We start from the raw sequence: 67,903 nt of genomic DNA, 5'->3' as shown, positions 1-67,903 counted from the left end.
GGGGGGAGGTGGGAGGGAGACAGACTTTCACTGTCTCCCTTTTTTTAACTGTTTGACTTAACTTTACTAGGGGTGTGCGTTACCTGGTCAGGAGAGACCAGATTTCAGTGAACCAGGTTATTCCTCCCTTCCTCTGGCTGGTAGACAGTGCTGTGCCCTGGAGCTGGTCTTGGTGGAGCCAGACTTTAACCTCAAGGGGTGCTGGGGAGTCTCCTGGTGGGTGAAGCGGGGCCACCTCCAGCTGTTGGGGTTCTCACAACCTGCACGCAGCAGAAACCGGGAGCCAGCCGGAGACAGGGACAGAGCCAAGGAGAGGTAGCTGGAGCCCAGTGACAGCTAACCATCGCACCCCACGCGACGGCAGACATGTTCAGTAGTTCGTAGCCATCCACGGTGTCGTGCACCCCTCACTGTTAATCCCAGGACGTTTCCGTCACCCTGGGAAGAAACCCTGTTCCCACTGAGCAGTCACTCCTTGTTACCGCTCCCTCCAACCCCTGGCACCCACCGGTCTACGACACCCTGTCTCTGGATCTGCCTGTATCTGGCTGTTTCAGATACGTGATGAAGTCAGACATGATGTGGTCTTTGTTCCTTTCACTTAGCTTAACGTTTTTAAAGTTCATCCATGTAGTTAGCATGTGTCCCTACCTTCCCTTTTTTGGCTGAATAATATTCCATTTTATAGACAGACCACATTGTGTTTAACCGTTTAGCAGTTGATGGACATTTGGGTTGTTTTCACTTTTTGGCTACTATGAATCCAGTTTTTTTTTTTTTTTTTAAAGATTTTATTTATTTATTTATTTGACCGAGAGAGACACAGCGAGAGAGGGAACACAAGCAGGGGGAGTGGGAGAGGGAGAAGCAGGCTTCCCGCTGAGCAGAGAGCCCGATGCGGGGCTCGATCCCAGGACCCTGGGATCATGACCTGAGCCGAAGGCAGACGCTTAACGACTGAGCCACCCAGGCACCCCTCCAAATTTTTTTTTTTTTAAGACTTTATTTGAAAGTGAGAGAGGGAACACAAGGAGGGGGAGCAGGAGAGGGAGAAGCAGGCTTCCCCGCCGAGCAGGGAGCCCAATGTGGGGCTGGATCCCAGGACCCTGGGATCATGACTGAGCTGAAGGGGGACGCTTAACTACTGAGCCACCCAGCTGCCCCTGAATCCAGTTTTTTAAAGAGAAGATTGAAACCTAAATTTCTGAAATCTATTTTTAAATGTTGACAGTGAATTTTAAAAAATTGGGAACATGGTTGGGGCTGATGGAATCTACAGGTCGCCAGCGTGGTTCGTGGACCGCTAGTTTGCCATCTCTTACCTCTTGCCCAACCCAGGGCCCTCTCCTTGGTTCTGACACACTTGGCATTTTATCCAGCGACTTGGGGAGAAAACGGGACACCAAAGCCCAGAGAGGCTGCCCATTCCTCTGGGGCCACACAGCAAGTTAGGGGCAGGTTCAGTGCTTATGGTGCCTAATCCTGGAATCGTCATGCCATCTTGGACTGCTGCAGAAACCCTCTGTGGCCGTACATGTCCTGGAGAAGTCACCTCAGAGTCTAGCATTGAGAGGTAACCAGTGCTAACATGTTAGCTTCTTTGCTTCCTGTATTTTCTGGGCACTTGTTTGTACACAGTTGAGGTCATACTGTGTATACAGTTTTGTAAGTAGATAGAGGTGTTTCCGTTTGCACTACGTGATGATGAGCATTAGGGGCCCCAGTGGGATGGTGCTGGGCTGGAGCACTGTCACCCAGCCGCCCGTGGCCGTCCCCGGAGGTGGTGGCGCAGGTCTAGCGCTCCGGCTCTCCGCAGCTCTGCAGGAGATGGCCTCGCAGCAGCTCCTGGGTGCACGGGAGCCTGGTCACAGCGCCTTCCCTTCCGTCTTCGGAGCCCGCCCTGGAGCAAGACTTCCCGACTAGTCTCTAGGAAAACCTGCTCGGGTGTGTTTTCTGGGCCACCCCATTGCCCGGAAACACGTTCATCGGTCTGAAAGATGAGAGAGTCTCCGCCCAAGCCCTGGTAGCTGCGCCCTCTGGATGAAAGGAACACTGTTTTGAAGGCCGCTGTTTGTAGTCAGCCCTGCCATTTCCAGTTCTTTCCAAGCGGCACTGGGGGCCTTGGGAGGAAGTGCCGAGGGCTGAGAGGGGGGCAGTCGAGCCCCCCAGGTCAGCGGGGCACTTCCTCCTCTGTTCCAGAAGCACAAAGCGGCCACCTGGTAAGAGAGGGGCCCACAGCCTGGGGGTTCAGAAGGCCTTGGCTGGTGCGCGCCCGCTCGCTGCCCGGGCCGGGACAGGGGCCGGCTTCCGCCCCGGTGGCAGCAGGTGGTGCTGCTGGTTTTTTGGTGACCCCCACCACTCAGTTCTCTGACCCCACCATGTGACGGCCCCCCCTGTGCACATGAATATTCATATGTGAGGCTTCGGGGGAGCCAGGCTGGCGGGTGAGGGGCTCCGGGACACGTGCTCCCTATGAATGGGCCCACAGAGGAGGAGGCCGGAAGCTGCTTGATCTTTCTGCCCTGGGTTCCATCCTCCTTTGCTCTCATTCACTCCCGCTTTCAACAAGCATTTATTTATTGGGTCTGTGGCGTGGCCCGGGCCCTGTGGAGGCCGTGGAGGACAGAGCACAGAGGGGCCTTGCAGCAAAGCTACTGTCCATTCATGGGGGAGGAAAGTGGAGCGCCGGGCCCTGCGGCCTGGCTGTCAGCAGGCGTTCACTGGGGGGGGGGGGGGGTCTGCCAGGTCTGCCCCCACTGCAGCCCGCTTTCCCGCAGGCCAGCTTAGGTGGGCGGTCAGCACCCGTGGGAAAGCCCACGTAAGCCCACGTTACCTGTCTCCCCCAGGTTGGTTTGAGGAGAGCGGGGTGCCATGGCATGTAGCCTCCCCTGACTTGTGGCCCCCCGTGGAGCAAAAAGTCAGCACGGTGGCCTGAACGCACGTAGGTCCCCAGCCACCACTCGACGCTCACCGAGGCCGAGCTGCTTATCCACAGCCGTCTGGAAGACTGGCCAGGGTTTGAACCAGGGGCATCTTTCATCCTACATCCAGAGCCCTCTGAGCTGGGACCGTGCTTTGTCCGTAAGCGTGGCGCCACACAGGGGTGGGGGTGCTTTCTGGGCCCTTTCAGGCTTTAGGGTTCTTGGCCGGGCTGTGGGTTTTGTTGTTCCGGCGGATTCCAGAAGGGAAGCGCGGCCTGTGGGAAGTAACGGGAAGGGTCAGAAGAGGCGTGGCGCCAGCCCCAGACACAGCATGACAATGACAGCGCACGCCGTATATACGGCCTGGTGTTCGTGCAGGAAGAGCGCTTCCAGAACGATGGCAGGACTTTGTTTTGACTCTTACTCTTCCATGTGTATCAGTTTGGGGGAAACCTAGTGTGTTTAGACCCTCGTCGTCTGAGAGAGGGTCTGGATGCGGGAGCAAGCCCTGCTTTTGCACACGGCACAGCAGGTGTGCGGTTGCTGAGGGGCTGGCTGGCTGGGTTCCCGCGCCCGCCTGATCCTTTTTACCTTGTGTCCTGTGGGCCACCTATAAACTCCTGTGTGCTCTTGAACACGTGGTTCAGATGTCGTGCTTGGGAAGACACAGTCCCCCTGTCCACGGGACTGTCTCACCCGATCCCATGGTCACCGGCTGCCCGGGACCCCCATGCTGATTGCAGTAGATACATTCTTTTTTTTTTTTTAAAGATTTTATTTATTTGACAGAGAGAAACACAGCGGAGAGGGAACACAAGCAGGGGGAGTGGGAGAGGGAGAAGCAGGCCTCCCGCCGAGCAGGGAGCCTGATGTGGGGCTCGATCCCAGGACTCTGGGATCCTGACCTGAGCCGAAGGCTGACGCTTAACGACTGAGCCACCCAGGCGCCCCTTATTTTATTTTATTTTATTTTATTTTATTTTATTTATTTATTTATTTTTATATGACAGAGAGAGACACAGTGAGAGAGGGAACACAAGCAGGGGGAGTGGAGGAGGGAGAAGCAGGCTTCCCGCGGAGCAGGGAGCCCGATGGCGGGGCTCGATCCCAGGACCCTGGGATCCTGACCTGAGCCGAAGACTGACGCTTAATGACTGAGCCACCCAGGCGCCCCTGCAGTAGATACATTCTTGTTTCTCTCTCAGAGGCAGGACTTTCGGGCCTGCTGAATGCTGGCCAGGTGCCCATGTGTCCGAGCTGGTCCTCCGATGGTGGCCCCCACTTCTGAAAAGACTTGGCCAGGCCCCGGAGTGCTGCAGGAGCTCAGTCGCTTTCACACATCCCGGCTGCCCATTCTAGGCACTTGGGGAGCTTCTAAGAATCCAGATGCCCAGGCCCTCCCAGAGTCTGTGTGTGTGAAGGGAGGAGACAGTGTATTTTCCTAATATCCCTGCAGCGATTCCTCAGGACAGCCACAGCTGAAAACCACTTCTCTGGTGGCCTCTGAATGGCATGGTGAGTGAAGCAGTGACAAACCTAAGGTGTTGGAAAACTGTGCAGCGTCAGAGATTAGGGGCGGCTCTTATCTGTGTAGGTTTCTAACGCTTGAATTGGACGTTTACCCAGAATCGTCCAGAAGTGGTCACTGGACTCCAGTGTTCAGAGATGCCTCACTGGAGGGAGTTGAGCATAGAAAGTGCAAAGTCCCTTCCAGCCCTGGGGTTCGGGGCTTCCCTTCAGCCCCCACTTAGCTGTTGAGCATCTTTCGTGTGTGAGGCTCAGTTCTGAGCTCAGGGAGCAGGAGCAGTGTGGGCCAAGCAGAGCCGCCCCTGTTCTGTGAATGTTCGCTCTGGCTGGGGAGACAGATTCTCACGTGAGCAAGAGCGGGGGAGAGTGCCTTGTGAGGAGCTCGGGGCTGGTGGGTGGCCGTGGGATGAGGTAACGTGCAGGCTGCAGGGTGGGGATCGTGCCCTCTCAACAAACACCCCCCACCCCACCCCTCCACACCCACAGCCACCTGGGGAGGCAGTCTGTCAGGAAACTACCCTGCAGACAGCTTCAGTAGAGATGGGGAGCTCTGTCTTCAGGCCAGCTTCACCCGTGGCTCAGAGATTATCACCAGGACCCCACCCGCTGGGCCCTTTTGCCCTCTCCCCTCTGGCCTCAGTAGCCTTTCTACCATCAGGGATTTGGGTGTGGGGTTCGGTAGTTGGCGGACTTGGCAGGTTGACATTAGCTGGTGGAAACCCACCGTCGTTGCCAGAGCAAAGTCAGTTCCACTCGGCCTGGGACTGGGAATAAGCGAGGGGGTAAATCTCCCAAGGAGAGTCGGGGTGTCTTTCAGGAGAAGCGGGAAGGTGACCTGGACATCCCCTGACGGGGGCAAGAACAGGGAAGGACAGTCGCTCTCCCACGGTGCCCCGGTGGTCAGGGCTGCACGGGAATGCGCTGAGACCCCCAGCCCATGTCCTCCTGGTGCAGGTGTGAGCAAGGGGGATGTCGACCAGGGAGTAGGCGTCACCTGACGTGGGCTCCTTCAGTTCCCATGGTTGCTGGCGAGCAAGGGGAGGCTGCGGAATGTGTGTTAACACCCCTGTGCTCACAGGGAGCCAGGAACAGCCTGGCCCAGGTCTTCCTGTGGACCCAATCCCAGGTCTTCTCCACTGCATCCCAGCAGCTCTGAGCACACGACCCGTCTCTTCTCCTTACAGTCCTGCTCTCTCCCGGACATGGTTTCCACCACATTGTTCGCTCTAGCCTTGACGCAGAACCGAGGCCCCGTGAGGCACTTCATGTTGGGGCATAGCAAGGGCCTGTCCCCACTGTGTGATTCCAAGCTGGGACCAGTGTCCTGCTAGGCCCCTTGTCATGTCCGGCAGAGGTGGGCCTGGGGAGAGCGGTTGCCGTCATGGGGACATGGCTCTGTGTGAGATTCTGAGAAGACCGGGACAGAAAGGTCAGAGCAGCTTCTGGAGGGAGGCGGGTGTTTCTGGAGGCCTCTGGAGGGTTGTGGGTTTGAGGCGGCTGCAGCAGAAGTCCCTAGTCCACACAGCAGTTGACAGGCTTATGTGTCCCCGGGATGGTGGGAGTGCACGCTGCATGGCAGAATCGGCCTTGGCCCGTGTCCAGCTCTGAGCGTTAACTGTGGGTGCGGTGACAGGTCTGGGAAGTAGCTGAGGTAGCCCCGTCCTCCCCTTCCCTGTGCCCCTCCCACTCGCCGTCAGCCAGACGTGAAAAGACAGTCAAGGTGGCGGCTGATATGGGCTCGACAGGCCCACTCTAAAGTCACTCAGCATCTCAGGACCAGAAGAGATAAAGCCAGCACAGTGGTAGAACTCCTAGCAGAGGTTCATGTTTCTGAAAGTCAAGGGCCGTCCTACCCGCATGTCCATCCCTGCCCACGGCTACTCGGGCTGCTAAGAGGGGCATGCCTGGGAATGGCGCCCAGGGCCGTGGGTCCTCCTGGGAACCTGGGAGCATCCCCTGTCTTCTCTGAGCCTGGCAGTCACCGCCCTTCCTGTGGCCCTCTCTGAGCCGTGGAGCTCAGCCAGATTGTCCCAGTTGCTACCCTCCCACTTCCCTCCTACACTCCCCTGCGCCCCGCTGCAGGTCACAGCCCTCGGAGACACTGAGGCAAATGAGTGCTCTGAAAGAAAGCTGAGCGGTTCCAGGAGTTAGTGAAGGCAAGAAGAATGGGAAAATGGAGGGACGTGGAGGCCCAGAGGCCTCAGGCGGTGGACATGCCCTTTGGTACGTCTGGGGAGCTTTGGGGAGGTCGGTGTGGCTGGGGAAGTGCAGAGGCAGAATGAGGACATCTAACACACATTCTCTTTGGAGTTTCAGAAGAGTTTAGATTTGAAAAGAGTGATTCGGGGTTTTTAGGTTCACGGCAAGGAGCCACTTCTCAGATCCAGGAAGCCTAGTGAATCATAAGCAGGATATAATAAAAGAACTTCCCACCTGGGTGCATTGGCAGGAGACTGCAGAGCCCCAAAGGAGAACATACTAGACCCACGGGGGGCAGACGGTCCATGGAAAAGGGGCGGCAGGCACGTTGGTAGCTGACCCGTCTCAGCATGGATGGAAGGTGCCAGAGGCCCGTGGGGTAAGGTCTTCCGGGGGCTGGAAGAAAAACAGTCCGCCTTGAATTCCTTTCCTAGTGAAATCCTCTTTCTTCCAAGAACGATGGTAAAATGCATTTTACATCTTGAAACACCAACAAAACAACCTGGATCTTCCAGAATTCTATATTCCTTGAAGGTATTCCTTAAGAAGGAAGGTGTAAAACGCGACATTTCCAGGTAACAGAACGTTCCCAGCTTCTAATCGAGGCTTGGGGGTTCTGGGTATTCTGGCTCCAGCCAGGAGCCGGCCGGGAACCATGCAGGGTCACCTCAGTAAGCAGGAGATGCTCATGGTGCCTGGTCTCCTAAGAAATGACCGGGGTTTCGGGAATTCTGTGCCAGGAACGGGGGTGTGGAGACCAATATGTATACTTCTTATCATTTCACCAACAGTAGTGAGAATGTAACAGAATTTGAGCAGCACGGCTCATGAGGTCGTGGATTTGTTGTTCTCAGTGACCCGAGCACACACGTTCCAACTACTGACAAAAACTTGATCGTGTGCTGGACATAAAGTCTAGCAGCCTCAATGCGTTTCTGGAAATTGGGAGCACCCAGAACACATTTTCTGACCACAATATCCTCAACAACAAAAAGAAAACTAGAAAAACTCGGTACACTTGACACTTGGAAAACCCTCCTGAAATCTTGAGTCAAAGAAGAAATTATAAGGCGAACCAGAAACGTTGAGAACCAAAAATAATGAGGTAAATAGTCTTACTTCAGAATTCGTGGGGCACCTGAAACAGCAGTGTGAGGGCAAGTGACAGCATTGCCACCCAAATAAAGTGGAAGAAATGAAATACGGATAGGAACAGAAATTCATGCATTAGAACACAGACGCATGATAATATCCACAAAGACAGATGTTGGTAATTAAAAAGTAATAAAACAGACCAATTCCCCGGCAGGATTAATTTTAAAAAATAAGGGGGGCGGGCTGGGTGGCTCAGTCGGTTAAGCATCCAACTCCTGATCTCAGCTCAGGTCTCCATCTAAGGGTAGTGAGGTAAAGCCCCACGTTGGGCATGGAGCCTGCTTAAAATAGAATAAAATAAAAAATAAAGAGGAAAGGCACAGACACTATGAGAAATGAAACACAGTAACATAACTGCCAAGATTTCTGGTGGAGTAAGAGGCTGTTTGATGTACTCTGTGCGTACAAATCTGAAAACTTAAAGTAGATAAATTTAAAAAGAAAACTTAGCAGAGCTAACCAGAGAACAATAGAAAACCCCAAAATAGGGATAGTGCTATAATCATTAAAGGCATTGAGTCAGGACTTAAAAATCCTCCCCACCCCACAATCCACCCAGAGGGCTTTGCCGGCAAATTCTAACACCACTCAAGAAAACAATTCCACCTTTATACAGACTCCTTCAGAGGGTAGGAAAATGGGGAGTGTCCCTCCTGGTTTTATGAGACTAGCATAACCTTAACACCAAAACCAGGCAGGACGTACAGTGTGAGAACAGACCTGCCAGGCCACCCCCACTTAGGAGTACAGACGCAAAAAGCAAAGAAACAATTGCAAATCCAAAATGAAAAATATACAAATGGTATCGTACATCATGAGAAACTTTGTTCGCAAAGAGCAGGTCCTTAGAAGACCTATTCATGTACCATATTACAGACCGAAAGAGAAAAATCATGCTGTCATCTTAATAGAGACAGAAACCCGTTCCAGCTATTCATTGCAAGAGTCTTAGCAAACTTGGAGTGATGAGGAGCTTCCATGACCTGATAAAGGGCTTCTAGAAGGAAGAAAGCCTGAAAGTGGTAAATGCTAATGTTTTAATGTAAAATGTTGAAAACAGATCCTGAAGAGCGAGACAGAGACACTGACTATGCACAGTTGTTCTTTACGTTGGGACTGGTGGTCCCACCCAGCACAGTGAGACGGGAAAAAGAAAGAAAAAGTATAAGGACTGGGACAGATTAGGCCATCATCATTTGCAAGTGTTATGATCACGTACATAGACTATCCAAAAACTTCTCGAGTAACTCTCTTATAATTAAGACGTATTAGAATTCTAAGAATAAATAATTTGCGTGAATTTTAATTATTAGACTTGAGAGTTTAATAAGATTGTGGGCTGCAAGAATCCGTGTATAAAATTAAATGTTTTCTGCATACAATAAACGAATAACAATGAAATTTTAGAAATATACCAGTCCCGGGATGCTGGGTGGCTTATTTGGTTAAGCGTCTGCCTTCAGCTCAGGTCATGATCCCAGGGTCCTGGGATCGAGCCCTGCATCCAGCTCCCTGCTCAGGGGGGAGTCTGCTTCTCCCTCTGCTGCTCCCCCTGCTTGTGCTTTCTCTCTCTGTCAAAGAAATAAAATCTTAAAAAACACACACACACACACACACACACATCAGTCCCTAGAGATAGATTTTACAGTTGTATGAATGAATCCCTTAGGGAAATAAAGGATAAAATAAAGATTTTCACTGAAATCTTTCACTTAAATCTTCACTTAAATTTCCTCTGATTTCTTTTTCTTTCACTTAAATTTTCACTGAAATCTTTCACTTGAAATCACTCACTTAAAGAAGGACTTGAGTGGACAGATGTCCTGTGATTTTGGTTTTTTGGAAGACTCACTGTTACAGTGATAACTTACTTCAAATTGATCTGAGATTTGGTGCAATTCTGATCAAAATACCAGCCAAGTTCTTTTTTATTATTATTATTTTTAAAGATTTTACTTATTTACCTGACAGCACAAGCAGGGGGAGCGGCAGGCAGAGGGAGAGGGAGAAGCAGGATCCCCACCGCGCATGGACCCTGATGTGGAGCTCCATCCCAGGACCCTGAGATCATGACCTGAGCTAAAAGCAGACACTTAACCTACCAAGCCACTCAGGCTTGGAAAAAAAAAATTTTTTTTTTTTTAACTTGGCAAGATGATTTTAAAATGATTATGGAAGAGCAAGGGCTTGGAAATAGCCACGATACTCCCAAGGAACAAGACCAAGGTATCAGGTACCAGATAGCAGTTCTTCTTAGTTCTGATATCTGTGAGGATAATCCAGAATGCACAGCGATGGAAACAAAGGGGTCAGTGGATCAGAACGGAGAGCCCAGGAATGAATCTGTGAAGCCGTGGCTTCTGGTGGAGGCGGCAGCGTGTGCAGGTCAGTGGGGAGAGAGTGGCGCCAGTGTGACTTGTTCGGGTAGGAAAGGATGAGATCGAATCTGTATTTTATGCCATATGCAAAAATCAATTGCTAATGGAGCAAATATGTGACCGCGCAAGGCAAACTGTAAATCTGTTAGATTTGCTAAAGAGGGAGACAGTTGAGGTGTCGGGAAGGCTTTCCTGAATGTCAGGAAAAGCACAAATTAGAAGGGAAAATACTGATAGGTTGCACCCTGTTCAATTTAAGAACGTCTCTCATCCAAAGCTACTTAAGGAGAGTGAAAAGAAAAGCCGCAAATTGGGAGGTAATTTCTTTGCTTTTGTAACCTAAGTAAAACAGTATTCACAGTGTGGTAAGAAACTCTCAAATCAAGAAGAGAAAGATAAACACCCGCAGGAAGGCAGAGAAAGCCTGGGATGGGCACACTATAGGGGAGGAATCACGGAAGACCCGTAAGCAAATGACAAGAGGCACAGCCTCATTAAGGAACAATGAGATGCAAGTCAAAACAGCCAGGATGGGGCACCTGGGTGGCTCAGTCATTAGACGTCTGCCTTTGGCACGGGTCATGATCCCAGGGTCCCGGGATCGAGCCCCGCATCGAGCTCCCTGCTCAGCGGGAAGCCTGCTTCTCCCTCTCCCACTCTACCTGCTTGTGTTCCCTCTCTCGCTGTGTCTCTCTGTCAAATAAATAATCTTAAAACAACAACAGCCAGGTGACCTTGCACGCCCACCAGATTGGCACGCGTGGAAAAGTGAGCAGGAAGCATTAGTGAGGTGAGGGGGCAGTTGGCTGGAGCCGGACTTGCGTGCACGCAGCATACGTAAGCACAACCGCGCGGAGACCACCCTGGAGTCACTCGGCAGACGGGGCAGGGAGCCCCGACCCGAGGTCCTCACGGGTACGAGCGCACCCAGACAGGAGAAGAAAGAGCAGCACCACAAAGGCAGAGCCAAGCCAGTGCCTTCGGCAGACTGATCAGCTGTGGTTCCTCCCCAGCTGGAGTGGAAGGTTCTAGGGCGGTTAAAGGGAACAGGTTTCAGCTGCACATCAACGCAGGTGAACTCTCCCAAATACGGAGTGAACAAAGCCGGTCACAAAGAACGTGTACAGTGTTTCCGTTTGTATACGGTGAAGAAAGTAGGCACAGCTGATCAATAGGGTGTCTAAAGGTACCTCTACAGGGTGGGACCCGAGGAAAGATCAAGGGAAGGGCGAACACAAAAGTCACGAAGATCAGGGTGACGGGTGCCATGGAGAGGGAGGCACTTTTGCTCCCGGAAAGGCAGCCGTGGCTTTTAAACATCGGCTGTGACCGTCCTCAAAGAAAGGCAAGACATGGTTCGCTTGTGTACGCACTTAGCCCGAGTAATGCCCGCGTCTACACGTGACAGATGAAAGGTCCACACAACGGGAGCGAAAGCTGGGGTGCCTTCCGTTAGGTGCGCTCAGCTGTTCTCTGTTTTACCCTTCTAAAAAGCCAGTTGTGACCCCCTAAATTGATTTGTCACTCACTGTTTGAAAACATGGGCATTTGTCGATGATTCCTCTTCATGTTGTCCTCCTCTGTTCTGTTCGCCCTCTGTCAAAAGCAGAAACCACTCAAAGCAGGTGGGGACAGGGTGCGTCCGGGGGCCTGCGCCCGAGCAGCGGATGCCTGGGCAGGGCTCGCTCTGCGGAGGAGGCCGGTGGACTCTGGGGGGGCGGGCTTGAAGAGGCCATGTGCGGCAGGCACTTGGGAAAGTTCTCGGCTGTGTGCCGTCTGGTACCCTCCCAGCAGGCCCTGCGCACCCCCCAGGGTGGGAACCCCAAAGGCTGTAGGCCCTGGCGTTCAGCTCAGTCTAGCTTCGCTGGCCTGGGACAGCACCCTTAGGGTGGCGGCCTGTCCTGACATGGGGCACACCCAGGTGTGGCTCACGTGGCCCAGTGCCCTTTCCTTTCTCACCCCAGCTTTCCAGAACTTTCTGAGGACGTAGCTGAGCCTACCCTGCCTTCCTATAGGTGCCAAGCCAGCTGCCTCCGTGGACCCATGGGGCGTGCCCACTGGCACAAGCACACACTCCGGGCCCAAGGGCTCAGACCCCTGGGTGGCCCCGCAGCAGCCTGCCCCCAGTGCCGGGAAAACAGCGGATGCTTGGGCCGCAGCCTCAGCCGCCAAGCCCGTCTCGTCCTCTGGTGAGACATCGCTCTGCCCAGGCCCTGAGAGCCCCTTTGGCTGCACTGCTGTCCCCTCTCCTGGCTCCTCGGCATGGGACCTGTGGGTTTGCCTGCACTTGCCACCCTTGTCACCTGCAGCCTTTGTCCCCAGTCGTCCCATTCCCCCTCCGTGCCACAAGCCCACCGTGCATGGTGAGATCACAGGCCTTCTGGGCCCCTGCACCTCCGTCCAGAGGGAGCTTCCCAAGGGGGCCTGGGCAGGCTACGCTCTAGGCACTCCTTCCAGTAGCTTCCTACAGGTGCTATCCAGGTCTCTAAACCCGGCTCAGAAGTACCCCCCCCCGCCCCGTGCATTAGTCCCTCCTTCAGTTTGGGGTGGGGCTGGTGGCAGGCTAATGCCCCCACGCGAGGTTCCGGGAGGCCAGGATCCTTGACCCGGCCCCCTGCTAGACCATCGGGTGACCCCGAGCTGCCATCTGGCTCTCAGTTCTCCCCCAGGAGCAGGGGTGGAGATATGTCCCCTGCCTTCGGCCAGCACCCCCCAAGGTTGTAGACCGGGAAGCAGAATTGGGGAAGTCGTGATGCACCCGCAGTCACCAGCCTCTTGTGTTCACCCAGGGGCCTTTGATCTCTTCAGTAATTTGAATGGTACAATTAAAGATGACTTTTCTGAATTTGACAACCTCCGGACTTCAAAAAAAACAGGTATGTGAAGGTGGTCGTGGTTTCCATAACGTTCTGTGCATTTGACCAGTCCAGTTATGGCAGAAATAATCAGCTTTCAAAACCTCTCAACTTCATGCGTTTTCTTTGTGTTTTGATCTTGGGAGCCTGTAAGTGGCTAGTTGCAGGAATTCACACATCAGCAGTGAAAAGTCATGGGGTTGAGATTTTCTTTCACCCTCTCCTGGTGTTGGGCGCGTGCTTCCTGTCTCGTTCACCTCTGTGTCTTGGCCCTGCCCCCAGGCCCCTCGTGGTTGCTGGCACAAGCCCCCTGCCCTGGCCTCCCCAGCCCAGCCGCCCCATCTGAACCACTGCCTCCATATGCCTTCCTCCTCCCAACTTCCCAATCCCCACGGTGCCCCTTTCCCAGACGGTCCCAGCTCTGGGCCTGGACAGGGCGTCTCTGCCCCCACTTGATCACCCCAGGCTGTGGCTCCCTCCCAGCTCCTGTCAGAGCCCCGGCCCAGTGCCCCCAAGATGGCAGGGCTTCAGGGTGGGGTACAGAGAGACCGGGCCGGGGCGGGGGTGGGGGTGGAGGCCAGAGGCTGGGGACGGAGCCAGGCTGCCACACCCCCCAGCCACATAGAGCAGCTTCTCTCCTTTCTCTTTCCTCTCTCTGCTTCTCCCTGTGCCCGCCCCCCATCTCCATCTGCCCCCCACCCCCTCCTTCTCACCTCCTCCCACCACTTCCCCCAGCGGCAGCCACAGGCCTGGCTGGCCCCCCTGTCTAAGGTACGAACAGCCTGGCACACCTGACCACCCCTCGGCCCCCTCTCAGCTCAGGGGACCAGAGGCAACTTAGAACGCGCTGCTTCTTGGGGTCTTTCTTTCCCTGCGTTAAAGAAACAAAATTCCGTGCGTTTCCCCTGCAGGCCAAAGTGCCACCTAACAGTCCCTGCCCACCCGTGTGCGCCTCAGCGAGAAGGCGGTGTGGCCTTGTTAACAGTCCTTCTGTACACTTACAAATTATTTACCCCCAATTCTAGAGCTGTTTCCATTGTAGAAAATTTGGAAAAGTTTATGGAAGAAAACAGAACTCCTCTGTAATCCTCCCTACTCCAGCCGCTATGTTTCTTTCCAGCATTTTTTCTGAGCTCTGTTTACAGGGTTTTTTTTTTTGTTCAGCTCATACTGTCAGAAAGCATCGAATCCTGCACCCCGCCACCCCCCACCCCCGGTAGAATAACGGATTGAAAGCATTTTCTCGTGATGTTAAAAATTCTTTAGAAAATATCCATACCTATGGAATACCTTGTATCGCTCAGCAATCACGGATTTGAACTTTGCTCTTGGGGAGCGTGCTTTCGGTGGATTGCAGGTTTTGCCGAAGTAAATAACGCTGTGGTGAACATCCTTGTGCTTGAGTCCCCGTTGCCATCTCGCATTATTTCCTGAGACTGGATTCCTAGAAATGGGATTACCGAGTGGAGAGTATGACCATTTTTAAGAACCTTTAACCCCCCTGCCACGCTGGCTGAATTTTTAAAAACAATTTTTCTTCTCTGTCAAGAAATTCATGTTCATTGTAGAAAATTGACAGTGAAAACACACGCGAAACATGCACTGCCCACGGCTAGCCCGCGGCCCCAAATATCATCTTAATGTTTCTGGAGGATCGTGCCGTACGCTTTGTTTTCCAGCTTCTTCTCCGTGACGTGACACGGTCCTCTTGTCGGGAGGCCTCCTGTCCCCGCACTCTGGGTTTGGTTACGCGACCGGGGGTTCTGTAAGCTGCCCCGTGGCTGACTGTCCCTGGCTGGGTCTGTTGGAAGCACCACTGCAGCGAACATCCCCGTCTTCTGCGTGGCCACGCAGGTGTCCCCCGGAATGTCTGTGTCTCGCTCGGGTCGCCCCCCCCCCCCCTCACCGGGCCCCTGTGTGTCCTTGTCTTGTAGCTGAGGCCGTGGCCTCGCCACCGTCCCAAAACAACGGAACTACAAGCCCCGACCCCTTTGAGTGCCAGCCCCTGACCGCCGCCTCAAGCAAGCCCAGCAGCGCCCGGAAAACACCCGAGTCCTTCCTGGGCCCCAACGCGGCCCTGGTCAACCTGGACTCGCTGGTGACCAGGCCAGCCCCGCCGGCCCAGTCTCTCAACCCTTTCTTGGCACCAGGTATGCTCCCTGTGCTTGTCTGCCCTTGCTGACTGGCTTTGGGGCCGGCCTCAGGCCCTGACCTCTCCTCCGGCCTCTTGGGGCTCCTCCTGCCTTACACAGGAGGCATGCCCGGAATGCCTGGGCCTCTCCAGGGCCTGGGGAGAGGGGGGGCGCGAAAGCTGACGTGTGGTTGGGGGGATGGGTGGAAAACAGCTCCTCCTCTCAGCTCTCAGTGGAGACCACTGAACAGAAGCTGCCCTGGCCCTGGTGCCCTTGGCCGGGGAGACCCTCCAGCAGGCACCACTTCTCGGTCAGCTGGGGAAGGGCAGTGGCGGGGTGAGGAAGAGCCGGGGTTTGCTGCCCAACATTTCCCTTTGGGGGGGGGCCATTTTCCAGGGGCCCACAGAGCCTCACTTTAGCCATTCGAGATGCCAGATCCTGTCTTTCCAGGGCTGGGAACTCGCGCTGCCATCCCCCGTATCCATTCTCCCTGATGCCAGGCTCTGTCTAAAGGCCTGTTCTTCACCCTCAAAGGCTCTGTGTGGGCTGCAGGATAAGCCCCCCAGCCCTTGCTTTAGAGTCCGGGGCCGCTGGGGCCATGTGCTTAGACCCTCGGGGGCGCTGAGCTCCTCACCCCTGCACGCTGTGCTCCCCCTGCCCAGAGTGCCCTCTCTCCTCTTTTCCAGTGGGAGATCGGTCATCCTCAGCACCCAGCCCAGACAACTCTCTCCCCCTGGGGAGTGTCCCCCTCCCAGATTGTCCAGCAAGGCCTTGGGCTCCCCAAGGGCCGGGATGTGTCACATTCAGGGCGTTCAGACTGAGACCCTCCCTAAGACAGCGGAATCTGCAGCCCAGGGCCATAGCCTCTCAGAGAACCCTGCAGAGAAGGACCCCAGGACGTAGAAGAGCTGGGGTGGGGTCCTTAGGGCAGAAGTGGGATATGGAGTGCCTGGGTCCTACCCACCCCCATGGTCCTGAGATGGGCGAGGACGGGGTTGCTCCTCGCTCCCTGGGTGGAGCTGGATCCGAACCCAGTGTCTCAGCCAGGCTGGCTTTCCTGTCCAGCACCCCGCCATCCCGCCCCGGTTGCGGGGGGGCTCCTGGTACCTCTGAGTTGGCTCAGCTCTGGCAGGGCTGATCTGCAGGGGTACGAGAGGGGCTGGTGCGGGGCTGCCCGGCTGTGCCCTCAGCAGGGCCTTCCTCCTTCCCCCCTGCCCCCCCGCCCCGGGTGGGATGGAGTGCGGGCAACGTCTCCTGGTGGTGACTGGGGGCGCCCCGCAGCAGGCAGCCTTTGTGCGCAAGGGCTGGGCTGCTTTGGAGCCTCTGTGCTGCCAGCTCGCGGGTGTTTTGGCAGAGTATCAGCACACGTTTTTGCTAAAAGCTCGGGAAAAAGGCTTGATGGTGTGTGATAAATTCTGGAAACGCTAGATAAGACAGAGCTGCATCCGCTTCTTGACTGCAGGGCTTCTCAGAGCCTTTATTACACCAGCCCTTGGGTCCCAGGGTCCAGGGTGGAGACAGGCAGTCAAGCCTCGTGCTGAGGTCCCCAGCTCCCCCTTTGCGCCCCTCTTTCCCGGACACCTGTGGTCCCGAGCTTGGCAAACCGAATAGGGGAGCGGCACCTGGTGTTTGCTGCTGAGGGAGTCCTGGGGCGCCGGCTGCGAGTAGGCACAGTCCCAGCACTGCCCGAGTCAGGCTTTGTGACTCCGGACTAGTCACTTGGCCCCGAGCGGCCTTCGTGTCCTCATCCAGAGGCCGGAGCTGCAGCCGGCGGACGTGCAGGGCGTGCGGGGCGTGCGTTGGCTGGCGCCCGGGCCCTGCAGAGCAGCCGGCCCTGGGACGCACCCTGTCCCCAAAGGGGCAGACGCCGGAGCACACGTGCTGCTGGTCGCCACCGTCTCCCGCCCTTGGACTTGGGGACGGCTGTTGTTCTGACCCTACCACTGCCCCTCCTCTCCCCCAGGTGCAGCCGCCGCCTCGGCCCCTGTCAACCCCTTCCAGGTGAACCAGCCCCAGCCGCTGACGCTGAACCAGCTGCGGGGGAGCCCCGTCCTGGGGACCAGCACGTCCTTTGGGCCTAGCCCAGGTGTGGAGCCCATGGCTGTGGCCTCCATGACCTCCACGGCCCCACACCCGGCCCTGGGGGCCAGCGGTTCCTCCCTGACGCCGCTGGGCCCCGCCTCGATGAACATGGTGGGCAGCGTGGGCATCCCCCCCTCGGCAGCTCAGGCGGCCGGCACAACCAACCCTTTCCTTCTCTAGTGCCCGGGCCTGGGACCCACCACAGAGCGAATGCCCAGAGCCTCTGTGCCTGAGGACGCCGAGCAGGGACTCTCGATTGTGGACTGGTGTCCAAGAGTGGGGGTGGGGGGTGGGGGGATGTTAGGGCTTCCCGGTCCCGGCTGCCTGATAAAAGGGTTGTCTTCCCAGCCCCGACCCTCAGACTCCAGCGGCGGCAGGCCTGCTAGACGTCAGACACAGCACGTGGGTCTCCGCGCCTTCCGAGGCTGCCCGCCCGCCTGTCCCCAGCCCACCGCCTGCTGCCCGCGGGAGGGGCCCGACCCGGCCTGGTGGCCTCCCCGCTTCCTCCCGAGCGCAGAGATCCTGGTCCTGCAGATTGGCCAGCTCTCTGGCGCCTGGGATGAGGCGGGAGTCCTCAGCGTCGCCCTCGCCCTGAGCCTCAGCCTGAGGGCCTCTGGGACGCCGCCTGTCCCCCCCCCCCCCCCGGCCCCCAGCCCTAGCGACACCCCAGGCGGTCCCAGGTGTGGACAGAATGAAGCACCGACTTCACGAGACGCTGATCTTTTCGGGGAAGTGGTTGTGCATATTTTATTTTTCTTTGACTCGTGTGTGAGTTCAAAGTAACCACCACCACCGTGGAACAACTCTTGAATTAAATCCACTAGAGCAAGCTTTAAACTAATCTGAGCATAACCCTGCCACGTGGCTCTATGCTTATGTACGTTTGCACATGATTTGTTTAGTACAGTTTCATATTTGAGTTTGCAGAATTATCTAATAGTCTTTTTTTGGCTAATATTTTTATAACGTGGTTCTTATTTAACTGTCTAGTTTTGATAGAATTTACCAGGTCTGGCTGAATTAAGATATTGGCACGTGTCATGTGAGTGGTTTAAACCCTCTTATTTATGGTTTAACTCTAAGAAAATTTAAATAGGAAGAGACAAAAAAATGCCTTATAAAAAAGAAAACTAAAGCAAATTCTTTATAGGGAAAAATACGGGAATTTGATTACATAGAAAAGATGATGTTTATTTAAAAAAAAAAAAAACCTACAACAGCAACAACAACAAAAACCCAGCCTCCAGTTGCCTCTTCCTTTCTTTTACTCCCTGTTTTGGTGACTTACCAAACGGATTGACCTGCAGCCTTTTGGGCTAGATCCAGAGAGAGGCTATTTTTCTTACTGCTGCACCAACAGCAAGTTAAAGAAAAAAAAAAAATCTAATGGATGAATGTGACTCACTGGTTTTTATCAGCCAGTTCCCTTTTGTAACTGAAGGCATGCACGGATCAACAAGGACTTCCGCTTCCAGTGGAAATCTGAAACGGAAGAGGCATCTTGAAATTTGTGTGTCTGTGATCTCCTCTGTCTTAATCCGCACTCAGGGTAAGGATGGGGATGGCGTGGAGACGGCATCTGGGGGCTCCCCAGGGACGGCCTCCAGGCCGAGACGGGTGAGCGGCCAGGGCCGGCCCTGACCCACCCACCTGCTGACTCCAGACACACACTGCAGACTTCAAAATAATCATCTCTTGTTTTGGAGAGGCAGGAAAAATAAAGTCATTCTCACATGGATTTTTAACAAACAGGCCCTAATATTACCTCCCTCTCCCAACTTCCTCCTCTCCTCTTGCCCTACCCACCACTAGAAGAAAAGTATGAATTCACGTAAGGGAAAGACCAGAAAAGACGCAAATCTCCCCAGGGAAGGGAAACCGACCCCACACCCGATAGGCCCCTATCCTGCGTCCGGTCAGTTCACCTTGCCTGGTGGGCGCTCCGGTCTTGCTTTCCACTGTGGACTTCTTCCCCCTCTCTGGCCCCCCCTCAACTCCAAGGGCAGCCGACCCCCTGGTGTTCCTCCACCCCATCCCCTCGCCCCGCTCCCGGAGGAAACTGCCGTGAGCAGGGCACAGGCCTGGAGGGGAGCAGGCAGAGTCCGAACAGCCTTCTCCCGCCTCTCCTGTTGCCTAATTTTAAAAGCTCACCCGTGCTGCTCCCCAAGGCTGTCCCCCTGGAGGAGCCACCGCCGGAGCTCCTGACCGGCCATGCCTCCGCCAGAGCCGGAGACCTGGGGCTGGACTGTGGACTCCCGCCCGCTCTGGCCTCCTCCGACCTGGGCGAGGGTGAGACAGGCTGGGGCCCCGGCAGGTCGCTCCCCCGGGGAGGTGCTTTCACTCACATGGTGCGGGCCTGGACCCCTGCACAGGCCAGTAGACCAAACCTGACTACTGGGTCAGTGATTCTTTTATAACAGTCAAGAGCCCTTCGTGACTTGACTTTGAGGCCCCAACATTCTAGCCACTGGGCCGCCAAGGCCCCAGAAGACCCCCCGCACCCCCTTCCCCCCCCCCCCCCCCCCCGCCACCCCAGCCCAGGCCCATCCCAGGCGCCTTGTCTCTGTCGCCTGCTGCACTGATCATGAAGCCACCGGCCACTGCCACCCCTGTAATGCTCCCTCCCGATGGGCACTGTGGTAGGGGGGTCGCCCAGCCGTTTCCTCAGTCCCAGGGGCCGGTGGCTGGTTTTGAACTTGTGTTGACTATTGATACTTATTTACTGTACAAATATAATTTATCATTTGTATCATGATGCGGTTTCTGGCTGTGTCCTTCCCTCACCCCCATCTGTATCCGTCTCCCAGCGGAGATGGGCGGGCAGGAGCCGGTCCTCATGCCTGCCTGCGTGAGCCTCGGGGTGTCCGGGGAGGAGACTGGCCGGGAGGCAGCCCTCGGGGCACCGCGACAGGGGGTCGGCAAGGGCGTCGGTGGCTGGGTGCGCCTCCCCACCCAGGGACTTGGGATCCTGTGAGCAGAAGCGGCCCAGCGTCTGAAGGACAGAAACTCCTTTCCGGGCAGGGACAGAAGAGGTGTTCGGACGGCGGGTGGAGAGGGAGGCCTGGGCGGGCGTGTGGCTTCCCTCTTGCCAGGACCCCAGCTCTAGCCTCTGCTCTGGGGCCGCCCTGGCCGCCTGGTAGCCACTCAGGGAGCAGGACTCAACAGGGGGCCTGGAGAGGGTTTGCCAGAGTCCGGAGCAGCGGGGACTGCCACTCCCCGGACCAGAGAGGGGTGCGTTTGTCAGGGTGACGAACTACTTGTCGGTCTTCTCACACAGTCCAGTACCTCCTTGGGCAGCTCTGCTTCCGTGGGCAGGTTGCCGTGGAAGGGAATGAGCGAGCAGAGGGAGATGTGTGTGAGGTCTCAGAGGGCTGGGGGCCGGCGGGCGGGGGACGGGGGGGGGTGGGAGTGGTTAGGGTCACACGAGGCTGGTCTCTGTCACAGCTGGCCTTCCAGTCACCAAATACAGATTTCGTTCTTCTACACGTAGAGCATATCCCTTCCCCCAAGGGAGGCATCCTAGGGTCCCTTACAGAATCACAGGAGATCCCGTGTGGGGTGGTTTTAGGCGACCGTGTTTGGGGGCATTTTGTTACACAGCCGTAGATAACAGGCACACGCACACAGTTCTTCCTTGGCCGTCTTAGCCCCATGCTTCCTGGTAGCTACTGTTGGGGCCATTTGGGGTAACGTAGGAGTGTGACCCCGTAAATCTGATACTTAACCAGGCGGTTGAGTTCCTTGTCCCCGTGAGACGTTTTTACTAGGACTTGAGTGCTCGAAGCATTCTTCCTTCTTAGCTCTTCCCATTTGACTTCTGGACACAGTTTCCTTTTCCAGCCTTTCGATGCCCCCAACGTTTTGGGTTTTCTGTCATTTCCGTTTGCAAACAGGCCTTTTCTTTCCTGAGCTCACGGCTTTCCCGTGCCAGCTTTCCACGTGCAGTAGCCGACCCGCCCCACGCATCCTTGCAGCACCCCCGGCCTGCCCCCGGAGTTGGCCCCCCAGGCACAGAACCCGCCTCCCGCGTTAGCTCAAGCGCCTTACCTAGTTGTGGGCTCACGTCATGGAGCCCTCCTGCCGTCCAGCCTTTCTTCTGTGTTCTTCCTGCTTGTCACCCAACTGCCAAGCCAATACCACATAGACTTGGTTCTGGTTTGGGTGATAGTGGAAACCCGCTCGTGATTTCCAATTTCCGCATCAGACTAGAATGCTCTGCAAAAACCAGCCCCAGAACAATATAGGAGTTGCTCAGAAACTGCCCAGTGGGGATGTTCCTTGGCTCCTCCCTTGCCATGTTCTGTCCTCAAAATGTGGCCTCCAGGGTACCACGGGGAAGCATGGAAGGATCGACCAGGGGAGCTTTTAAGTGGGTCAGACCTTTACGTGCTGAACAGGCTTTCAGCCCACCCTTCTTTGGCCAGAGCTACTCGCAGGGACCCACTTGTTCACAAGAGGCCTGGGGAATGGAGCCTTCCGGGGAGCCCGCGGCGCTGTCCCCCTTGACTGTTCTTCCTGTGGATGGTCCCAGGTCCCCACCCTGCTGCCCGCTTCCCAGGCAGGGTGCCCCAGCCTCCCAAGTTTCTAGCCTTCTCCTGCCTTGACTGGGAGAGGCGCTGGGCAGCTTCCTGAGGCGACGGTCGCATTCTAGACCCTAACCGGGCATCGGGCACGCGCTGGTCAAAACTCGGTGCGTACGTAGCACGCTTGACACTTAACGCATTTCAGTCCGCACCCACGTTCCCTCGAGAGACACGAACGACACCTACAAACGAATCCGGAACTCCGGGCCCGGAGAGGCATATGCTGAAACGTACCGCTGTCTGCGATTTATTTGGAAATGCACCCAAGCCAGGCCGGCTGGAAGGAGGGATGAGAACTCCCAAGTGTGGGAAGCTGGCAGGGGTGACATCGGGGCGGCTGGTGGCCGGCTGTTCACGGTGACCTTATTTCCACTTCGTAAGAAACTGTTGATAAAACTGCACGATGGAACGGACGAGAAGGGGGCCAGACCACTGTCAGAGGTGCGGGCAGACCGGGCCTGACGTGGTGGTAGAACAGAGGAAGTTCCTGGATCTCTATTTTTTTTTTTAATTTTTTATTTATTTTTATTTTTTTTTTAAAGATTTTATTTATTTGACAGAGAGAGATACAGCGAGAGAGGGAACACAAGCAGGGGGAGTGGGAGTGGGAGAGGGAGAAGCAGGCTTCCCGCGGAGCGGGGAGCCCGATGCGGGGCTCGATCCCAGGACCCCGGGATCATGACCCGAGCCGAAGGCAGATGCTTAACGACTGAGCCACCCAGGCGCCCCAAGATTTTATTTTATTTTTTTTATTTTTTTATTTTTTTATTTATTTTTATTTTTTTTTTTTTTTTAAAGATTTTATTTATTTATTTGAGACAGAGAGAATGAGAGACAGAGAGCATGAGAGGGAGGAGGGTCAGAGGGAGAAGCAGACTCCCTGCCAAGCAGGGAGCCCGATGCGGGACTCGATCCCGGGACTCCAGGATCATGACCTGAGCCCAAAGCAGTCGCCTAACCAACTGAGCCACCCAGGCGCCCCGATTTTATTTTTTTTTAAGTAATCTCTACCCCCGCCCGCCAGCGTGGGGCTCGAACTCACAACCCCGAGATGAAGAATCGCACACTCCGCCGACTGAGCCAGCCAGGCACCCGTCTTGGATCATCGCCATTTCCCCGTGAGCCCTTCAGCTGAGGGGGAGCGCTACTGGAGGTGCCAAGAGGGAAGACAGGTGAGGGGACAAGGGACCACCAGGAGGGGATGGGGATGCCTGGGTGCGTATCTTGGAGGCAGTGCGGTCACTGGTAACGAGAAATAGGCGGTGGGATGGGTGACTGCTGAGGGGCAAGGCCAAGGTCATTGAAGGGGAGGAGGCGAGGAGGAGGCGTGGACGCTGGTCGTGTCCGGAATGGCTCTAGGGCAAGGCGGTCAGGTCCTCGGTGGACGTCGGTCGTTGGTCTGCCGGCCCAGGACGGGGCCGTGGAAATGCTGGAAATGTGAGTGGGGTCCGGACGCAAACCTCGGCTCTGGCCCACGGTCTGCGGGGGGCAGCAGAACAGGGCTGCAGAGGGCCAGTGTGGGCTTCAGCACAGGACCGAGGTGGAGGGAACTTTCCATTCGGAGAAGAGGGTCAGGATCACAGGAATGTTGCTGACGCCAGACCACGAGTTGCAGAGCACACGGGGGGCCGGGGGGGCCCTGAGCAGCACAGACTTCCGGGGCGCAGACAGCTAAGTAAGAGGAGGGGCAGAGCGGGGTCAGCGCAGGGGTGTCGTGGGGCAGGTTCCACGGACAGCCGGGGTGGGGCGAGGCGGGTGGCAAGGCCGGTGGTGTGGAGGCCGGGCGCCCGGGGCTTTGTGGCTCCCCTTGAATCGGGCTGAGGGCGGTGCCGGGTGGAGAGCAGCCCGGGCGGGCTGCGCGTCCCATCCCCAGGCGGGGGGCAGGCCGCGAGGGGGACTACCCCAGCCGTGCCGTGGGGACCTGTGTGTTGAGGGTGCTGGGCTGCCGTGAGACTGGAGAGCTGGGGGCCTCTCCCTGCAGCTCTCGCCGATCCCATTCTCTCCTCCTCGCACTGAGCCCCGAAAGCCTCTTGGTGTCCCTCCTGGGTTAGGGAGGAGTGTCTGGAGGCGAAGGAAAGGCCACACAGCCATGAGTGGGGCTGAACCAGACCTCACATGCCAGGTGGCTGTCGTGGGGTGCCGCTCCGGGCAGCTTCTGCCCCCTAAGCAGTGTGGGGAGGGCAGCAGGCGGGCCCCAGTGACCTGCTCCCAGGGAGCCGGGGGCAGTGCCAAGGGGAGAGGAAGTAGCTCCAGGCCTGGGTTCAGTGAAAAGATGATGCTTTATTATATAAAAATCTCCCCCCCACCCCTCCCAGCCCCCTGAGGCTGCATGTCAAGCAGATGGATCCGTGGCCAACTCTCTGGAAGGACAGCCCTGCATTCTCTGAGGGCCGCCTGGCCTGCGCGGTGGCGTGGCCAGAGTCCGTGGCTGTGGCAGGGGCCGGGCGGGGGCCTTCACAGGGGGAGGCCCTGCTGCGGGCTGGGCCCTGAGGCGCCCTGCGTGTCGGGAGGCCCAGTGTCGTAGCCCAGCTTCCTCATGTCCTTGGTCACCACGTTGAAGAGGAGAGTGACAAAGCCCTGCGAGCGGACCCGGGTCACTGGGAAGAGAAGGGCAGCGTCAGCCAGGCTGCTCTGGGAATGTCTCCGCCCCAGCAGTCTCTCCTGTAAAGTGGGAACGACTGGGAGGTACGGGGGCGGCACCAACCAGGCCCGGGTGGGAGCGGCGCTCAGAGGAGAGGCCTGGGGCTGCCCCCGCGGTCCGTCTGTGTGCCTGGCAGGTGCCTGGCTTCCACCGTGTTTGCTGGGGGGTCTGCCTAGTCCCTCCCGGGCTCCGGCCTGCCTGTGGGGGGTGGGGTTGCGGGGATCAAGCTTTACCTTCCCGGCCTTCACCCTGAGCCACCACCTTGGGGTCTGTGTACTCGGGCCGCCGTCCCATGAACCAGCTGGGAAGACAGGAGAACCCTGGGTGAGAGGATCCTCGGCCTGGCTCTGCCTCAGAGCCGGGACGTGGGCGCTCTCCTGCCCTCAGAAACCGCAGCCCTCCTCCAACCCCTGCCCCAGGGACCAGGCCCCGGGCAGAACCTCCCCACCGCCCCTCCCTCTGCCGGGGAGAGGGGCGGCTGGGTACCACGGGTGGCATCCACGGAGGCCTGGCAGGCTGCCCCCAGGCCCGGGGTGCTCTGCACGCCGAGCTTTCCCACCACGGTCACCCGTGGCTTTGAGGGAGATGTGGGGCTGGGGGCACAGTGGGAGCCCCAGTGGAAATCCCAGAAAGGGGACAGCAGCTGGGGGCGGGCAGTGCAACCCCCTCCATCCTTCTGGCATTCGGCATTGGCCTCCTTGGGGTGTGCAGAGGGGCCAGATCTGGGCTCTCCGCTTTCCTCTCAATAGTGTGGGATCCAGGACAAATCACTTCCCGTCTCTGAACCCCTGAATCCCAGTTCCTCTCAGCTGTACCTAGTGGTAGCCAGCTCACAGGGCTCGGGGTGAGGGCACTCTGTCAACTACCAGGTGAAACATTCGTCCGATTACGGTTCTCGCTCCGGGGTGCCCGACACGATCCTCTCACCCCACCGTCGCAGGTGTGCACCTGCCCCTCCCAGCAGCCCCGCTCTGTACACCCCCCTCCCCCCCACCGAGGCTGAGAGCAGTGCGGTGGCGTGCCCCAGGCCCCAGCAGGGCGGTGCGGGCTGTGTGCAGGGGTGCTGTCCCAGGCTTCCGCTCCAGGCCCCGCGGCCTGAGCCAGGGCAGCTCCTGGCTCCTCCCACATGCCCACCGGGGCCCCAGCAATCTGGGTGCACATTCCCTGCCGGGTGGGCAGACGCGGGCGTCGAGCCATCCAGGAGCGCCTCCAGCCTGAGCTTTGGGAGTCCTGCCGGGGGAGGCCGGTGATGCAGCTGTGGGCAGCAGGCGCCCCACGGGAAGGAGGCCCCTCGGTCTGTCTGCCGAGGTTCCCGCATCCCCAGAGCAGGCTCCGCCCTGCCTTCCGCCAAAGTGGCTGGCCTGGGAGGGCTGGCAGGCCTGCGCTCCGCCCCAGCACCCCAGCGCCCCAGCGCCCTGGCGCCGCCACCCTCCCCCCACCAGCAGGCCCTCCAGCTCCGCGCTGGAGTCCCCTGTTGGCTCAGGCCACCTTGACTCGGCCAGCCCCCCGCCCCCGGGTGCACTCTCTGGCGAGGGCATGGGTGCCACTGGGTGCCGCCCGGGGGTGGGGCTCCGTCCCGGCTTTCGCCGGACAAAGCGGTGACTGCCCCCTGCTGTCTGCAGGCCGTGGGGACAGCTAGTAAGGAGGCTCACGGGCTCCCAGCCTCGGGAGAGGGGATAGGGAGGAGAATTGGGAAGCTAGGGTTCCAGCCAGGGCTGGATGGCAGGCCACCGCCTCTCTGTGCCTCAGTTTCTCCATCCGAGGAGGGGGGCTCTCCACCTCGCAGGCAGGGGAAGCAGCCACAGAGCCTGGCACACCCCCACCTACTCGTACTCGCGCACTGCACTGCTCTCTCCTGAGGTCCACAAGGACGGGCCGTTCGGGGGAGGGGAGAGCGTCCAGGCAAGGGCTGAGGCCAGGGAGGACCCAGCGGGCTGGAGGAAGCGAGTCCGGGGGCACGCAGGCAGGGGGGAGGGCCCGAAGTCAGGGGGCAGGGCCCGAAGTCAGGGGGCAGGAGAACACAGGGTCTCGCAGCACCCTAGCTGAAGCTAATGCTTGATGGGTTTCTAAGGTTGCGTGTTAAGGAAAAGCATTTTTGTCGCGCTGTGAAGTCTAGGCGGGGGGCGCTGTCAGGAGCTGAATAACGGCCCCAGATACCAGGTCCTAGTCCCTGGACCTCGCAAATGTGACCGTATTTGGGAAAAGGATCTTTGCACATGTGACTAAAATAAGGATCTTAAACACGGGGCGGGGGGGGGTTGTCCTGGATTATCTGGGTGGGCCCTAAATGCCCCAAGTGTCCTTCTAAGAGAGGTGGAGGGAGAGGTGACACACACAGGGGAGGGGTGACACGTGAGGTCACACACGTGACCACAGAGGCAAAGACTGTAGTGATGGGCCGTGAGCCAAGGAAGGCCGCAGGCACCAGAAGCTGGAAGAGGCCAGGAGCAGATTCTCCCCAAGAGCCTGGGCGGGGGGCAGGCGGGGCAGCCCTGCCGGCGCCTCGATCTCAGCCCACTGACGCTGACTTTGGCCTGGGAGATAATAAATTTCTGTCGTTGACGCCGTTGAGTTTGTGGTCACTGGTTATAGCAGCCCCGGGAACTAACAGGGCTGAGTGGAGGAGGGCAGGCCGGGTGGGCCGGGCAAGGGCTGGCCTCCACCGACGGGCTCTGGGAAGACTGGGATCCAGCGGCCTTCGCTCATCAGACCTTTCCCAGTGTCCCGACGACAAGCACACGCCTCGCCCGGGGGAGACCGCACCGGCCCCGAGCTGCTAGCCTCAGGCACCGGCAGAAACACCCAGAAACTTCTCCAGCACTGAGACCCTTTCCTCAGAGGGCTGTGGCCCTGAGACGCGAGCTTCCCTGGGAGCTGTGGGGTTTGAAGCGGTGCGGACGCCCCGGCCAGGACATCGGCGTGGGCTCAAAGCCCTTAACCTCCCTCTACCCGCTGACGGGCACGGCCCCCATTTTCCCAACAGTCCACGGCTGGGTGTGGTCCCCTCTAGCTGACGCTGGCCCAGGGCACCTTCCCATCGCGGTGGCCTCCCAGGGGGCCTTCGAGGGGCGGCGGGCTGCCAGATTCTCCCCTCCAGGCCTCAGAACTCAGTGAGGCTTCCTCGGCGCAGGCCCGACGCTGGCCCTCCGCCCCGCAGGGCTCCGGCCAAGGCTCACCCCAAAACTGGCCAGGCCTGCAGGGGGCTGCTCGCCAGCTGCCCCCTGGGCACCCAGGTGGTCCTCCATCCCCCCCGCCCCCATACCCACTGTGAACAAAGGGCCCATTCCCGGCTGACCCGGAGGGGAGCAGCCAGGAGCTTCTATCCCCAGCCTCGGGGCAGGCAGCCGGCCCTCTGAGCTTAGATGCGGACGTGGTAAGGGGCAAGAGGTTCCCTGCCTGGTGTCTCCCCCACATTCCCCTTGCTCCCCACCCACCAGCAACAGCCTGTCCTTGTTGGCTCCGCACACAGTAAGCCCATGGACCTTGCACAGTTTCCTACGCCTGGAATGTTCCCTCCCCAGATCGCCCACACTGGCCCTTACCTCCACTCTCGTTTCTGCTCAGACATCACCTCCTCCAAGAGGCCCCCACATGTGAGGCATTTCCAAACTGATAGAAATTGCCCGTCAGGATGATGATTACTGTTCTGTTCGGCTCTTACTGCTGTATCCGCCTGTGTCCTACCTTTTACATGCCCTGTTATGTCATGAGCCTTTCCCCATGTGACGAGAGCTTTTGCTCTGCTCTGATACAAAGACCACAGGGCGTGAAGGTGCGCGGCCTCGTGCAGCTGGAGCAGCGGCTGAAGGGAGCCTAGCAACCCTCCGACATCCCACAGCCCCCGCGTCCATGGGCCCCAAAGACAGAGCAGTTGGGAGACCCGATGAGGGAGGGACAGGGACACCCCTCCCTCCCTCCACTCTGACCACGTAGGTCAGAAGCCGGCGCTGGTGGGGACATGTAGAAAACTCACCTCGTAAACTTCTGCAGTTTAGACGTGGATTCGGGGACAAACATGGGGATGGTCCTTTTGTGCCTGAAACAAACGTTTTCCCGGACCGATGTGCTGACTGACAGAAAGGTGGGACTTTCCGAGCCCCCGGAGAGCAGGAGCGCTCGATCGGGCAACGCCAAGGCCAAGCCAAGGCCAGGGGGGCCAGTTGCCCGCCCCCGCTGTGTGGTGCTGGGAGTGAGGTGCAGAAAACAGCCCACAGTCCCTGCGAGTCCTGTTTCTTGTCAAGGCTCAAGAGGATGCTGGGGTACAGCCATGACAGCTGGGGTCCCGGCTCCCGCTGGGCCCCTCCGAAGCCCTGCCCCCCAATGTCCGAATCCTCCACCATCTCCAAGGCCCAGTTTGGGTGCCCTTCCTCCAGGAAGGCCCTGACGATCCCCGGAACCTCACCCCTGCTGCGGCCCCTGGCCCTAGTCCTGCCCTCCGAGCCCGGGGTCCTGCCCCTCCCCCCCCGGCCCCCCCCCTCATCTTGCACTCTCTGTCTCAGCAACAATGCGCAGGGCATTTGGCTGTCCTTCCATCTTCCTCCACCTTCTCCAGGCAAACCCCTGTCCTCTGCGCCCCAGAATACCCTGTCTATACCTGTCACTGTGCTTAACAAAAGACAATTGCGTCTCTCCATCTGTGTCTACTCCTCTGAGGGCTCCTGAGGAAGGCCCCACGTGGTCACATATGACACCAGCGGGAGCTGGGCACATGGGGGCATCAGTGAGCGCTCATGGAGGGGGGGCAGAAACAGGAGGGGAGGCAGAAACAGGAGGGGACTGAGCTTCTGAATTGTAACCCCAAACTGCCTGTGAACTGTCTGTCGTTGGACCCAGCCCCTCATGGGGCCTCCAACACTCCCTGCACCCACCTGCTGTTTGGGTGGTAGCCTTGGCCTCACCCATGTGGGCCTCTTCCCAGATATGGGCTCTAGCCCCCCTCGCCCCCGCCCCCAAGCCCAGCTGCCCAGGCCCGTGGGGACCCCAGGCGCACTGCTAGCCTAGGGGTGAAGTCTGTCCCAGGAAAAGCCCTGCAGGGGGTGCCCTGGTCCTAAGCCAGCATGGCCCTGCAAGGGATGGACTGTGGCCCGGGGAGCCAGTCACAGCCAGAACCCACCTGCCGGGTGAGAAAGGTACGTGCACCGCCCCGTAGCCTCGGACCACATCGTTCCCGAACACGTCTGGTCCGTACACACTGAGCACGATCTGTGGCCCTTGGGAAGAACAAAACAAGGGGTCAGCCGGCGGGATAACGCAGGGGAAGGTGCAGGGCAAAGAAGCGGACATGGGACCCCCCCTTCTCCACTATGGGCTCCTGCCGACACAGAATCTGGGGAGGCGGGCAGGGACAGCGGTGGGGAGTATGACCTGCCACCTGCCGGCGAGGCCCCCTGCTCAGCCCGGATGCCTGGGGAGTCACAGGGCCGGGATGCCCCGCAGATCCTGTACCTTGATGATACAGGGAGGGCCCCTGAAGGCACTCCTCTCCTCTGCTCGAGGTACAGGGACCCAGGGGGGAGTGCGTAAAGGGGCCGCTTCTCGGGAGCTTCCTTTCTGATACAGGTGGTCGGATTCAAGCGCATACTGCATGGGCTCACGGGCCACAGGGGCTTGCTTTGGGGCGCTGCGGGGGAGGTCAGAGGGAAAGCCCTTCCATGCACTTTCCTTTAAATGATCACTGATCCCACCTGTTCCCTGCAAACACGGAGGTACATCGTCCCCTGAAGGCGGGGAGGGGTGGGGGGGAGACGACAGGCTGACCTGCGGCCTGTAGGATGGGCCTCCGGCCATCAATCGCCTCACCTCCCAGCCTCTCGGGTCCCTCACCTCTAAGACATGGAGAGTAGCGCCCCATGCAGGGCAAGTGCTTGGTGAGTGTTAGGTACGGTTTGGGCCCTTCCCATCACTCCCCCTCCCCCAGAGGTAGGCCCTATTCTGACTTGATGAAAGCGTATCTTCTAAGGCTTCCCCACCAAAGAATGCATCCCAAACATGGTACTTTGGTTTTACCCATTTTTTTTTAAAAGATTTATTTGACAGAGAGAGACACAGCGAGAGAGGGAACACAAGCAGGGGAAGTGGGAGAGGGAGAAGCAGACTTCCCGCTGAACAGGGAGCCCGATGCGGGGCTCCATCCCAGCACCCTGGGATCATGACCTGAGCTGAAGGCAGACGCTTAACGACTGAGCCACCCAGGCGCCCCTACCCGTTTTTTTTTTTAAAGATTTACTTAATTTTGAGAGAGAGCAAGAGAGAGTGAGCGAGCGAGCAGGGGGAGGGGCAGAGGGAGGAGAGAATCCCAAGCGGACTCCATGCTGAGCCGAAACTAAGAGTCAGACACTTAACCTACTGAGCCACCCAGGCGTCCCCCCCCCTCTTTTTTTTTTTTTAATTTATTAATGCTAGAGAACATTCTAGCTCTGAACCAACCACAAGGACGTGGTTCACTCCAGTGCCAATGGACATGTGGGTAGTCTCTCCTTGGGGGGCCCCCCGGGTGGTGAGGCTATGAGCTCTCCGCCACTCTCGTTCAAGTTCTTGCCCACACGTGCACACATCCCAGGAGGAGCCGCACAGGGTATGCGGACGCTCGGTCTGCAAAGGTAACACGGAGCGGTCTTCCAAAGGGGTCGGATCACCCCACTCCCGCCAGTCACTGGAGTTCCCCTCACGCCACATCCTCACAATGCTGGGGGTCCTCAGTCTCTCTGACTGGAGCTATTTTGGTGGCAGCTTCCCGTAGCCTGCCTTCGCGTCTGCCTTCACTGCAATCTTTCTCACTAAAATAAAGACCTTGCTTTGTTTCTCCATCACTCGGATGTCCTCCTTCGTGAAGTACCTGCTCAGTCTCTCACCTGGATTTCTACGCGATGGGTCTTTTCCTCGCTGACATGCAGCGTGTATGTGTGTGAATTCCGTGTCCTGTCTTTTGAGCTGTGTTATATTTTGATATGATTGTAAAGAATTTCTTTTTAAAATATCATTTTTGAGGGGCGCCTGGGTGGCTCAGTTGTTAAGCATCTGCCTTTGGCTCAGGTCAATGATCCCAGGGTCCTGGGATCGAGCCCCGCATTGGGCTCCCTGCTCAGCGGGAAGCCTGCTTCTCCCTCTCCCATTCCCCCTGCTTGTGTTCCCTCTCTCGCTGTGTCTCTCTCGGTCAAATAAATAAATAAAATCTTTAAAAAAATGTATCATTTTTGAATCACTTTTTGTGCACGAGAGAATACATATTCTATTTATTTTTATACAAAAAGCCACTGGGTTTTGTCTATCTCCTATCTGGCATTCATGCCAATTTATTATTTCTAGTAACTTATCTGTAGGTTATTTTGCAAATTCTACATACATAATGTCACCTGTGAAACAATAGTTTTGGGGCGCCTGGGTGGCTCAGTCGGTTAAGCGTCTGCCTTCAGCTCAGGTCATGATCCCAGGGTCCTGGGACCGATCCCCACCTGGGCTGCCTACTCCCTGCTCGACATTGAGCCTGCTTCTCCCTCTCCTCCGCTCGTGCTCTCTCTCTCTCGAATAAATAAAATCTTATTTTTTTTTTTAAAGAAAAAGGACATATTCTTCCTAATTCTTATGCCTTTTGTTTGTGGTGGTGGCAACAAGGAAATCTTTCACCATTTCACTTAGACAAGGTGATGTCTGCTCTAAGTTTTCTGTAGATAGCCCTTATCAAATTAAGAAAGTTTCCTTCTAGGAGCGCCTGGGTGGCTCAGTCGGTTGGGGGTCCAACTCTTGATCTCAGCCTAGGTGTTGATCTCAGCTCAGGGGTCGTGAGTTCTGGCCCCGCGTCAGGCTCCACACAGGGCATGGGGCCTACTTAAAAAAAAAAAAAGGAAAGTTTCCTTCTATTCCTAGTTTGCTAAGTGTTTTATCATGAATGGATGTTGAATTTTATCATGGTTTCTACTATTCATGGGGATGATCGTGACTTTCCTTCTTTTTAAAGCAATGAATCACGTTGGTTGATACCAGATATTATATAAGCTTTGTATTTCTGGAATAAACCATACTTGTTCATGATGTATTATCCCTTTTACATCCTGCTAGATTTGGCTTATGAATATTTTGTTTGGGAGTTTTTGCAACCGTGTGCAAGGTCTGGAACGATCCAGAGCTGGGCCGCTCCCAGTTCCCCCTTCCTCCCAGGGTGCAGCAAGCACTTTGAGGTCTCCATCCAGGTTGCAGGGATTTTCCTGATTCTTGCACCCCGAGCCCAGGGCAGCTGTCAAAACCCTCGATCAGCCTCTCGATCACGTCTGGTGGAGTGAGCAAATACTCTCAGGGGCGGTGTGAGTGGGATCACATCTCTAGAGGTCTGTTTTCTCCTGGATCTTGGCCTGGCAAATCTCCAATACTTTGCTAGCTCTCTGATGCCTTCGAATAGTTGTGTTTTGTTTTCGCTTTTTAATACTGTATTTGCCTCTGCTAGCCTTCCTCAGCAGCAGGAAACTGGTCCATAATCTAGTGCCTTGGTCCAGGAAGCCTATGGAAGCATTCTTACTCGTGGATAATGACAAGGAGGACTGCCAGGCAGCCCCTGTTCCAGACCCCCCGCACCCAGCAAGCCGAGGCCCCAAGCCACATGCAGCAGAAAGGCCCAGACTATGAAATCAAATGGACCTGAAATCCAATCCATGCTCAGCTGCTAGATATAAAGCTGAAGGCAAACGATGTTACTTTTTGGCATCAGTTTCCTAATGTGAGAAGAGAAACGCAGAGCAATCTCTCCACCACATAGGATTAGGAAGATAGGCCAAGCCCACCCGGGGCGAGTATTCACGGAGCCACCCAAGGCCACAGGCTGGGGCTCCACTTGATACACTCTGAGCTTCCTAAAGGTCAACTCTATTGCCTGTCCACGAACCGGGAGGGTGGGCAGGGTGGCGGGGGAAAGTAGAGGGAAACGGCCAAGTGGGAAGAGAGCACAGGACGGGGCTGGCACAAGGGCCCAGGGGACGGGCAGAGAGGAGCTGGGAGCGGAGGGCCCCGGGACGTCACCCCCTCCCCGTGTCCCTGGGGGCCCCTGCAGACTCACAGCCATAGGGATTGGTGCTCTTAAAGGTGACGTCGATGGGGAAGTTCCACACCAGTGCTCGCCGCACGTCCTGGCTCTTGGATGTGATCTGTGAGATGCCCTCCTCCAGACCCTGTGAGGACAGGGAACGAGACAGCTGGTGCCCGCGCTCCGAATGCCACGGCCCTCCCCTGATCTGGGTGCGCAGGCTGGGGGGCTGTTTTCCTCGCTACCTTCTGCCAACACACTAGCTTCGCGCACAACCGAACTCTGAGGGGCTGGAGCAGCTCCTAGGCCTCTCCAGGTCTCGTCTCATTAGAGCTGGCCGGCCTCAAGAGCCGGCCCGGGCACAGGTTCTCGTCCCCTCGCCCGAGGAAGCGGATCCTCAGGTCGTTTCCCGCTTGTCCCTGATTCCCCTGGACCTGCTGCATCCGGGCATGCGATCTTCTCCCCCAGGGAACAACGCTGACGATGTCGTCCTCCACCCACCAACCCGTTCGTAGCTCCCCTGCCGAACAAAACTCCGGGAACAAGCTGTCCGTACTCTCTGGCTCCCATTCCTTCTCTGCTTTCCTTTCGAGAACGCACTTCAGTCTGACTATAGGCTCCCACTCTACTGAAGTGTTTTTGGTGAGTAGCACCAGTGACCCCGGCGTTGCTGGACCTGTGGACATTTCTCTGTCCTCAGTTTACCTGACTCAGCAGCAGCACTGGACACACTCCCCCTGCCTGGTTTCTGGGACACCATGTCTTGGGGTCTTTCCTCCTCACGAGGGGCTCCCAGTGTTGCCCTCCTCTTCATGTGGGAGCATCTCGGGGCTGCCCACGTGGTCTGTGTGTGGCTGATTCCCAAACCCGTGTCCCCTGTCCCCAGCCTGGTCCTCACCTCTGACCTCCAGAGGACAGTGGCCCCGCCTCCGCTGGCGACCCTGCACCTCCACCCGGATATCTAGCAGGAACCTCAACCTCAACCCACGCCAGGCGGAGCTCTGGAAAGTTCTCCCAGATCTGCTCTACCCAGTCTTCTCATCGAATGGCAGCTCTGCTCCCAAGTGCCCGGGCTAAGAAGCCTGGTGTTATTCTTAACTCCTCTCTCTCCTGCCCCACATCTGTCCAAGAGGAAACCGCGTTGCCTCCGCCTTCAAAATATACTGGAAATGCCAGCGCCTGCCGCCAGCCCCAGGGCCGCGCCTTGTCTCCGTGCTGTCTTCGTTCCTCTGTTCTGGTAACAGTCCGTGGTCCCTCTTCGGCCCCTGCTCCCCCATCTACTCTGGACACAGAAGCCAGAGGGAGCTATGAAAAATACAAGGTGGGTCACTGTCTCCGTTCCAGACCCTCTGAGGGGGTCCCATGTCACCCTGCGTGAGGCTGGGGTCCTTGCTCTGACTGACCGTGTCATCCACGGCCTGCCTCATCTTCGCCACCACCCCCCGCCCAGCTTCAGCCCCAGCCATGCTCCTACCAGCTCACGCTCTTCACTGGCCACACCGGCCTCCCCCCTGCTCCTCAAGCACGCCTGGCACACTCCCGCCTCAGGGCCCGTGCACCTCTCCTCCTTCTGCCTGCAAAGCTCTTTCCACAGACTTCCACTCGGCTCTTTCCCTCACTTCCTTCAGCTCCTGACCCAAAGTTACCTTCTCAGGGAGGCCTTCCCTGGCCCCCTTACCTAGATTCCAGCTTCTCTCTATCCTCCACACCTCCCTTCCTGACTCTACTTTCTCCTCGGCACTTTTTACTAGAACACACTGGAACATTAGTACTTATTGTCTGTCTCGCCCCACAGGGATGTGCACTCCACGAAGACTGGGACTCTCATCTGGCTGTCTGGTGGAGACAGATCGCTCTGAGGCAAGTCTTGCAAGGAGAGCTTCTATTCTGCCTTCTGATTCCCCAGAGTCCGCCCCATGGGCTAGGGGAGGGACAGAGGGCCCGGCTACTTTCAGGCTGCCCACGCACTCCTCTTTGCTGCCACGTGCAAGTTCCCGGGGCAGGGAATGTGAGCGAGCGCGGCTTTGATCGGGGCTGCATTCCCCACTCGCTTTACCAGGAACAAAGTCATGCTTGGACCCCCCTGAACTCATGTCTACCTCTCCATGGGTTCTGTACTGGGAGGGCAAGGGGTATGGTGGACACCTTCAGAACCCCCATCAGTCATGGAGGCTGTGAGTAAGGGAGGCCCGAGAGCCCAGCTTACCGCCGTGGGGGCCCAGTCCTGGCCATACACAAAGCAGTACTTGCAGTAGAGATCATCATACTCTGGAAACTGTGGGAAGAAGCACACACAGCTTCTGTTCACGGGGACCCGTGGTGAGGCCAACGCGTTGGCTAGGTAAGGGCAACCGATAGGAATTCTAAACACCAGGCACCTGGGGCGAGGTCTAAGCAACAGCCAGGGATGAGGACATGGAGTGCAGCAGAGGGGCTGGGGCCCGAAATGTGGGAGTCCAAAGCAGAGTCCCAGGCTGCTAGCACCCTTGAGCCTTTGCCCAGGCTCTGGCTTCTGTCTGGTATGCCCTTCCCATTCCGCCATCTGGCAAACTCCTATTTGTCCTTCAAAACTTACCTTCCAGGGAGCCTGCCCTAATTTCCAGGATGTTTTAAGCAACCCCCGGCCCCGCCGCAACCCCCATCCTGGCTCTGTCAGCCTCTGGTCCTTCTCTCCATCAAAGCTTTGATGGCTTGTTCTCATCTCTGTCAACCCCATTTGACTGTGAACAGGGAACAAGTGTAATGACGTTTTGGGTCCCCAGTGCCTGGCACAAGGATGGGCACAGAGGAGATCCAAGGGAATGGTGCCAAAGTGAAAGGATGCTCTCAGGACATAAAGCCTACACAGGGCTGGAGCTCAAGGCCTGGAGAGAGGGCGGAAACCAGAACTCAGTGGGAGGCACAGCGGGGCTGGCATGGGTGCTGACAATGCAGAGAGACGTGATCCAGCCCAGCCAAGGGCCCCTAATGGCACAGGAGAGGGGAAGGCAGTCGAGGACACTAGGCCAAGCGGCAGGTGGACAGGGTGGGAGTATGGGGATATAATCCCGATGAAACAGGAAGGCAAGCGAGACCCAGAGCTTTACCCAAACCATCTCACTGAATCCTCACAATAATAATAATAAACACCATCTTCCAACAGCCTGGAAGGGTAATGCAGCAAAGTTTTGGCGGCAGGCAGACCTGGGTTCAAATCTCAGCTTTGCCACTCCCTTTGGGCAAGTGTTCCCATCTGTAAAATGGGGATGCTAGTAATACCCACTTCACAGGGTTGTTGTGAGGGCTGAATGGTCAGTGCGGGGCGCCACGTCTGGCACAGAGCGAATTCATGGTGAACATATCTATGTATATATATAAATATGACAAATGGTTCTTATAAAGTGTACGAGATGGAGAGTAGCGTCCCCTTCTGTCAGACTGGACAGACCCTCCCTGGATCTTTCCACCACCACCATCGTTGGATCAGATTCACCAGATCACCTCCGTTCTAGCCCAAATTCAAGGATCTGAGGGTTCAGAGTGCAGAGCACTTGAGGACCGAGGCCCCCCGTCCCGGTCGAGTCTCGGCTCCTCCCTACACCCGCGTTAGGCTCCTGCCCGTGACTCAACCAACTGGACACAATCCGAACCCGGGCTCACAGGCTTGGCCGAGCGTGTCCTCGGCACGAGCTCAACCTCTCGAGGCCTGTTTCCACCCGCGCATACTGGGGCGCAGGCAAGCCTCTCAAATGCTGGTTCCCCTCCCCCCGCCTAACCGAGGGACACAGAGGCTCGGAGGAACCACGCGTGTCTTCGGGGCCACGCAGCAGCCCCGGAGGTCGCGGGGATGGGTCCCCGGGGAGACTGAGGGCAGGGCGGGCGAGGTCCACGGCCGCTCACCTGGGCGCTCTCCACCTGCCCGTTGACCATGAGTAGGAAGACGCTGGGACCCGCGGCCGCCATGGCTAGGCTGGGGGCGCCCGGAAACGACCCAGGCTGCGCGCGGGGTTGCGAAGAGGCGCCGGGTTTCCCTGGAAACCGACGGCGTGGCGCGTGGGACACGTTTCTTGGGACGCGAGCTTCGCTGAGGCAAGTGCGCGTGAGCGGCAGTGCGCAGGCGCAGCCGGCGACGGCGGCTGGGGGGCGGGGCTTTGGAGGGCGGGGCTCCGCAGCCCTGCCCCTCTCCAGAGAAGCCGGGGGCCGGAGCGGGGGCCTGTTGTGTGGAATCTCGCCGCGCCGCCCGGTCTGGTCACACCCGCGGGGAGTGTGTGTCCGCTCGGCCTCGGCCCCGCCCGCCCCGAAGCGCGGAGGCGCTCCCTGACTCAGGCCGGCCGGAAGCCAAGTGATGGAGACGCCCTCCGCCACGAGATGGCGCTGTGGCGCTACCCGGAGGACGGCGGCGGGGGCGCGCGGAGGGGGAGCCCGCGGGGCGCACGTGACCCACCACCGCCAGTCGGAGGTTCGCGCGCGAAGGCTTCGAGTCAGACCGCCCGGGTTCTGGAGAGTCCCCAGCTGGGGCCCAGCAGCTGCCTGCGTCAGGTCAGGGGGATGTCCCCCAAAATGTTTATTAAACAAACTTGGGAGGGACCCCAAAAAACCTTTAGTCCAAGCCACGGCTCTTTAATGTGAAGGGGGGAGACAGGCCCACAAGCCGTCGGAAGAAGAGTGAGCCAGAATCCACAGCTCTGCCAGGAAAATGTTCAAATAAGTCACTCCCCGGCCGCCGTGAGTAGGTCATAGCTTCTGTTAACACGTCGATCCTGTTCCTCTTAGCGCTCATCATGGTTTGTATTTGCACATTTATTACTGTCATGACCCGGGCTGATGCTTGCCTCCTCTTCCCTAGACAGCCGGCCTGTTCCATGAGCCCAGGGGCCACGCTGATCTTGTGTTCTGGTTGCCTGGCACATTGGAAGCCCTGGGAACAGTGTTGGATGAATGAATGATTGAATACCTCGCCATTACTCAAAGAGGAAGCCGATTCAGAGAGGGGAGGTGGCTGGGCTACGGTCATAGCAGCAGGTACGCAGCTGAATCAGGGTTCACATCCAGGACCTCACAGGCTAAGGAGCCTCAGTGCCTCCTCTGTCTGGTCCCCGGCCAGGCCCAAGGGCGCTTCTTGGCCAGGGCCTCAAAAGTGGCATTAGAGACCTTCTCTCTGATCCAGGAAATGAAAGGATGCACAGGTGTGTAGACTTCCCAGAGGCCAGGCTCCCAGCGGGGACCCCAGGTCATGACGCCCTGCAGCAGCTAGCTGCTAGCTTGGAAGCCCACCAGGGGGCTCCCTTCAGACACCTGTGCAGGAGAGGGAAGGAGGAGTCAAAGGCAGCCGGGACCCACTGACCACTCCCGGAAAGGTGAGCAGAGATTAACTGGTTAGGGGAGGGGGGGCTGTGGGCAGCCAGGGTTCACACCTCTGGTTCACACATCTGGAGGCCAGATGGGCGGGGGCCCCAGTTCAACAACACACAGAGCTCAGAGCTCGGGTGGGAGTTGTCTGCCCCTCCAGGGACTTGGTCATACTCCCTGCCCCCACCCCTCACACCCTCTTACCAGTTAAAAAGCTTTCTCCCACGAATTTTAGCATACTCTTTCCTCCTTGTGGCTTTTGAGGCTCAGTAGTACCCAAAAGTCAGTTGTCAACAAAATGCTTGTGATCATCAAATAACCAGGGGCTTCCAGTAGCTTAAAACCCGGCTATGTCAGGGGCGCCTGGGTGGCTCAGTTGGGTAAGTGTCTGCCTTCGGCTTAGGTCATGATCTTGGGGTCCTGGGATCGAGCCCCGCGTCGGGCTTCCTGCTCAGAAGGGAGTCTGCTTCTCCCTCTCCCTCTGCACCCCACCCGGCCCGCTAACCAAGTGTGCACATTAGATGTCTGGCTGGGTGATACGGAAGAGGGGGCCCCGGGTAGGGTGGGAGGACGCCGTCCCCGACACCCCCCATCCCACCCCCCTCTGCTAGGGCTCCATCCTGCCCTGCATCCTCACAGTCCTCCCAGGGAAGCTTTAAGCCTGGGGAGGGGACCAGAGCCAGGCTGTTCCCTGGGGCTCAGGGTCTGTGGGGATTACTGCTTCTGCAGGTGCCTGCCTCGCCCGGTCCAGCGCCCCCTGCTGCCCCCAACAATCCCGGGCCTCTGCTCCCATCCTACTGAAATCAGCATCAAAACCTTGGGCCCAGCAGACCTGCCGCCGGAGGAAGTGTTGGGGCCGGGAGCGGCTCCACCACACGGGACATGCTCTCGCAAGTGTCCGGCACCAGTCGGTCTGGGCCCAGGGTCACTCTGAAGTGGGACGGCGGCCAGTTATAGAGGGCAGCAGGTGGTGAGTCTGGGGGCCTCCCTGCTGGAGCCCCTCTCCACCACCCTCCCGAGCCCCCGCACCCACCTGCCAAAGCAGCCGGTGCCTGTGAGCACCCACTCTCGGGAGATGAGGACCCCCTCGCACTAGTGCTGGGTGTCCAGGAAGATGCTTGCCTGCCAAGACCACGAGACTGGGCCCTTCTTGCTGGGTCCCACATCTCAGGAGAACGAGCCTCACAGCTCTGCTCTGGGGCCCCAGATATAGCCTTCCTCTCTTTCCTATCTGGCGCCCCACCTTTCATCCAGGACCCTGCTAAGCTCTGCAGCCCCAGCTTCTACCTCTCACCCCTCCAGCTTGAAGTCAGACTGCCTGCAATGTAATCCTGTGTGACTTGGAGAAAGCTACTTAACCTCTCAGAGCCTGTTTCCCGGTTACACCCAGGGGGTCGTCATCGGGATTAGATGTGATAATGTAGGTCAAATACTTAGTCTGCAGCTCGATACATTTTTAAGTCTTCTTATTAAAAGCAGTTCTTGGAATACGCATGCCTTTTCATGCTCTTCCCTCTGTCCAGCACATCAGCTCCTCCCTGCCCACCCAGAGAACTCCTATTCAGCCTTCAAAGCCCACCTCTGTGGAGTTTTCTCTGAACTCCTCTCTCCAGCCCCTCCCCATCTTACTCCCGGGAAGATTTCCTCACCTGGTTGTAGGTGGGGTATCCAGCTCTGCTTGCTTTTCTCTCAACACAGGGAACTCACTCATGACGAAGGCAGCTGGGTCTGATTTAGGTGCCCTACCTGTCCATCTGGTCCTACCCTCAGGATCTTCAGAGGTCGGACCCCATTCACATGGAGCTCCTCCCTGCAAGCTAGATGCCCCACCCCCACCCCCACACACTACCTGTCGCCATCTCTGTCACGCACCTAAGTTCCTGCTACTCAAACCCAAGTCTGGGTTGCCAGTTTTGTGGGGTTTTTTTTTAAGATTTTATTTATTTGTCAGAGAGAGAGCACGAGAGTTAACAGCACAAGTTGGGGGAGCGGGAGAGGGAGAAGCAGGCTACCCCGCCAAGCAAGGAGCCCGATGCGGGGCTCGATCCCAGGACCCTGGGATCATGACCTGAGCTGAAGGCAGCCGCTTAACTGACTGAGCCACCCAGGTGCCCCTAAAGTAACTATTTTTAAGTTACAATTCAGTGCACCCTGGTGTCTTTCCACATGCTGTTCCTTCATGCCTGGAATATCCCTTCCACCTTTGCTGCCTGAAAGCTTCTTACTGAACAAGCTCAAGGTCCAGATAAATGTCCCCTCCTTCAGCCTACCTTTTTTCTGTGCCCCACCCCATGTTCGTCCAGGGGCTTTCCCTGGACCCCTCAGCCCCTCAGTCACAGCCCCACCACGAAGAGGCTGTGGTCTGACTTGGTCTGGACCCCACTGACAACTCCGTGAGTGCCCATGGAGGGAGGGCACATTGGAGCCCTTGTCGAACGAGCGAGTGAATGAGTGGAGGTCTTTGGGGGACACTTTAGGGGGCAGGGCTTGAGCCTTAAGGGCCAGGACTGAGCCCTCAGGTTCCAGCCAGAGAGAGGGTGTAGATTCAAGTTGGTGGGGGCGGGGGTGTGGGGAAGACTCAGGGATCCCAGCCTTCAGCAGCACGATAGAATAATCAGGTCTGGGTCTCAGGCAGAGCCTAGCATAGGGCGTAGGGCCCTCAGTTTCCATCTCCAGCCTGTCTCCCATTTTCAGTGTGACCATGGGTAAGTCATTGCCCTACTCTGGGCCTCAGTATCTGCATTAGTAAGAGAAGGGCAATGCCTGGACTATCTCATTCTCCTGTTGAGGCCGTTGAAAGGCTGGGGGAATCCCTGGCCTCTCCAAACCTGGCCTAGGGACCGGGCATGCTGTCTTAAGCCCTGAAGTTGAAGGGAGGAAGCAGCTCGAGTGGCTTCTTCCAGGAGTTATCCAGTAGGGGGAGCTGTAGAGAAGTGAGTCAGACAGCACCGGGTTCTAATCCAGACTCTGCCCCTCAGTAGCTGTGGGCTTGGACTGCTTTGCCTCAGGCAATTGTTGAGGATGGGGGTGGTGTGTAGAATACTCAATAACTCTTGTAGGAGGGCGCAAATCCATGCCATCAGATGCCCAATTGATCAAAACATGCCCAACCAACCTGCCTGGACACCTGCTGATGGGCCGGACAGCTTCGTGCCCGCAGGATACCAGCCCCGGTTATAGGCGTTTGGATCCACAGTTGCCTGAAATCCTGCTACTTTAAAGACACCTGGAGGCACGCCTGGGTGGCTCAGTCAGTTAAGCATCTGCCTTCGGCTCAGGTCATGATCCTGGGGTGCTGGGATCGAGCCCCGTGTCGGGCTCCCTGTTCAGCAAGGAGTCTGCTTCTCCCTCTCTCTCTCAAATAAATAGATAAATCTTGAAAAGAAAAAATAAAAGACACCTGGAAAATTTTGTCATGTCCAGTGAATTGTCAGGTGACACTACGTCGGTCAAAGAAAGCCCGTTGGAGGCTGGTGACGTTTAAGGCCTCGTCTTTGGGCATCGCTGTGGCATACGTGTGCCCTGACTAGCTTGTGGGAGGGGCGCAGGTGCTGGTTGCCCTTCGTGGGTCTGGGCACCACTCCTTCCCTGCATCCCCACCTGCCCCGGAGCTCCAGCCCAGAGGGAGCCGGGCGGGGAGGGGAAGGGAAGGGAGAGAAGAGCCAGGAGACGGTGGGAGAGGCTCCCTGGCAAGAGAAACTGCTGAGAACGAAGAGAATCTAGGATGGCGTCACTCTTAAATGGACCAAAGTCACCAAGGCTGGGAAAAGGGACAACAGAAGGATGATTTGTTTTTGTTTTTGTTTTTTAAAGTGTCCCAGATGACAAAGCCACGTAAGTGTCTCCATGCCATGCTGGAGAGGGATCTAAGCAGAGACTTCCTCTACTTGATGAAAATTTGTGATTTAAAAAAAATGTTGTTAGGGGCGCCTGGGTGACTGAGTCAGTGAAGTGTCTGCTCAGGTCATGATCCCAGGGACTTGGGATCGAGTTCCGTGTCAGGCTCCCTGCTGGGCAGGAGACCTGCTTCTCCCTCTCCCACTCCCCCTTGCTTGTGTTCCCTCTCTCGCTGTGTCTCTGTCAAATAAATAAAATCTTAAAAATAAAATAAAATCTTTTTAAAAAATGCTGTTACAGAATAAACCCAACAAAATGTAATTTGATATTGTTTGTTGGCTCTTTTTAACAGACTATTGAAATTACATGCATTGAAAGGGGCAAAAAAACAAAAAAACCCCCCAAACCCAAGGTTTTTACTGGATAACATGTAAAATCACATCATAACCTGTAAAAAAAAAAAAAAAACGGGAGTTATGTTTTTACATCCTGTGAGGCCGATAATAAGTACTTCTGACCGTTCTAGGATATTCCTTGCTCATAGCTACACAATGTTTTCCTCTCTGAGAAATGGTGGGGTGCATGGGGTTCCCAGTGCTGCGTTTTAGGGGCTGTAGATACTGCCAAGTGCTTTCCCATCCGTTCAGCCGTCTGGCCCCCCACAATAGCCCTGGAGGCTGAAGTTAGTAGCTCTCTTACGGGGTACAAAGCCACGAGGCTCAGAGATGGACACGGCCTCACCAGATCGCACAGCCAGGTGGGAGGGAGCTGCGCTAGAATCCGGGTCCGCCTCTGGCTGGCTCCTGCGGGGGCGTGGCCTCGGCGGGGGCGGGGCAATGAACCCCTCCCACCGGGGGCTTGCAGGCTGTTGGAATTGCTCCCACCCAGCATAAAAACTCAACACCAAGGTCATGAGAGCCGAGAGTTACGTCTCAATCAGTAGGTATTTACCGAGCAGCTTCTGTGTCCCAGGCACTGTGCTGGGTGCTTGCAGTGAAGTTGGAAACAAGACAGACGCACCCCCTGCCCTCGTGGATTGACTTTCTGGTAGTGGGGTGGGGGGGAGAGACAAACAACTCAACAGGTGTTCACAACGGTGTGAGACAGGGATAAGTGCTAGGAGGAAAAAATAAAGCAGGGTAAAGGGCTGGGGGTGGGCGCTTCCAGGCAAAGCAGAGTCAGTGCAAAGGCCCTGAGGTGGAATACGCTGGAGGAACAGAAAGGCAGGCTGGAGCCTGCTCACGCTGACTTGCTGTGACTCACAAGAGACAATTGTACACAACTCTGCCTTCAGGGATGTGATGTTGGTAGCGTGAAATTAGCCACAGAGGGAGTATTTACACCATGGAAACTGGCAAATGCTAAAATCAGGGCTTTTGAGTTAAAAAAAAATTTTTTTTTTAAAGTAGGCTCCACACCCAGCGTGGAGCCCAACATGGAGCTTGAACTCACGACCCTAAGAGCAAGACCTGAACTGAGATCAAGATTTGGAAACCTAACTGACTGAACCACCCAGGCGCCCCAGGGCTTTCGATGTTTTATATTTTATTTTCGTTCTATTTCTTCCGAGAGCCACCTCACCAGCATAGCACTGGGGGCAGGAGATGGGTTTAGAGAGCTCACCAGGGCCTCAGAAGTGGTGCAAAAAAATAAAAGAGGAATGATGTGAAGTGGCCTGGGTTTTACTAGAGTCTCCGGCCACCATGTGGGGAAGAGACCATGGGTGTGTGTTGGCCGGGGGTCGGGGTGGGGGGAAGCTGGGAGGCCAGGGAGGAGGCAGATGTGGCCATCCAGGTAGGGCTGCCAGATTTAGCAAAGGAAAGTACGGGATGTATGCAGTATTTCGGACACCCATAACCAAGCAGCGAATCGTTGCTTATGTGAAAGTCCGAGGTAACTGGGTGTCCTGTGTTTTAGCTGCAGCCCTACCTAGAGGTACCAGGCAAGAGAAGGTGGTCCACACCCACTTCTGGAAGGCTGGCTGCCCAGTCCCTGGGAGAGTCCCCCCCGCAATTCCAACAGCCTGCGAGCCTCCGGTGGGAGGGGTTCATCCAGTCCTCCCTCCTGGATCCCCACCAACCTCCCCCTGACCCAGCCCACACTCCAGCCGACCCTGGAACCCTGGCCCTGCAGACACCCGCAGCCATTTCCTCCAGCTTTCCCCAGCAGATCTGACGGAGGACACTGGGCCGGGAGCAGATCCCAGATGGGTGATGGGGGTGAGCTGACAGGAACCCAGATGAGCTGTCATCCACCTCCTGGACTCGGCCTCAGGCCTCGGGGAAGCTGGTCCCTCCACCTCCCTTCCCTTCTTCATGAGTGGGGCGGGCATGCAGGGCTGGGTGATGGGCTTGTCCTCTGAGAGGAGGAAGCTCCTCTAGGGACATGATCTGATCTGTGTTTTCCCAGAGATCTCTCGGGCTGCTGTGGAGGGACTAGGGTACAGGAGCAGGAGAGGAAGGAGAGAGGACAATGGGAGACAACTATAGTAGGACTGGGCTGTGAGCAGGAAGGATGGCGCTTCTCCTACTCCAGCTCCTCGACTCACTTAGCTCCAGCTCCCTCCCTGTTTCTCAACCACACCAGGGACACTCCTGCCTCAGGGCCTTTGCACTTGCCGTTCCTCTGCCCGGACTGTTCTTCCATCCAATCTCCACAGGGCTCATTTCCTCTCCTCCTTCAAATCCTTGCTCCAACATCACCATCTCTGTCTGGCCTTCCCTGACCCTTCTATTGAAAATTAAACCCCCTCCCCACCCCCATCAGTACTTCCTACCTCTGTCCCCGGCTTCATTTTTCTGCATGGTGCTTGTGACCTTCTAAGACACTGTATAATTGAGTCGATTTATCCTGCTGCTCTCTTCCAACCACAATCTGAGTTCCTCAAGGGCGGAGATTTATGTCTGTCTCACATCCTGAATCCCCAGAATCGGGAATGGCATCTGGCACGTAGTAGGTGCTCCGTATCATGGAGTCAGTGACTGGAGTTTCGGCTTTGGGCCTGTAGGAGGTGATAGATTGGAGGGCTAGATCGGGGGCAGGTGAGGGAGAGGGAGGGGTCACAGGTGACTTCCAGGTGCTTGCCCTGGATAGAGGTGCCATGTGCTGAGATGAGGAGCCTTGGGATGGGGAGCTGGTGAGCGTGGTATTCGTCACAGGAATTGGAGGGCTTGTGGGATGTCCGCGGGGAGATATCTGGGGATAATTGGCTGTTGGATCTGGAGCTTGGGGAGAGGGCCAGGCTGGAGCAGGGTTGAAAGTGGTCAGTGCAGAGATCTCAGGGAGGAACAGAGTGAGGAGGGGACAGTGGCCCAGGCCAAGCCCCGAGATACCAACTTTCTGGAGAAGGGCAGAAGACCAGGGGGAGAGGAAATCAGGAGAGGCGAGTTGCCATGAGGTTGATGTCCCTGATGACATTCATCCTGGGTCGGTCTCCCTGGCAGACCTGGGATCTTTCCGAGGATGGAGCAGATGCAATTCTCCATCCCACACCCAGGGCAATCACAGGCAGGCCTCAGGAATGTTCTGGGCTGGGCAAGGTCAGCCTCAGCGAGTTGGCCCAGCCACTGGCTTCCCCGGGGACCACAAAGGATGGTGGCCCCAATGGTGGGACTCCAGACACTGTGACAACTGTGACGATATCCGCCCCACCCCAACCCCAGCATCCCCACCCAGGTCCCTGGGCAGCCTGGGTGAGCCCAGTGGTGGAAACAGGGGTGGAGAGGGGTGCCCAGAAACCATAAATGGCCTCAAGCTGGAACCATCTGGCCATGAGGTCAGCCCACCTGCCCAGGCCTTTGGAAGCCAGGGATGGTAACTTCCTGGAAGGCTTCCTGCCCTCCCCTCAATGAGCTCGCAGGCTGGCCTGGCGGGGAGTCCCTCTCCTGCGGGCGTGCGGGCATGCACATACCGCCAGCCACACTGAGATCCAGCTCTGTCATATCCTCTGTCCGTGCTGGGCCCCTGGCAGCAGCCCCCTTGTCCCCCCTCCCGGTCACCTGAGTCTTGGAGTTGACAAGCCTGCCCCACATCTCAGGCCTTTGCCTCTCTGGATTAAGCATCGGCCGCCCCGGTCTCCCGCGTGTGATGCACTTCCAGGCAGAAGTCGTCCCTTCCGGAGGGAAACATAAAACAAGACGAAATCAGAGAGCGAGACAAACCATAAGAGACTCTTAATCATAGGAAACAAACTGAGGGTCGCTGGAGGGGAGCGGGGTATAGGGGATGGGGTAACTGGGTGATGGGCATTAAGGAGGGCACGTGATGTCATGAGCCCTGGGTGTTATATGCAACTGATGATTCACTAAACTCTACCTCTGAAACTAATAATACACCATATGTTAATTCACTGAATTAAAAAAAACAACAAAAGAAATCGTCCCTTCCTATTTTCCCCATGACCTATGGGGTGGAGGCAGTTTGTCCTGGCCGCTGGGTACTGAGGCAAAATAGACCAAGTACAAGCACTGGGGGAAGGAAGGTGTGTGTGTGTGCGCGTGCGTGCGTGCGTGCGTGTGCAAGCCCCCATGCGTGTCCCACAGCTTGCATATCCATGCAGACGTGTCCATGCGTGGGTATTGCTCCTGTGTGGACGCGTGCGTCTCTGCGGACCTCTGTGTGTGTGAAAGCAAGTGTGCGTGCACGCTTGCGTGTGTGTACGTAGCAGTACCCCTGTGCGTGTGTGTACGTAGCAGTGTCTCTGTGTTTCGTGAGTTCCTCCGTGTGTGGGTACAAGCATGTCTGTGAACCTAAATGGACGGGGCGCACGTGCGGGCACCGGGGACTGATGGCTAGTGTGCACGTGTGTCACGGCGTGACCGTGCGTGACCTGCGGGGCTTGGCAATGCTGGGTGGCGATCGGAGGGGCGGGCCCGGGCTGCCAGCCAGCACGTGCCTCATACCCAGCCCTGCTTGTCCCAGGGGAGACACTAGGCTCTGGGCCATGCGCGGTCTTGGCACCTGCTACCTTTCAGAAAGAGCATGGGAGTCCCAAGTCCCAAAGGCTTGGAGAGATGAGGAGGGTGGTTGCATTGGGGAGTCTATGGACGCCGAATGGGGGGGTCTAGGCCTGGGCTGCCAGCCTTCAGGGGCCCCTAGAAGAGGCCTATCTTGGTCTTGGGCAGTAGGACACCTCCCACCTGCCCTTGTGACCGGTAGATCTGGCTTTTCCCTTTGTACCTACGAGCTACCTACTCAGTATCTGTTCTCCACTTCTTCCTTTCCAACAAACCCCGATTTGTGGGGAAGCAATGTGCCTATGGACGCACTGGATTTCTGAGCCTCCCTTGCAGCTGGGGATGGCTTATGACACGGTTCTAAGATGTTAAGTGCGCGTCTGCTGGGGACTACCTGGAAGGCGTTTGCTCTTGTGATGACGGGGGACGGATGTAGCACCGTGTCCTTCTGCCTCCTTTATTCTGTCTGGAACATGAATGTGGTGGCTGGATTGCAGCAGCTGTCTTGCAGTCATGAGTTAGGAGAGGGAAAATGTCATGAGGATGATGGCAAAGTGAATAGAGCCTTAGTCCCTGACAAGCTAAACCAAGGTCGACAATGTACTTTGGATTTCGGGGTGCCTGAGTGGCTCAGTCGGTTGAGCGTCCAACTCGGTTTCGGCTCAGGTCGTGATCTCATGGTCGTGGGATTGAGCCCCGTGTCAGGCTCTCTGTTCAGCAGGGAGTCTGCTGGAAGTTTCTCTCCCCCTGTCCCTCCTCCCTCCCACATGCGTGTGCACATGCTCTCTCTCAAATAAATAAACCTTAAAAAAAAATAATGCAAAGTACTTTGGATTTCTCATGATGAAAAAAAAAATACATCTTCATGTGTTACGCCAGGGTTGGTGGTTTTCTGTTACTTGCAGCCTGGTGCAATCGTAACTGATCATTCTAGGCTGAGGGCTGGGAGAATGGGCCACCCTGTCCTCCCCATCCCCCAGCTGTGGGCCCCTCCCTCCCTGCTCAGAGTCCTTCCCACCTCCAGCCACTGCTGCCCTTAACACCAGGACCCATGTTCCAATCAGGCCTGGACTCAGGTATAATTTAGACCAATTCCACATTTTCAGTCTTGGAGAGACTCCTTCCTGAGTGTCGGGAGAACAGATTGCTACCCTCATGACAAAGAAGGGGAGACTGAGCTTCAGAGAGGCTTGCCTCGAGTCACCTGAGGGGATTACAACTCAGTCCTTACCTCTGGTGAGTTCCATGGGCTCATAGAGGGAGTTCTTTTTTGTTTGTTTTAAGATTTTATTTATTTATTTGTGAGCGAGAGAGCACAAGCAAGGGGAGGGAGAAGCGGGCTCCCTGCTGAGCAAGGAGCCCCATATGGGACTCGATCCCAGGACCCTGGGATCAGGACCTGAGCGGAAGGCAGACGCTTAATCCACTGAGCCACCCAGGCGTCCCATAGAGGGAGTTCTTGCTCCCAGCTCCTCTCGCCCACCTATCTCGCAGGTGCCCGATATACCCCCGTTGAGAACGGGCAGCATCCTTTGCAGGTTCATCCATTAAACTGGCCCCCTTCTTGGGAGGGAGCATCCTGTCTGCGATATCCGCAGGCCACCCTGTCCCACAGGTGGCACCAGGAGCAGGAGGGCTCGCTGAGCAAAGCAGGGAAGGAGAAAGTGGAGGGGCCCCAGCAGACTGCTCACTGCCATCCCTCAGAAGAGTGGGGCCTTGGGAGCAGCTTCTGTTGACCCTTGTCAACATGGGTGTGAGCTGTGGTCTGGCCACATGGGCTTTCCCCACTGGATGCCCCAGTCGCTCACTGGGTGGCTGAACCAGATTACTGACAGCTGCCTCGTTAGTCAGTGAGGTGTGTCTGTGAAGAATGGGAACTGGGTACAGGGTGTCCCGGATGCAGCAGCAGCTCACCTCCACCCCCTCAGCCCCGTGCTTGGTGGCCTTGGGTCACTTTCTCTCCCCGGCTGAGCCCATTTTCTCAGCAGTAAATTGTGACAGTGACTCTGTCTGGAAGGGGAAGGTGAGGACAGAAGTGTTTACACACCAGAGATACTGCTCACAAGGCCCCAGGCTTAGGGGGGCGTGCGTGTGAGTAACGACAGCTGGTCTAGCACCTCTGAAGATGCTGGGCGCTTTCCCGGCTGTCATTTCTCAAATCCATAAACCAACCCAACCAGAGAGGTCTGAACATCCCCACTTTACAGATGAGGACCTTGAGGTCAGGGCTGTCCGGGCCTGGCTCCCTCCATGGCCTCTGAGTCCTGCAGAGTTCAGCCTCTGCCTACCTCTCCTTCGGCCCCCTTCTCTCCTCCATTCTCCTGGCCCCTTTGGCTGGCCGACATGTGCTTGTCCTTTGGGTCCCCACTGACATGTCCACACGTCCATCCTTGACTTGCCCAGCTGCGCGAGAGGCCTCTCTGAGCTCCCCGGTGTCTGAGCATCCCCCACCTTGGCACTTCTCACCGGGGACAGTGGCTGTCTGGGTGACACATGGTCTCTCCTGTGAGGGGGTTGGGAATGTATGCTCATGGCATTGACCCCAGGACACAGCATGGACAATAAAGAATACCATGGCCGTGATGTGGCAGAGCAGGGGTCAAACGTGGGTGTTTCTTTCTTTCTTTTTTTTTTTTTTTGACTTTATTTTTTAACAGAGAGAGAGAGACAGTGAGAGAGGGAACACAAGCAGGGAGAGTGGGAGAGGGAGAAGCAGGCTTCCCGCCGAGCAGGGAGCCTGATGTGGGACTCGATCCCAGGACCCTGGGATCATGACCTGAGCTGAAGACAGACGCTTAATGACTGAGCCGCCCAGGCGCCCCAAACGCGGGTGTTTCTGATCCCAAAGCACATCTTCAAACTGTGGGATTGGAGGGGAGGCAGTAATACAGTATCCCAGTTTCTTCGGATGGAGACCCAGCCCTTGTTCCTCCAACTTCAACTACACTTCATCTGGTGGTAGAGGGGTGCGGATGGGCGGGGCACATCTGCCATTTCTGCTGGCCCAGGGCCCATCCCATCTTCCTGAAAGCACAGGTTTCCTTTGAGGAAAATGGCTCTCTGCTGCGTTTGGCTGGGGCTGGAGTCCCCTCCCTCTTCCAGAGAGGGACAGGGGACAACGGTCTGGCCACCAGCACACACGCACAACTCGGAGATAAGGCGGGTTCTGCTCCAGATCGCTGCAGTAGGGCAAATATCATGACAAAAGCAGCCACATGGGGGCATCTGGGTGGCTCAGTCCATTAAGCATCTGCCTTGGACTGAGGTCATGATCTCAGGGTCCTGGGATCGAGCCCGGCATGGGGCTCCCTGCTAGGCGGGAAGCCTGCTTCTCCCTCTCCTTCTGCCCCTCCCCACTGCTCGTGCTCTCTCTCTCTCAAATAAATAAATCAAATCTTTTTAAAAAAAGGAGTCGAATGAATTTTGGGGTTTCGCCATGCACATAAAAGTTATGCTCACACTATAGTCTAATAAGTGCGCAATTGCGTTATGTCCCCGAAATGTACGTATCTTAATAAAAAATACTTTATTGTTGGGCGCCTGGGTGGCTCAGTTGGTTAAGCAACTGCCTTCGGCTCAGGTCATGATCCTGGAGTCCCGGGATCGAGTCCCGCATCGGGCTCCCTGCTCAGCGGGGAGTCTCCTTCTCCCTCTGACCCTCCCCCCTCTCATGTGCGCGCTCTCTCTCTCTCTCTCAAATAAATAAATAAAATCTTTAAAAAAAAATACTTTATTGCCGAAAACTGCTAACCATCCTCTGAGCTTTCAGTGAGTCCTAATCTTTTTGCTGGGGGAGGGTCTTGCCTCAGCATTGATGGGTGCTGACCTGTCCGGGGTCAGGGTGGTGGTTACAGAAGGCTGGGGCGGCCGTGACAATTTCTTAAAATAAGACAGCAATGAGATTTGCTGCATTGCTTGACTCTTCCTTTCACGAATGAGTCCTCTGTAGTACGAGATGCTATGTGATAGCAACAGAGCCCCAGAACTTCTCAAAATGAGAGGGGATCTTCTCAAACCCTGCCGCCGCCACCTTCTCAACTAAGTTTGCAGAATCTTCTAAATCCTTTGTTGTCATCTCAACAATCTTCCCCAGGAGTAGATTGCATCCAAGAAACCATTTCTCTGCGCATCCCTAGGAAGCAACTCCTCATCTGTTCACGCTTTATCATGAGATTGCAGCCATTCAGGCCCATGTTCAGGCTCCACTTCTGCTTCTAGTTCTCTTGCTGTTTCCACCATATCTGCAGTTACCTCCCCCAGTGAAGTTTTGAACCTCCAATTTGTAAAAAAAAAAAACAAACAACAGAACCGCACTATCCGCAAGGCACAATAAAGCAAGGGATGCCTGTACTCCGTCCCGGGGCTTCACCTGCCCAATGAGAGGCCACCCCGAACCTTGGCTGGGGCTACTGACTACCCCCACTGCCACAATGGGGGGGCCCCTGGAGGTCGTTTGAACAACTTTTTATTTTTTTATTTTTTTATTTTTTTGAGAGAGAGAGACAGAGCGAGAGCAGGAACACAAGCAGGGGGAGTGGGAGAGGGAGAAGCAGGCTTCCCACTGAGCAGGGAGCCTGATGAGGAGCTCGATCCCAGGACCCTGGGATCATGACCTGAGCCGAAGGCAGATGCTTAATGGCTGAGTCACCCAGGCGCCCCAGTATCTCCCTATTTTTAACATAGGCAAATAATTCCAAGCTTTAGAAAAGCTCTCTGTGAGTCATTCCCCCATACTGCTGGTAAGTCTAAATTGGTACAATCTCTAAGGACAGAGTTTTGACATTAACGATTAAAATTATAAGTGCAATATCCTGTAACTTGGCACTTGGACTTCTGGATATTCACCCAGCAGATATACTTGCAACATGATAATTTATTTCAGGATTGTTTCTGATGGCAAAAAATCAGAATGGATTTACCTATAGGGTGCTGGTTAAAGAGATTACATTTGTAGGGCGCCTGGGTGGCTCAGTTGGTTAAGCGACTGCCTTCGGCTCAGGTCATGATCCTGGAGTCCTAGGATCGAGCCCCGCGTCGGGCTCCCCGCTCAGCGGGGAGCCTGCTTCTCCCTCTGACCCTCTCCCCTCTCATGCTGTTTCTCTCTCTCAAATAAATAAATAAATAAATAAAATCTTAAAAAAATAAAGAGATTACATTTGTAAGGGGATACTACGTAGCTGTAAAAAAATGACACATCAAAAGCCCAAGTGACAAAAGACCAAAATAGGTAAATTGGAATTCATCGCCATTAAAAACTTTCAAATTTTAAAAACGTTTGTGCTTCAAATGATACCATCAAGAAAGTGAAAAGACAACTCGCAGAATGAGAATATTTGTAAATTATGTATCTGATAAGGGACTTAGGTCCAGAATATATAAAGAACTCTTGTAACTCAACAATAAAAAGGGAAATAACATAATTAAAAACAGAGGATTTGAACAGACATTTCTCCCCAAAAAGACAAATGGCCAATAAGCACATGAAAAGCTGCTCAATATCATTTGTCATTAGGGAAATGCAAATCAAAACCACGGTAATATACCACTTCATGCCCACTGGGATAGCTCTAAAAAAAAAAAAAGGGTGCCTGGGTGGCTCAGTTGGTTGGACGTCTGCCTTTGGCTCAGGTCATGATCTCGGGGTCCTGGGATCGGGCCCATGTCGGGCTCCCTGCTTGGTGGGGGGGTCTGCTTCTCCCTCTGCCCCTCCCCCGCTCCTGTGCTCTAAGTAATAAAATCTTTAAAAAAAAAGAAAAAAGGAAAGTAACAAGTGTTGGTGAGGGTAAGGATGTGGAGAAATTGATTGGAACCCTCAAATATTGCTGGTCAGACTGTTCAATGAATGCAGCCGCTGGGGAGAAGTTTGGCAGTTCTCCCAAAAATTAAACATAAAAGTTTACCGTATGACCCAGCAAGCTCACTCTAAAGTATAGACCCAAGAGAAATGAAAACATGTCCACACAAAAACTTGTACAGGAACATTCACAGCATCATTGCTGACGATCGCCAAAAAGCGGAAACAACCCAAATGTCCATCCACTGATGAATGAACCAAATGTGGTCTATCCATACAATGGAATGGTTTTGGTCTTAGAAAGGAATGAAGTTCTGATATGTGCAAAAGGATGAACCTTGAAAACATGCTAAGTGAAAGAAATCAGACACAAAAGGTCACATACTCTAAGATTCCATTTGCAAGGAATGTCCAGAATGGGCAAATCCAGAGACAGAAAGTAGATTAGCGGTTGCCAGGGGCTGAGGGGAAATGAGGAGTGACGACTAATGAGGCTCTTTTTGGGGTGGGGAAAATGTTCCAAAATTAGGCTGTGCTTGCACAACTCATATGGACATACTAAAAACCACTAAATTGTAGACTTTGAAGTTTTATGGTCCATGGATTTTATCTCAAATAAGCTATTACAAAAGAAAAAGAATGAGGGATCTCTCTGGTTATTGAGACTTACTGGTCTTCAGGAAAAGGGTATATAATTTGCTACCCTGTATATATTAAGGAGGCTTTGGACAAGAATGTGTATTTGTATTTGCTCGTGTTGATTTTGTACGGACAATAAAAGTAACCACCCGGAGTTAGGACCAAGATTTTTCACTTAAACCTTCTTATAATGAGTTTTGAGCCAAACGAAACGATTTTTTTTTTCTTTTTTTTTTTTTTTTTTTTTAAAGATTTTATTTATTTATTTGAGAGAGAGAGAGCACATGAGAGGGGGGAGGGTCAGAGGGAGAAGCAGGCTCCCTGCTGAGCAGGGAGCCCGATGCGGGACTCGATCCAGGGACTCCAGGATCATGACCCGAGCCGAAGGCAGTTGCTTAACCAACTGAGCCACCCAGGCGCCCCTTTTTTTCTTTTTTTAAGATTCTATTTATTTGAGAGAGAGGGAGGGAGTGAGCACAAGAGGGAGGGGAGGGGCAGAGGGAGAGGGAGAAACAAGACTCCCTGCCAAGCAGGGAGCCCGCCTCAGGGTCAGATCCCAGGACCCCGGGATCGTGACCTGAGCTGAAGGCAGCTGCTTAACTGACCGAGCCACCCGGGCGCCCCTGTAATGATTTTTTCTTAAAGAAATGGTCAGTCATGTTGGCTGCCACAGAGCACAGTAAGGCAAGGACTGAAGAGTGTCTGCTGGATTTGACTATAGTTAGGTAATTGATGACTTTTCCAGGACAGAGTCAGGGCCGAGTGGGGGTAGAAGCCAAGCAGCTCATAGTGGATTGAAAAGTAGATGAGAATCAGTTTTCGTCAGAGAATGTTGAATAGCCTATAACTTGTATACCAGCCCAGCTGAACTATTTACAGAGAATTAAAGTGAACATAGTTTAAGAGTCTCTTGGGAGATTCTGTTTTATTCCTGGATCATAGAGGACCATCACGCAGCTGCGCACTCGGTCCCTGAAAAGATGTGTTTGTGCCTTGCTTTTGTAGGCCCTCTACTTACACTGAGGGTCACCGTGGGCCTTATACTGCATGTACGTCAGTTAGGGAAGATTGTCTACTGTATCCCATAAAGAAAGGCCATCAAAGAAATATTTTCAGACCTCAGTGACAGAAAATGTTCACTTTCCCCCAGTATGGTTTATTGATTAATATTCAATACAAATCATGTAACAGGTTATTTGGCTTTTTGCTCTGCTGTGGGAAAAAAATCAGAAATGAATTTATAGTTCAGCCTTAACTGAGGACACCCATATGATCTTTGTATGTCTAAATATTAGGTAGCCGTTTTTCCAGAGGCTGACCTAATATTTATAAATATGTTCCTCCTTGAGTGTTTAAAAATGCAGTATCTACGTTTCCATTTTAATGTGCGATCCCAATAAACCTCTGAAAATTCAGTGCCCGCCCCAAAAAGTGTGGGAAAGGGTTACCAAAAAGAAACTGTCACCATTAGAAAAGAGAAGGAGCTTCTGGGCAGCTGATAATTTATCCGAATTCAGTACAACTGGTGTTGAATTTGTGAAAACTGATGGAACTATATATACACCTATGTCTAACTTTCTGCATGTGAAAAGTAAACAAAAACACAACAAAATACACAAAACATACACAAAATTTTTATTTCTTTTTTAAACAAAATTTTAGGGAGGCTCCTGGGTGGCTCAGATGGTTAAGCATCTGCCTTCGGCGCAGGTTATGATCCCAGGGTTCTGGGATCGAGCCCCACATCGGGCTCCTGGCTCAGCGAGGAGCCTGCTTCTCCCTCTCCCTCTGCCTCTCTCCCTGCTCATGCTTTCTCTCTCTCTATCTCTGTGTCTCAAATGAATAAATAAAATCTTAAAAAAAAAAATTTAAAAAAGTGTGTGGGCTTGCCAAAATCCATTTCTGGTCTGGATCCACTTTTCAGCCCCTAGTTTGTGATGTAAGGAATAGACCCTCGATCTGGCGCTCAGAGTCTATTGGGTTCCACCGGTCATTATTCCAGGGCAAAGGAAGAACCTGCAGAGCCTGCGTTCCTCTTCTCGGTCTCCGTACCTTTGCCTACTCGTCTCCCCAGCTCCAGAGCCCTTCCTTCTCTTGTCACTTGGTGAAAACTGCCACTTTTGGTGTCCCAACTGCAAACGCTCTTCCTTACCGGCACGACCTCGAGCTCCCTGCTGAAAACCTTTCCTCCCCACCAGGTACCTACTGCCTCCCCGTGTAACCGCTGCCTCCTCAGCACTGGGCTTTTAAGGGACGGTGCTCGATAAATATTTACTCTACGAATGGACTAGGGGCTCTGGACTGGGACAGAGCCACCAAGTGGAGGGAACACGCCGGAGGCCTGGAAAACCCGAGCTGAAGCCCAGGGACGCCGGAAGCTGTGCGGAGGACCAGGCACCGGAAGTCAGTGGCGGCTTCAGGCCGGACGCTCTAGAATCGCGGAGGCCCAGGGTCTCTGTGGTTGGACGCCTCGGATCCGTCTACTTGGGGTGGCGTATTACCAGAGCCGGGCTCCCGGGACCGATCGGGAAAATAAGGGGGTGGTGCATCATTCCTCGGGCGATGGGACTGACAGGAGAACAGGGGCCTGAAGGAGGGGGATTTCATGAGCCAGCCGACAAGGTAACAGATCCACGCACCTGAGCCCTTCCGAATTCCGGGACCAGCGGCAGTCAAACCCGTGGATGGCGGTGCGCAAGCACGCACGGGGGCGTTGCCTTCCATTCGCGTGGCTCCTGGGACAGCTAGCGCGCATGCGTCAGAAGACTGCGCGGGGCGGAGAGCCTGCAAAGCGCCGAGCGCCCTTTGGGCGGCTCCCGCGGGCGAGCTGGAGAGCGGCGCGCGCGCACAGGCGCGCGCGGGCGGAGGCGTGGCTTCCTCTGCAGGTGAACTCGGATTGGGCGCAGCAAGTCGAAGGGGTGGGAACCTCCGCAGAGACCGCCCAGCGATTGGCCAGAGGCTGGAAGGAGCGTGGTCGGGGGAGGCGGGGCGGGGGAACCGGCGGGGTAGAGCGCGACGCTGAGGTGGTGGCGGCGGCCTTGAACAGTGAGCGAGCGACTTTTGGAGTACCCCGCCACTGGGGACGGGAGCCCGGGGAGGCGGGGAGCGCCGGCGACCTCCGAAGGCCTGGAGGAGGCGTCGGAGTGAGGCGCCATTCGGTGAGTGTTGACAGAGAAAAGCGAAGTGCCCCGCCCCTCCCTTTCTTCCTGGACCGCGCCTGGCGGCGCCTCCCCCACCACCCACTCTGCGTTCCGCACTGGACCTGAGCTCTGGGTTCCAAGTCCGGGTGTGGGAAGACTACGACGTGCCAGCCGCTCTCTTTCGCTCCCTCTCCGGCCCCCGTCGGCTTAGGGAACTTGGAGATTCCCTGGTCCTGCTCCCCAGCCTCACAGAGGGGAAACTGAGGCCTGGCGGGGGAGGCGGGCCGCTCCTCACCAGCGTCTCCACACAGACGCCATGGCTGAACCCCTGAAGGAGGAGGAAGGCGAGGACGGCTCTGCGGAGCCCCCCGGGCCGGTGAAGGCGGAACCCACCAACACTGCTGCCTGTGTAGCGGCCAAGAACCTGGCCCTGCTCAAAGCCCGCTCCTTCGACGTGACCTTTGACGTGGGGGACGAGTACGAGATTATCGAGACCATAGGCAACGGGGCCTATGGCGTGGTGTCCTCTGCGCGCCGCCGTCTCACCGGTGAGCCTCCCTGTCGTGCACCGCTTACAGCTGTGGAAGCCGGTCCCGGAGAGTGAGAAACCTGCCCCCTCTCAAGCAGCCAGGAAGGAAAGCTGGGATCTAAAATCTGGTTCAAGGCAACAAATACTGGTTAGGTGCCTTTGGGTGCCAGGCTCTGCGTTGGGCACAGTTCTCTGAAACTGCCATGGTGCTGGTGCTTATTTCCTTAGAAAAATGGTAGTCCCAGTTAGACCAGAGGGGAGATCCTGTCTTTGGTTTCTAAAGGAGAAATGTATTCTGGAGCCAGAGACTGGTGCAAGGAATTGGTGGTGGGATGGGCGAGGTGTGAGATAGAGAGTGTGGGGAGGTAAAATGAGCACAGGCTTTAGAGTCAAGACTCTACCACTAACTACCTGTGCAGCCCCCAGCAAGTTGCTGAGCCAGGGTTTTGTCATCTCCCAACTTTGAATGGTTAGTATCTGCCTCAGGGTAGGTGCGAAGGGAAAATCTGATAACGTCCGTAAAGTGCTTGGCACGTAGTAGGTCCTCGCTATATGATGGTGGTCATTCGGTGTATGGTAACTGCATTCTAGAAGAGAGATGTTGAAAGGGGCGTTTTGCCGATCTGCAGCTATTCTGAGCTACCTCATGGTATCTGCCTTTTCCCTGCTCCCCAGGCCAGCAGGTGGCCATTAAGAAGATCCCTAACGCTTTTGATGTGGTCACCAACGCCAAGCGGACCCTCAGGGAGCTGAAGATCCTCAAACACTTCAAGCATGACAACATCATCGCCATCAAGGACATCTTGAGGCCCACCGTGCCCTATGGCGAGTTCAAATCTGTGTAAGGAGCAGGGATGGGAAAGGAAGGCAGAGGTGGGACCTGAAGTTTCTGAAGGGCAGCTGAACCTAATGTAAGGCAGGCTGGGAAAATTCCCGTGATTCCAGACCATTGTCCCTTAGGGCTTTGCCAGGGACAACTGGTTGCTTGAGAAGAGGCAGATGCTGCTGTTTTATAGAATCTCGGTATGTAGGATGGCGCATGTAGGACGTTCATACAGTAACCGCACTCTTCTACTCTCATAGCAGATATCCCCGGTCAGTCATAGAACACTTTCTTACAAAAAATGGGCAAGCCTTCATAGTTTTCCCAGTCTTTCAGGCAGCCATGCCAAACAATGGAGATGGCCCTAAAACTAAATCTGTTGGTCAGCCTTGGTTTAGTCCAGCCCCATCTTGTCTTTGATGGGGAAACCAGATCTAGAGAGAAAAGTGATTTCACTTAAGTTCATGGAAACGGAGAAAATCTAGAATCTTCATACCCTGCCGTTGGCCCGTGCAGAATGCAAAGACGAGGCCATTACCTGTCGAGCTGGGAGCGTGTAGTGAGGCTGGCGCGTGGGCAGGGTAGCCATGCCTGTCTTTCTTGTCCCCTCTAGCTATGTGGTCCTGGACCTGATGGAGAGCGACCTGCACCAGATCATCCATTCCTCCCAGCCACTCACTCTGGAGCACGTGCGCTACTTCCTGTACCAGCTGCTCCGGGGCCTCAAGTACATGCACTCGGCTCAGGTCATCCACCGCGACCTCAAGCCCTCCAACCTGTTGGTGAATGAGAATTGTGAGCTCAAGATTGGTGACTTCGGCATGGCCCGTGGCCTGTGCACCTCGCCCGCTGAGCACCAGTACTTCATGACTGAGTACGTGGCCACACGCTGGTACCGTGCTCCTGAGCTCATGCTCTCGCTGCACCAGTACACGCAGGCCATCGACCTGTGGTCTGTGGGCTGCATCTTCGGTGAGATGCTGGCCCGGCGCCAACTCTTCCCAGGCAAAAATTATGTACACCAACTGCAGCTGATCATGATGGTGCTGGGCACCCCATCGCCGGCTGTGATCCAGGCTGTGGGGGCTGAGAGGGTGCGGGCCTACATCCAGAGCCTGCCACCCCGTCAGCCTGTGCCCTGGGAGACGGTGTACCCAGGTGCCGACCGCCAGGCCCTGTCCCTGCTGGGGCGCATGTTGCGTTTCGAGCCCAGCGCCCGCATCTCCGCAGCTGCTGCCCTTCGCCACCCCTTCCTGGCCAAGTACCACGACCCTGACGATGAGCCTGACTGTGCCCCGCCTTTTGATTTTGCCTTTGACCGTGAAGCGCTCACCCGGGAGCGCATTAAAGAGGCCATAGTGGCTGAGATTGAGGACTTCCACGCACGACGTGAGGGCATCCGCCAGCAGATCCGCTTCCAGCCTTCCCTGCAGCCCGTGGCCAGTGAGCCTGGCTGCCCTGATGTTGAGATGCCCAGTCCCTGGGCTCCCAGTGGGGACTGTGCCATGGAGTCACCTCCGCCAGCTCCACCACCGTGTCCCGGCCCTGCACCTGACACCATTGACCTGACCCTGCAGCCGCCCCTGCCAGCCAGTGAACCAGCTCCTCCCAAGAAGGAGGGTGCCATCTCAGACAACACCAAGGCGGCCCTCAAAGCTGCGCTGCTCAAGTCCTTGCGGAGCCGGCTCAGAGGTGCCTTGCGGAGGCAGTGGCCGGCCAGGGAGTGGGGTTGCAGAGGGGTACTCCCAGCTTGGACAGGCCACAGACTCTTACCTTCCCCCTGCCAACTCTCTGCAGATGGCCCTAGCGCTCCTCTGGAAGCTCCTGAGCCTCGGAAGCCGGTGACTGCCCAGGAGCGCCAGCGGGAGCGGGAGGAGAAGCGGCGGAGGCGGCAGGAGCGAGCCAAGGAGCGGGAGAAGCGGCGGCAGGAGCGGGAGCGCAAGGAGCGGGGGGCCGGGACCTCTGGAGGCCCCTCCACTGATCCCCTGGCAGGGCTGGTGCTCAGTGACAATGATCGCAGCCTGCTGGAGCGCTGGACTCGCATGGCCCGGCCCCCAGCCCCCACGCCAGCCCCAGCGCCAGCCCCAACCCCAGCCCCAGCACCAGCCCACGCCCCGGTCCCAACGCCCAGCCCAGCCCAGCCCAGCAGTCCTCCTGCTGGCCCCCCAGCACAACCTGTAGGCTCCACCCCTGGTCCTGCACCGCAGCCCGCCTGCCCACCCCCTGGCCCCACTCCCCACCCGGCCAGCCCTCCTGGGCCCGTCCCTGGCCCTCCTCCACTCCAGACTGCCACCTCTAGCCTCCTGGGCCCCCAGTCGCTTGTGCCACCCCCCGGGGTGCCTGGCCCCAGTGCTGTTGGTGTTCTGCCTTACTTCCCATCTGGCCCACCCCCTCCGGACCCCGGAGGGGCCCCTCAACCCTCCACCTCAGAATCACCCGATGTGAACCTGGTGACTCAGCAGCTGTCCAAGTCACAGGTGAGAGGCTGTGAAGACACCTGGATCAGGGCCCTGGGAAAATAGGTTTGGGAAGTCCTTGCTGTTTGGCAGGGGCGGGGGGGTGGGAGAGGCTGTGGTGTCTCTTTATTCCGTGAGAACTGAGTGGCAGATGGGCCTTTATCTCTGAACTTGTTCTCTTGCTCTTAGAAGGAGCACAGTGCCAACGAACAGGTCGTTGGGAGACAAGTAAGATGCTTCCTAGGAAGTGCGTGGGCTGGAGACGGGCCCTCGACCAGCGCACAGTGACTGGCCAGGCTGGTGCTGTCACCCGCAGCTCTCCCGCAGAGTCCCTGGGAGCATCGGGACAGACTTGCAGACCTCTCTTTGCTCTTGGTAGTGCCTGGGTTGTAACCTGTCATCATCCGTTGCAGGTGGAGGACCCGCTGCCCCCGGTCTTCTCGGGCACTCCAAAGGGCAGTGGGGCCGGCTATGGTGTTGGCTTTGACCTGGAGGAGTTCCTAAACCAGTCTTTTGACATGGGCGTGGCTGACGGGCCACAGGATGGGTAAGATGCTGGACCAAGCTTCTGGAATGGGCCTGTGGGTAGGGTTTCCAGGTGCAGCAGGAGCCTGCCTGTGGGATGGGCAGGGAGCCAGCCTAGGCTCACAGTGCCTCTCCCCTCCACTCTCCCTGCAGCCAGGCCGACTCAGCCTCACTCTCGGCTTCCCTGCTTGCTGACTGGCTGGAGGGCCACGGCATGAACCCTGCCGACATTGAGTCCCTGCAGCGTGAGATCCAGATGGACTCCCCGATGCTGCTGGCTGACCTGCCGGACCTCCAGGAGCCTTGAGGCCCACAGCCTGTGCCTTGCTGCCAGGGGCAGACGCAGCTACAAGACTCACAGGAACGTTTCCAAGGGCTGGACCCCTGGGCCCAGCAGTGGAAGCTCAGCTTCGATGATTCTGCAGGTTCATCTCAGACACACTCTGCAGCCTTAAGCAGCCACCTGAGCCACCACCAAGCCATGGCAGGATCAGGAAACCTCTACTCCCTGAGCGATCCTTTTCAGTATTGTATTTTTTTAATTATTATTATTGTTATTATATTAATATTGTGACACGATCTTTTTGCCATCCAGATAAGGCCTGTGAAATATAAGATTCCCTTTAGTGCCTAACTGTAGTTGTGTTTTTGGAGTTGAGGGCAGGGTGTTGTCATAAGGGGAGCAAGGAGGAGCCAGGTCCTCACGTTTGGGGGTCAAGCAAACACATTTGCACGCACAACAGCCAAAGCAGTTCATTCAGATCCTGAGGTTTTATTGAGCTCTTCACTCCCCACCTCCTTCCAGTCCCACAGAGGTTGTCCTCTGTCCCCCCATATGGTCAGACCTCAGCCCTGGGGCGAGTGGGGGGACCGCGTAGCTATGCCTACCTCGGTTGGAGTTGTTTTAGAGTAGCGTGCAGTAGCTGTGTGAAATACGGTTTTGGCGTTGAGCTTTGGGGGCCTGGAGCAGGCGGGAGGGGGCAGCGGAGGAGGACCGTGAGGTGGGGCCGGGGGGTCCATTGTGCTCACCACTGGGGAGTGAGTTGGTGGGAGGGAGGCTGAGGACATGGCGGGGGGGTTACTGGCCTGTGGCCTGGCACACGCCATGGGTATTGGTCAGACTACGCCAGCCCAGTCTAGCACGCTAGGGGGGCTCCAGACGGAGGAGTCCACAGCAAGGAAGCTGGCTGAGGTGGATCACGAACCCACAGCCTCGGAGAGCGGCTCCCGGCTCTCCGCCTTGGGGGGAGGGCGGAGGCAAGGAAGAGTCTCGTGGAGCCCAGTCAGGTCCAGGCCGGACAGCTGTGCCTTTCAGGGGAGGCTGGGAAGGCTGCAGGCCGCATAGCCGTGGGCGAGGGCAACAGAGGGCTGGCTTTGAGGTGGACACCCTGGGTGTGACAGGACCCACTGGGGCTAGAGCCACAAGGCCCCCCTGCGGGAAGCAGGTGCTTAGAGAGCAGCGGGCAGGGGCGGGTGGGGCCGGGGTGCAGAGGGAGCACTCGTGGAGACCCGGAGCGGCCAGGGGCGGCTTGGGGCCTGATGGGGGCCAGCCCCTCAGGCCCGGCGGATTTTCATCTCGGTGCGCTTGAGGGAGTAGTAGAAGCCCTTCCACTGGGCCCAGTTGATGCCATTCGCGTAGGAGAGGTGGGAGCCACCCAGGTAGAAGCCGTTGAGGTTGGCGAAGTGGCAGCTGCGGAACCAGAAGGCTCCTGACGAGAGGGCCGCGCAGTTCTGCACAAAGAGGTCCTGGTCCCGGTCGAAGGTGGAGAACTTCTGGCCGCTGTGGTAGGACAGGGAGTCACCTGGCAAGAGGGGAGGAGGGATGGGGCTGCTGAGGCGGGGAGCTGGGCCCCCGAGCTGGCAGGGATGGGGGTGACAGGCAGGAGTGATGCCGTGAGCGATGTCACGTGGCAGCCTGGCGGGATGGGGTGCCCTCCCCGAGCCGGCCGTCGGGTAGCTGTGCTTGTGCATGAAGAGAAGCAGCCGCCCCTCGCAGGGCTGCCCGGACTGAGCGGACGCAGCTTCTCCGGGGGCCCAGGCCCGAGCTGGGTGGGAGCCAGCACGGCCCCTCCAGGCCGCGAGGGGAAGGGAGGGGCCTGGAGGGGGCCGGCGAGGGAGGGGGGCCCAGCGGGCAGTGCCAGCCCCGCCTTCTCCCCCGACGGCCCCTCGTTAGGCCCACAGCCGGGGATACCTGCCCCGCCGTCCTCGAAGCCTGCCACGTAGAGGGTGTAGCCGTCCTCCTCCGCACTGACCGCGTTGGGCGAGATGGAGAATTCCGCGTACTTGGCCGCGGCCGTGTTGTTCTCAAAGTCCTCCAGGTCCACTCGCAGCTCGTACTTCTGTTTCAGCGTCAGGAGGTGCAGGTTCTGCAGCCCTGGGGGGCGGGGGAGGGGCGGCTGGTCAGCAGAGCCCTGGCTTAGGGCCGCCCCCGGCCCACGGGCCGCCCCCGGCCCCACCTTACCCAGCCAGTACTCCCCGTCGGCGCGGCCAAAGCCCAGCTTGTAGTCGTTCCAGCCCCGGAAGAAACTCACTGAGCCATTGAATCTCTTCTGGAAGACCTGGAGCAGAGAGGATAGGCCTGGGTGATCAAGAGTCCAGGGGGCGGAAGCCTCACCCAGGCATGGACCCTGTGACGCTGAGGGGGTTTTGTTGAAAGACTGAGCTGGCGCCTAAAACAAGGCCCACGCCGGCCCCAGGCCCCTCAGCGAGCAGCTCGTGGGCGCCAGGGAAAGGTGAGGGGGACGGTGGTTCTAGAGTACTGGGGTGGGCCGTGTGACCTTGGGTGAATTACCTCACCTGCCTGGGTTTCGGGTCCTCCGGAAAGCGTACCTGTCCCCCAGGATTACTGTGAGGGTGCAGGCACTGACCTGCCTCAGGCACCTAGAGCGCAGCCATGGTCGCAGCTCCCAAACTCTGCTGTGGGTGTCGTGAGCCCCGGTTTAGAGATGGAGAAACTGAAGTGCACGGAGGTGGAGCTTGGTCCCACAGCCGGGACCAGAACCGGGCCTCTGTTCCCTCCGCCCACTCACCGTCCACTTCCCGCCCTCGGTGCTCATGTCACAGAAGACAGGCACGGGCACGCTGGGGCCTGAGGGGTAGATGAGGTACACGCCGTCCGCCTGGTAGCCCTGGGCGTAGATGTCATCGCAGTCCAGGGGCTGCTGAAGGCAAGACTTCTCCAGAGCTGGGGGCGGGGGCAGGGACGGTGAGGAGACGGGGACCGAGGCGCGACCGGCCCCTCAGCGCCCTGCCGTTTGCCTCCCTCCCTGGGGTCCCAAGAACTCGAGATTTCCTCCAGGGGGGATGCTCCAGCTTCGTTGCCACCTGCCCCGTGGTAGAGAGGAGGCGGGGATGGCATCCTGCAGGGGCTCAGCCCTGAAGCCTGCCTCCCAGAAACGAGGGCTCGGAGGAACCTCTCTTCCCCCAGCCTGTCGGCCAGGCTTACCATCTCCCCGGATCCCGGAGACCTGGGGGGCGCAGGGGGGCGTGGAGAGAAGCAGCAGCAGCGGCAGGGCCAGGAGGGCCTGGGACAGGACAACAGGGTCACCTCACTGCACCGCCCCCCCGCGCCCCCAGCCAGCCCCAGAGCCCCAGAGCCCCTTGCGTTCGCTGCACTTGTCCTTGGTGCAAACCACCCCCTGCCGGGCACCCCTTCTCTGCCCTCCGGCCCCTCTTTCCATGTCTGAGAAACCCCACTGTCCGGGACAGGCTCGGGGCCCTCATAGTTTGGGAGTTCACAGCCCCCCTCTCCGGTAAGGGTCCCCGGTGCCGCGAGTCCCCCAGCCCCAGGCCCGGTACCTTCATGCTGCCAGTTGAGCTCACAGCGGCAGGGTGTCTGCTACCCCAGACGGAGCCCCAGACTGCACCCGCCCAGAGTTATGTGCTGGGCCCTGGCCAGCCGCCCTGGCCCCGCCCCCTGTCGCTGCAGAGCCCCCCTCTCCCCTCCCACGGCACTGAACCGGCATCTGCTTCCACAAGTCAGGGGGGCCGGGGGGAGGTGGGGCCCGGGCCAGGGGACCACCTGCGTCTCATTAGGCCTGTCAGGGGCAGAGCACTGGGGACGTTCACTCCCTGCTGAGTCACACGACTCCCTGGAGCCCCTCTACCACCCGCCCCCTGGACCTGTGGACGCCCTGGCACCCCCAGCCCGTCCTCTGCTTCCTCATGCCTCCCTCCCACTCCCCCACGATGTCTTTATTTTCTCCTCCCCTGGCCTGTGTTTCATCAGCCTTTGGGGGAAGGCTAAGGAGCGGTGGGGAGGGCGTGGGTATGCCTGGGTTCTGGGGAGGGGGAGGCCCATTCTGGGGGAGCAGAAGGCTGGGGAGGCCGCCTCAGAGCTCCTGATGTGGGAGCCTGTCTGGGGCTGGAGGGGGATAGGGGCAGCGGGGGCCAGGCAGGCTCCTGGCAGGGCTGGGACATTTCTGAGGCGTGAGCACAGCCTGCAGGCGTCCAACTGCTGTCTGCCCCAGCTCAAGCCAGGGCCCCTCTCCAGCCCCCCTTGCTCTGGCCCCTCAGGCCCCCTCCTTTCCCCTCCCCCAGAGTTCCCCCGGTGATGTGTCTGGCTCACGTAGCTGCGAGCTGGGGGCCTCTCTCCCTTCTCTTCACCTCACCCCACCCCCCTTCCTTCTCTCAACCTGCCCCTCAGACTCCCCACTAGACCCCTCTTAAGTAGTGTCCCATTTTCTCAGCCCTGAAAGCCCACCTCTTGCCTCCTGCCCCCACCGAGCCAGGGTGCCCTCCTGTCCGCCTCCCAACCTGCCCTGAGGCCCGTCTGCTCCTCTCCTCACTTAGCTTCCAGGCCTCCTTAGAACCCTCTCAGGGTGCTCATTGTCCCCAACCCCTTCGTGGACGTCCCTGCTTCTCTTTTCTCCCCCTCCATCCATCCTCTGCACAGACTGCCAGAACAATCTTTCTAGACGGCTGCTCCGTCAATCACCTGCTTAAAGTCTCTGGTGGCTCTCCGCGGCCTCGGGGCTGAGGCTCAGCTTCTCACCTTGGACTTGAGAGGAATTTTAAGTCTGGCTTAGGCCTGCCCTAGGGACCTTATCCCAGACTGCTTGTGACTCATAAAGTACAATCTAGCCACACCAGATTTCTCGCCGTGGAGCACCCCCCCCGCCCCCGCCTTTGCCTGCTCAGTTGTTCCCTGGGGGGCCCACCTATTGGTCATCTCTGCTTGGCTGTGAGTGCAAATGGGCAGGGTCAGCGCCATTCCTGCACACTTCGCGCACATCCCGGAGCCTGGCACGCGCACTGATTCACAGATCAAATGTCTTTTGAGCACCTACTTTGTGCTGGCTGCTGGGGATCCAGTTTCCGCCCCTGAGGAGTGGCAAACACAGGCATTAGACACTTGGTTGCAAACGTAACATTGTGCCAGCACCTCTGTGGAATGGATGAGCAAATGAAGTATCCAGAGGCACAAAGTAAGAAAGTGGCTCTGGCTCACGTCACCCCTAAGTCAATAAGCCCCTCGCATGAGCCCAGGCGGCTTTCGTGACTTGGTTCTATAATTGCCGGTAACAGTTGTCTGTCTCCATAGTTGTGGCACGTCCTGGGGATTCTGGAGCCCGGTTGCCAGCGTTCAAATCCAGGCTGTGCCGCCCGCTAGCTGGGGGGCCTCGGACAAGTTCTCTCTCCTCTCCGTGCCTCAGTTTCCCCCTCTGTAAAACGTGGATAGTCACAGTATCTCCTCCAAAGGGCTGGGGTAAGGATGAAGGACTTATACATAACCTACAGCACACAACTATGCCTACAATCAGTAACTGATAAATATGAGCCGTCTCATCATCAGAAACCTCGCGATTGTTCCTTACACGAATGGATTGTCTTCCGTGTGATTTTTATCCTCGTCTGTGGAAGAGATAGTTGCTGGCATCACGATATCCGATTTCCCGGGGTCCTAAGTGGTGCGGCTGATTGTCCAGCCTCCATTGGTGGGGCCACATGTCTGAATTTTGGCCAAGAAGCTGCAAACAGTAAGTTTTGTAAAGGTGGGGAGCTATTCTGCCTTCTTCCTGCTGGGTTGTCTGGTTGCTGGGCACGATGGCTGGAGCTCCAGCCGCCACCTTGTAGAGTGAGGACGAGGCCCCATCAAGAGATGGTAGAAGGTGGGTGCGCCTGGCTGACTCAGTTGGTAGAGCATCTGACTCTTGATCTCGGGGTCGTGAGTTCGAGCTCCACATTGGGGGTAGAGATTACTCAAAGAAAAAGAGATGGCGGAGGGTGCTCAGGGAGGAGCTGAGTCCCTCAGGACCTCATGGAGTGGGTCCAAGGCCAAGCTCTGGACTGCCCTTCCCTAGGCCTCACTTACGTGGAAGAGAGAGAAACTTTTATCTAGCTTAAGCCTCTGTTGGTTGTCCCCTGTTCCACACAGCTGAATCTAATCCTAATA

General features: G+C 56.7%; 4 protein-coding genes across 8 annotated transcripts in view; 2 read left to right on the top strand and 2 right to left on the bottom strand.

The window, feature by feature from the left end:
* Nucleotides 1-18,618, top strand: part of EPN2 (epsin 2) — an 80,260-nt gene extending 61,642 nt beyond the window's left edge. For 3 of the 5 annotated variants that reach the window (XM_021694782.2, XM_021694779.2, XM_044921724.1), the window contains 4 exons: nucleotides 12,196-12,369; nucleotides 12,970-13,056; nucleotides 14,970-15,185; nucleotides 17,131-18,618. In XM_021694782.2, the coding sequence (XP_021550457.1) occupies nucleotides 12,196-12,369; nucleotides 12,970-13,056; nucleotides 14,970-15,185; nucleotides 17,131-17,429 (776 nt within the window). In that variant the 3' untranslated portion in view covers nucleotides 17,430-18,618. The remainder of the gene's footprint in view (nucleotides 1-12,195; nucleotides 12,370-12,969; nucleotides 13,057-14,969; nucleotides 15,186-17,130) is intronic. The other 2 variants (XM_021694783.2, XM_021694784.2) reach the window with 2 other exon arrangements.
* A 5,470-nt stretch (nucleotides 18,619-24,088) lies between these two features.
* Nucleotides 24,089-37,675, bottom strand: B9D1 (B9 domain containing 1). Its single transcript, XM_021694785.1, has 7 exons — nucleotides 37,363-37,675; nucleotides 35,690-35,758; nucleotides 33,517-33,628; nucleotides 29,587-29,683; nucleotides 28,447-28,509; nucleotides 24,707-24,774; nucleotides 24,089-24,429 (listed from the first exon to the last, which is right to left on the bottom strand). The coding sequence occupies exons 1-7, from the start codon at nucleotides 37,423-37,425 to the stop codon at nucleotides 24,287-24,289; spliced, it is 615 nt and encodes a 204-aa protein (XP_021550460.1). The 5' UTR covers nucleotides 37,426-37,675; the 3' UTR covers nucleotides 24,089-24,286.
* A 19,420-nt stretch (nucleotides 37,676-57,095) lies between these two features.
* MAPK7 (mitogen-activated protein kinase 7) lies at nucleotides 57,096-62,130 on the top strand. Its single transcript, XM_021694701.2, has 7 exons — nucleotides 57,096-57,194; nucleotides 57,488-57,724; nucleotides 58,381-58,546; nucleotides 59,142-60,220; nucleotides 60,326-61,005; nucleotides 61,398-61,531; nucleotides 61,663-62,130. Exons 2-7 carry the CDS (start codon nucleotides 57,493-57,495, stop codon nucleotides 61,814-61,816), a joined length of 2,445 nt encoding a protein of 814 aa, XP_021550376.1. The 5' UTR covers nucleotides 57,096-57,194; nucleotides 57,488-57,492; the 3' UTR covers nucleotides 61,817-62,130.
* A 97-nt stretch (nucleotides 62,131-62,227) lies between these two features.
* On the bottom strand, nucleotides 62,228-65,370 carry MFAP4 (microfibril associated protein 4). The gene is made up of 6 exons (XM_021694740.1): nucleotides 65,308-65,370; nucleotides 64,955-65,033; nucleotides 64,539-64,693; nucleotides 63,971-64,067; nucleotides 63,701-63,883; nucleotides 62,228-63,311 (listed from the first exon to the last, which is right to left on the bottom strand). The coding sequence occupies exons 1-6, from the start codon at nucleotides 65,311-65,313 to the stop codon at nucleotides 63,064-63,066; spliced, it is 768 nt and encodes a 255-aa protein (XP_021550415.1). The 5' UTR covers nucleotides 65,314-65,370; the 3' UTR covers nucleotides 62,228-63,063.
* Between the last annotated feature and the right edge of the window lie 2,533 nt (nucleotides 65,371-67,903).

Source organism: Neomonachus schauinslandi, chromosome 15, assembly GCF_002201575.2.
Source record: "Neomonachus schauinslandi chromosome 15, ASM220157v2, whole genome shotgun sequence".
In the NCBI taxonomy this organism is placed as follows: Eukaryota; Metazoa; Chordata; class Mammalia; order Carnivora; family Phocidae; genus Neomonachus; species Neomonachus schauinslandi.
This window is presented reverse-complemented; position numbering and strand designations above follow the sequence as displayed.

Excerpts from the sequence above, each read along its gene's own strand:
- MFAP4 (XM_021694740.1), bottom strand. Across the intron at positions 64,068-64,538 it reads CCGAGGGCGGGAAGTGGACG|GTCTTCCAGAAGAGATTCAA; the intron begins GTGAGTGGGCGG and ends TCTCTGCTCCAG. Across the intron at positions 63,312-63,700 it reads CTTCGAGGACGGCGGGGCAG|GTGACTCCCTGTCCTACCAC; the intron begins GTATCCCCGGCT and ends CCCTCTTGCCAG.
- MAPK7 (XM_021694701.2), top strand. The coding sequence starts at position 57,493 with ATGGCTGAACCCCTGAAGGAGGAGGAAGGCGAGGACGGCTCTGCGGAG. Across the intron at positions 57,725-58,380 it reads TGCGCGCCGCCGTCTCACCG|GCCAGCAGGTGGCCATTAAG; the intron begins GTGAGCCTCCCT and ends CCTGCTCCCCAG. Across the intron at positions 61,532-61,662 it reads GCTGACGGGCCACAGGATGG|CCAGGCCGACTCAGCCTCAC; the intron begins GTAAGATGCTGG and ends CTCTCCCTGCAG.
- B9D1 (XM_021694785.1), bottom strand. The coding sequence starts at position 37,425 with ATGGCGGCCGCGGGTCCCAGCGTCTTCCTACTCATGGTCAACGGGCAG. Across the intron at positions 33,629-35,689 it reads AGGACTGGGCCCCCACGGCG|GGTCTGGAGGAGGGCATCTC; the intron begins GTAAGCTGGGCT and ends CTGTCCTCACAG. Across the intron at positions 24,775-28,446 it reads AAACTGCAGAAGTTTACGAG|CTGGTTCATGGGACGGCGGC; the intron begins GTGAGTTTTCTA and ends CTGTCTTCCCAG.